General features: G+C 34.5%; 1 protein-coding gene across 1 annotated transcript; it reads right to left on the bottom strand.

Annotated features, from left to right (window-relative positions):
• Positions 1-6,609: 6,609 nt before the first annotated feature.
• LOC128554741 (uncharacterized) lies at positions 6,610-43,046 on the bottom strand (the record flags this gene model as incomplete). The annotated part of the gene is made up of 5 exons (XM_053536056.1): positions 42,397-43,046; positions 20,028-20,090; positions 7,844-8,248; positions 7,507-7,725; positions 6,610-6,705 (listed from the first exon to the last, which is right to left on the bottom strand). Coding segments are annotated over exons 1-5 (1,390 nt in total), but the record flags the coding sequence as incomplete, so codon positions are not given.
• Positions 43,047-67,337: the final 24,291 nt, after the last annotated feature.

Raw genomic sequence — 67,337 nt, 5'->3', positions numbered from 1 at the left:
TTTAGGTTTATAGGTCAGGCGAGCGATACAGGGCCTTTATGGCCCTCTTGTTTAAACAATTAGCTCTGATTCACCATGTCTACTTATTTATAGTGTATAAGTTACTTAAATATTCAATGATATACATGAATCAAATATGCCATTCAGATATGTGTTTGGACATACTATACAATTCAATCATGAAATCAAATGTATCGTGTTAACTAAAGTCTTTAGCTGTAAAGGTGGCTATTTTGCATGCTTTCCATGAACAAACCGTGACAAAAATGTAGGTCGTACTAAAGAGATAATTCTGCCGTGCAAACTCATGGAAAGAATTTTTGTTTTCTTTTTTTTTTCAAGCTTGATAGACATGATATTGCGCGTCTGTAAATTTCATCTTTCTTTGCATATTGTTCTTTGAAGTAGTTTTTCTTCTGTTGTCGAATGTTTCAATATTCCAAAGATATTTAGCTTTCAGTCGAAAATAATGTAATTTATGTTGATTTGTATTGTTCTCATAAACAGTTTGGTGAAAAATCAAAGCTCTGTTCTATTCTGTTCTTTTCATTTTTTTCTATTTTTTGACTAATTAGACATTTATGAACGTTATTATTTCAAAAGACTATAGTGAATCGTACGTCAGTTGTTGGTATATGCAGTTCCGTAAATTAACACGGTTTAAGTTACATCAGAAATTTAAGAAATCCACAAGCTTTTTATTTATTGATACTCTTTGAAGTTAAATGGAAGCAAGAAGCCTTTACCCTATTACACTTATAATTATATTATTGTATTGTTTATAAAATCAAGAATACCTACATATGTGATAATAAATTGTCATGCTTTGGAAAATATAATTTAAAGTAAAAGAAATTGAAAAGTTTCGTGTTTTTCACTAAATGCTCAATTTAAGCGATGGTGATACTTTTAAAACAAAGTTGGAAGCAAGAAGATGTTCAGTTAGAATAAATACTAGATTGAAGAGAAGAAATTTAAGTTTACTGTCATATCTGGTAAAATATTCACAAACCGAAAGACATATTTGAAATTAATCATTGAAAATAAATTTCCTATATAATTTATTGCTCAAACTAATATCAGTAGGGAAACCAATATTGATTATCGAATAGTTTTCAAGGGGGACAACCTACTATGATAAGCCAGTCAAATATAATAAAAGCTGAGGATGTTATAAGAAATTACGACAAAAAGCAAGATATAAGCTATTTTAAACATCTCTGTTGCCATGGTTACTTTAAACGTTAAGAAAAATAGGGTACCATGTAAAGTGCTTGTTATTTTGCTAATAATATTATCCAGATAATCCATGTTGGTCATTAACAGAATGGGGCAGGAGCCGTCGAAAAAACCCGTTTTCATACATAGTTGTTTAAAATTGAGAGAAAATGCGTTACCATGGAAACGCGAGCCCCGCGACATATACATTTTAGGCTTATATTAGGAAGCTAACGCGCATACTAGTAAAATTATCAATTATGCGGACTTCTACTAATAACAATGAAACTAAAATACACTGAAAAGTGTTAAATATTCGTATTTTCTTTCTTTCAATATAGAATACCTTTGGAGGGTTATGTACTTCAAACCTGGATAAAAAGTGTACTTGAAAGGACAAAGACAAACGAAATAAAGATTGTAACAGTTAAAACATTAAATTACACGAAATACAAAAAATTACTGTGGTTCAACTAATATGAATTTACCCTGGTAACAAGGTTACCTACCTCCTTAAGTATAGTCGAGCTAAAAAGGTAAACTAGAATGTATACAAGTCACGCAGTGTTATGGAAGGAGAGACAGACAGACAGATGGACGGACAAAATAAAACATGTTGAATTTTATTACAACAATTAGCTTTATCACGGGTGGTTAACGGGTGGTAAACGAGCAACCCATTTCCCACTGGAAACACGCTTATAACTGACTGCGGAACGTTCGGTGCTAGCACGTAAAAAAAGAAATCGAGATGGGTGAAGTTATATTTTTGCTCAGTCTGACAGAATTATGATTCTCGAAAGATGCAAATAGATATTCGACAAAAATATTCTTAAAGATAATAATTATCATCTTATTGTATATAGTAATGATATTATAAACAATAATGATAACAAAACATCTATAGTGAACTCTCAATGAGTTCTTTGTGTTGACAAACAATATCTTCCATTACCAATATCATAATTATAATGAAAAAGGTGACATCGATGAAGGTGATCCTTCCATTATATTTATATAGAATACAAAATGTACTTCAAAAATGAATGGGAAAATGATTTCTCATATACATACATGTAATCACCATTATGACAAGAGATCACAGAAGGATCTTGGCGCCCACCATTGAGCCATTTTTGAATGTTCCAAATTTCAAGAGTAGCTCAAATTCCCAAAAGTACTACTGTTTGCAGATCAAATTGCCCCTTCAACATTTTTGAAATTGATATAGTTGCACGTTTACGTCACAAAAACGGTAAAGATGAAGCTATTTTTGGAGTAATCTGACAGATTAACCCCGCCCCATCCGCAATAAGTTATTCATTCACCTTGTCGTGAAAGAGATGCATGCGTCCTTTGTTTCTTTATCTTGATGTCACACAAAGCGCGCGCTCTGACTCTATCTTTCATGCCCAGTATCGCCGTACTTGCATACGTTGTAAATTACAATAAAGTGATAGATCTAATGGATATGTTGTTTTAAAAGAAGAATATAGAAAATTCAACTACTAATAAGCTTTGATAATGTGGCAGTTGGGTCCAATAAGTCCAGGGGTGTTCAAAGATAATCCATCATAGATCCATTGTAAAGCAATCATTGGATTTACCTGTATTGGAAAATAAACAATGTCGATTGTATTGAGGTCAACTGACACATTATCAAAGTTTATAAGTACGTTCAAACGAAAACAGTGTTTTTTGTTTGTTATGGCAATTATTATCGCACGCAAGGTAGAGCTAGCTTTATATAAGATTTTATAGAAAAGAATCATTGAACCAACACTTGTAGATCTAATTGTCATATCCATTTGTTATTCAAATTTCTGCAGAGAGTCTTCCGTAGCTTAACTATCGCAAATCTAACTCCATTATAGATTTAGTTCTTTAATTGTTTTTGTTGGGGTTTACGTGTAGATCTACAAGTGGATTTATCTACTATTTATTTGAAGTCGTTTTAACACTATTTCAGTTATTTACAAACTGGCAGTTGATAAGCCTTGTCTGTGTTCATGGAGAGAACCAGTTATAGACTCACATAAGTCAAAATATTTCGACGTTTAATTTGTTTTATCTAAAGGGATCAAAATCACAGTACACCGTCATGTAAAGTTATATGACATGTGTAACGTTAATCCTGTAAGTACATACACGTATAGGTTTAAATCTCCAGAAATTTTGTATTTTGGGGAATTATGATATTTTTTTTTACATAAATTAATGAGGAATTGAATCCCCCTTTTGATACATGTAAGTTTTATTTAATTTATCTCATATTCGATTAAACCCAAATCCAGCGATGACAATTTCTTTCAAGTGGAGAAAAAAACTCGGTAGATCTAACTGTTTCCTAGGATCGCGTCAAATTAGTTATACTAAAATAGAGAAAAGTGGAAACTTCACAGGTCGCCCAACACGACAAAAACGAAAATGTTGCAGGCTTGGTTTAATTGAGCCTGTTCATGGACGGTAGTGGAAATGCATGCTACCGTCTACGCCCTCTAGCCCCGGGTTGAGCAGAACTCAACATTTACACATGCTAAAAGTACAAAAAGCACTTTAGAGACATCCGCAGATGTATTCAAACGGCGGTGAACATGGAACCTTCAATGATACACGTGTTGAGGCGTGTAATTCCACGAAGAGCGGCATTTGGTCCCCAGATAAAGTAAAGGGTTAAGACTCACATATTCCGTAAGAAATTACTAACTTTTTCAACTAAAGAGGCATAGTCGGTTCCGGGAATCGAACTTAAATGCCCTTTCAATCAATGATAAGCGAATCCAACAACTCGACCATGAGTCAGTCGCGTTTTATAATAATTGTGAAAGCTAAACACGAGATGCGTTATTTAAAAGAAAAGTCTGCAGCAAAAGGTAATGAAATTTAGGCAGAAAATGCCTTTCACATCCACGCTACATAAATGTAGTGTGCATTGTGACAAGTTTCATCTAAATTTTAAATGAAGATTAGTATATCTGTTACATTCCGGTTAAACACCCGTTTCAACAGTATTTAAATCAGCATTTTATCTTGTAAAATTTTTGGTCATGCAGCCAATGTAAACAAATTCAGTCAGTGTGTTTTTTACTCGTATCGGAAAGGCGGAGTTACCTGTAGACGAGATCCAAAAATAGCTTCATAATCGCTGCTTTTGTGACGTAAAGGTTAAAGTCTATCGATTAAAAAAAAAGGCGAAAGGGCAATTTGATCTGCAAACAGTACTAAGTAACTATGTCAGAATCCATTCATGTGGTCCAAATTTGAAAGCTGTAGCTTGAGAAATGTGGTAGTAGGACACTAGGTCAATCTAAAAGTCAAAGTTCATTTAGTTACACAAAACTATGCATGTTGTTCAAAGTTGAATGCTGTAGCTTATGAAATGTGAACGTCACTAACTCAAAATCAAGGTCAAATTTAATTTTGGAACACAAAACTATGCATGTGGTCCAAATAGGAAGCCTGTACCTTCAAAAATTTGAAAGTAGGTCACTAGGTCAATGTCAAGGTCAAAGCTTATTTCGGTACACAATCCTATACATGTGGTCCAAATTTGAAGGCTGTAGCTACAGAAATGTGAAAGGAGGTCACAAGATCAAGATCAAGGTCAACTCATGTCAAGGTTTATCTAGCCACTAAAAATATACATTTGTCGAAATTTGAATGTTGTAGGTTAGTAACAAAAACGTAGATCACTAGATCAAGATATGGACATTGACCTTAAACAGGTGACACCATTTAATGAGTTATATGCATTAATTACTTTTTTATGGAAACAGTGAATGCAAATACAATTACTTATATTATTTAATAGTCAAACCCATATCCTAAACAAAAGAGATGACACCATTAATGCATTAATGAGTTATATGCATTTTTCTACTTATGGAAACATAGAATGCACATAGAATTATTTATATTATTACTAATAATTTAACCCAGAAATTTTAGTACTAAAAAAAATCACCAATCTACTAGGGTAGTCCATCAACTGCTGAAGTGTAATAGGAAAATAATGAACAACTTGAATCATTATCTCATTAGTGCCTGCAGACTTTAAGACCCTTCTACATGTAAGGCCATAAAAAACAATGCACTATTTGGAGGGCCACTGGATATAAAATTTTATTAGAAACCAAAATAAACAAAGGGCCATAACTCACTCAAAAATTTTTGAACCAGTCTGTTTTAATCAATACATCATTATGACAAAGATTGTTCAAAACACCCCTGCCAGTAGTTTCTGAGGGGTTACGATAACGAGAAATTGTTAACGTACGGAAGGACGGAAGGACCACGGACGCAGAGTGATTTGAATAACCCACCATCTGATGACGGTTGGCTAAAAATATAATATAACTAGGTAAATTCAAATTATTGTGTTCCATCTAATAGCGGTATATGAATTTCAAATTTCAATAATAAGTTGCCTAAAGTGTACATTTTCATGCTTTACTTTATAACACTGAAATGCACATTCGGTTTTCATATGTTATTGACATAATTCTGCAAGCATTAAACAAAACTTTTAGTTGAGTGAATATAACTTTTTTCTTAAATATCAAATTTGAATTTGTGCACATCTCCAGACAGGACTTGAAAAAATAAAAACTTGCATTTTTACATAAAAACATAATGTAATTTATAAAAGTTTCTTATTATTTTATTAATGTGTTTGATCTACACATATTTCTTTTTAAACAAATGAGAAAAATATGAATAAATTTTAAAGTTATCACATATTTATTAAATATAATTCACTGTTACCACTTCGCACTAATTGATTCACTTGTGATAGTCATAAGCCCCCAATTTTGCTAATGAAGACACAACTCCCTTAGCCTATTGCCAAGATCTAGGCCTTTAATGATAAACCAACTGTCATATAGAAGTGAACAGGGGGAATATTTTAGCGATGTATAATCAATTTTGAGTGTGTTATCTTTAATACAGCAAAATTTTGCTATATATTATTTCGATTTTAATATGTACGTTTTCCAAAAAATGGAGACAGACTATATAGTAGCGGTTTTTCTTGGTCGCAACAAAAGCAATGACGTCAACGCCTGTTAACATGACGTCATTTTAGCGTAACCTTGTTGTACTAGAAACAAACATAATTATTAGAATATGAATTATACGTCGTAAAAAGGTTACTTTTAACACGTGACATTTGACAATATGGAAACAAGAAAATTTGTCGGATGGTTCAACACTACTTTGCATTGTAGTACGGGTTTTACTGGTCATTTTCTATATTGAAATAATGTCTTAAATGCCATTACGGTTGACGGGGCGCTGACTTGCTTGTCAATAGAAATATTGTATGTTTACTAATATTTGCCGCCGATTACGTAAGGCAGAGTAAAAAAAAATGATGTTAAATTTCGTTACCATGTTTGCTTGATCCACTCTCAATTTGTTCGTGATGATGAGCACCGTCTCTAATGGCTACATGTGACTCTTGCATTGACCCACCTGACTGTACATCTTATGACAAAAAAAGGAAATACTTAGTAATATTTATACTGACAGTGTACTAACTTGAGGAAAGATCGTTACAATGTCATCCATCATTATGACATTATCACCATCAGTAGCTGCAAAGCCATTACAAAGGAAAAAGAAGATATAATTCTTGTGCAGCGCATCCCTTCTCAAAAGCATCATTTTGTATTTAAGTTTCATCATCAGGACTTTAGTACTTTAGGTTTAAGTATGCTCTGAACTTAAAAAGACTATGTGCAACAAGGGAAGATAATTTGATTTTTTTTCGACAAAGAGTGAGTGTCCTTGTGCACTGCATTTTCCTTACATGCCTTCTATTTTTGTCTGCATTTTGAATAAATTTCCTTCAGTACTGTTCGAGGTGCGAACTGTAAAGAGAAATCCCTTGAATAGTTTCAAGATCATGCCCCAGACCGAGAGGTATCCGGAAACAGTCAGACGGACAAATTATTACTATAGGTTTCCGCCATATGGCGGGGCTCTTTGAGTTATAGAGAAGGTTCCTTTGTTTTGACTGCATGTGTCATTGATGTAAAGGCGGTACCTTTATAACACAATGTTTTTCGACAACATTCTAACTAGTGTGTAGAAAAAAATACCATCAGGCGTTTTGTTTTTACTCATCAAGAGGAATATTTGTCTTCACCAGAAGCCTCTAGAATTGTTCTCTTTTAATCAACAATGGTAGTCTCGTGGGCTTTACAAAAGTATCATACGTGGCTGCTGGCAGGACTTTAAAATGTTACGCTACTGTTCAAGTTAATATAACTTTATTCAATATACCTGCTTCTTTTAGGGCGTCATATACTTGCCCTACATCTATCGAAGGTGTTATTGTTATTCTTGTCTTTAACTCATCAAATACTGCTTCTGATAATTTCTGTAAGGTATTTGTGACTCCTCCTTTTTCAAAGAGAGACCATATATGTTTGACTCCATGTACTGTTTGAACCTCTGTTTGCATTCTGATGGAACGTGTATACCTCGATGATGTTTCAGCTCCTGAAAATATTTTCATAATTTATACTTTTACATACCTGTAAAAGTAGCAACATATTACATAACATCTCAGTTAAAAATAATTAAATATAAATAGAACATGTAAAGAGTATTAGCTCACTTAATGCATCTAAAAGCTCCGTCATGCAATCTGTTGTAACTGTCGCATCGACCCGAAATGGTCCCTTTGCATCAGGTAGATCAGTATTCACTGCACTTGCAAGCTCTTTCAGCAACTCCAAGAAGCTTTCGCTCTCCAAATACCTGAGCATTTGCAAGATACTTGTATAAGTTGTACATTCGAATTTAAGGAGGACGCACTTTTGTGCTGCTGGTAATATTTTCACATCAGGAATGTTTTCGATTTCCCTAAGAATATTCTTAACAGCAAGGTGAATTTTAGGATAGTCATTATTTCCCACTTTCGTTGTCGCTTTGTTAATAACCGTTGTTACTATTTCGTCAACAAAGTCAATGTCATCGCTTTCATTTTCAGCTCCGCTCAAAGTAAGCTCTGTGCAGATCACTGAAAAAAGACATGTTCTGTAAGTTATAAAAGGACTTCAAATTCATCACCACTAGTTTACTGTGATTGTATTTAACATATTTTAACTGTTCGTAATATCAAAAATAAATAAGATAATCACTAGTCTTTGGGATCTTTCGAAGTAATGTCCTTCTTATTATGAACATCTGTTGCCTCGTTATGACAAAAGTCCTAACATACGGGACTTCAGTTTATTTTTTATTTATTTATTTTGTTGAGTTTAACGTCGCACCGACACAATTATAGGTCATATGGCGACTTTCTAGCTTAGATAATGGAGGATGACCCCCAGCTGCTACTCTGTGCATTATTTAATCACGATCGGGCACCTGAGTAGAACCACCGACCTTCGTAAGCCAGCTGGATGGCTTCATCGCCTGAGAAATTTAACGCCTCGAGTGAGGCTTGAACCCACATTAATGAGGGGTAAGTAATCTGAAGTCAGCGAGTTTGTGTTAGTATGTTCATAATCAAGTAAAATGGTCCAATATGAACAAGTATTTATAATTTCTTTCATTAAATGGTAAGCGATTAAAGTCTCACTAGAACGACCTCATTTTTGTGTCTAAAGACTAAATAACTCCTAGTTGGTTGAACATGTTTGACAGAATTCAAAGACACAAAAAAGCAATGACATGAAAATTACATATGTAAGGTAATACATACACTTGAAAAAACGTATAAATACATCAAGATGAAGATAATTTTATATATACAAAGTGTTGCTGCTGTTGGTCATGTTTGGTTGAAGGTGAGGAAAGGGAAAACAAAACCTACAATGAAAAAATACTTTTTTGCTAAAAAAAAATCGAAGGAACGTTGCCAATTCCTCTTGCGTTTAACCTCGAGCCGCAGAACCCTAACTTACAAAGGGACTCTGCTGACTGACTTATTAGGACTGATAAAGAAACCGAATGCATACAATTATAGACTAACTACAGTACAGCTTAATATTTATATTGAACACATAGCTACAATATAACATCGTTATAGAACATTTACAATTAATATACATTTATAAAATAGATTTTTAGCCATACTTCCTATAAATTAAAGCTTTCCTTCGATTTCGTATACATGTACTAACATGAGAACTATTTCAGACTATATGACATTACCTTAAACTACGAGTATCTATTCGTTTCATATTCATTGTACATATAAATCAGAAATAGGATAAATCTTGTTCTCAAATGTCTTTCCTGAAAAGTTGACACAAATAAACATTATACAAATTAGTCTGATACACCGTCTATAATATACAGGAAACTAACAATTTAGTCCAATCAATTAAGTCCTCTAACGGGAGGAACTGTAATAAATCTTTTGAAATTACTTACGGGGATTCATAAATCTTAACCTGGACTTATTTTCCCCTTTTTGTGACGATAAACTCAACAAACATCCAATCATTTTGAATAGTAAACACATTTCTATAGATGTCAATTGAAATTAGCAACTGCAAATTATTATATTGGCGTATATTAACGTGTTTTTGTATATATAGCACATTTTTCTAAAACATCAATAGCATATATCAGATCATAGGGTATTTTGTATTGCATGGCGATACTTAGTTTATTTGCTTTAAATGTACATCCGAATGTGTTTTGGAGTGTAGTATTTGTGACATGGGCTCACATATTAAACATTTATACTTTAAAAGTTTGTCTGGAACACAAAGCTGTCAATCAATCGACGTAGGCGTTAGATAAAATTTGTTTTGTTTAGGTCCACCTTTTCTCAAAACCTAACAAAACTACAGCTTGGAAGCTTTGCAAACTTGTTAGCAGCATTAGGTTACTATTAAGGTTAAGAACAATAACTCTAATATGCATTTTGTGAAAATTATGAACTTTTTCTATATTTTGAAAAAAACTGATTTTTTGTTAAAATTTAGAAAATTTGATTCTCGGTTAGCATTTTGTTTACGTTAACTTTTCCCCAAAAGTTGTAATAGTTACAGCTTTGAAACTTTGCGCACTTGTTTATAATCATTTGTGTAGTAAAAAGACTAAGAACAATGATTCTATATTTTCAGAGTTATGGCCTCTTTGTATCTAGAAATTTTGAAGTTTTTGTAAAGGTGCACTCGATATAAATACTAAAATAACACTAGCTTTGAAATATTGCAGACAGGTTCATCTTTCTTGAATACTAACAATAGCATTGGAACTTCATACATTTTTATTATCAATTAGGATAAGTAAGAAGGCCAATAACCACAACTCTTTCCTTACGAACTGTCCAGCACCTGCAGACGAGCGGTGACACCGGCAGACGGTGCTTTTGTTATACTATCAAGTCAGAAACTATAGGTACAACGCCTTTAAACGGTCAACTACAGGGAAACAAATTTGGAGTTTAAACTGATTTAAGGATAATATTTTCAAACATTTGCCTGAAAATCATTATGATTCCTGTGGAAGAATAATTAATATGCCAAACGTAATTATATGAACTGCACGTCACTTTTCGCATACTTGTTTTTGTTATGAAAAAAATGTTTATGTTTTATATCTTCATACACACTGTCAGGTAGATTGCAGCACTACATGAAACAGCACTTTACTATTTAGACTATATTTAAATAAATGGATGATACGCAAGTGACGTTGTTTCTTGTTAAAGAACCACAGCTAATATTTTGTCATTATGACGTTTTAAATGAACTGATATTACGAACAATACAGCATGCATCGGAAACGCAGTTTGTATATTCATTTGCACATCTATCAAGTCAGTGAAATGTTTAATTCTGATATTATCAAGAGCGGGTACAGGATTAAATAATGTATTTAGGCTCTGTTCTCCTTAAATGTTTAATAAAATGTTATTTCAGCTATTAACACAAAGGAAATAATGTATACATATTCATGTATACAAAACATCATTAGGTTCCTTTAAATTCTATAACCAAGACTGCATCATTTTTTGCAAAGGTTCATGGTGAGCTTTAGTGACCGCTCTATGTCCGTCGTGAGTCGTGTGTCATCCGTCGGTCAACTTTTTTTAAAGAAATTTTCTTCTTGAAAAATACTAGGGAGTATTAAACCAAACTTCACAGAAATGATCCTTCGGTGTCCCCCTTTCCAAATTGTTCAAAGAATTGAATTCCATGTAGAAATCTGGTTGTCTAAAACCGCAAGACGCACAACCTTGATATATGGCAAGTGACATCAACCAATGGTCCTCTATGAACAATTTTTAAATTGTGCCCCTGGGAGTCCCATGTTCTACATAAACTTATATAGGATAAAACTTTTAAAATGTCCTGTCTGAAACTGCACGGCCTAGGCTTTTGACAGTTGGTATGTGGCCTTGTAAGTGGTCCCCTATAATAGCATAAAGATGCACTATGTTCAGGTATAAAAGTTTGGGAATGCAGTTTTTAGACAAGTAATTGGTATTCTCATTGCACCCCTTGTCGCAAATTTGTTTTTATAGTGTTATGAAAGAGACTGCATGTTAAGCCTTTATCCAGATACGCTGGTAGACATTATAACTACATTTATAAATACATCACGCTATCTAGATGATATTCTTAATTTGGATACTCCATTTATGGTCAATTGGTGGATACTATTTATCCTAGGGAGCTTTAGTTAATTAAAACTAACAAATGGGATACTAATGCTTCATTATTAGATTAACATCTCTCTATTTATGACAATATTATACATACCAAAGTTTATGACAAGGAGGAGGATTTTTATTTTAGTACTGTAAAATGGGAATGTACCTGAAGCTACATCTTATGGTAATATATTTTTCAATTAATTGGGATTGTCAGAACGTATAGTCATGTCAAACGTAATCAATATATTACAAGTAAATTTCTTCAGCAAGGCTACCTTTATTACATATTGCGTAAATATTTTCCTTCATTTTACTATCGTAATTTTGATTTGGTTTTAAAATTCAATAGTAATATAAACACTTTTGCAAGGTATTTCTAAACCCGTTTTATGGGGATGTGGTTTACAAACTTCGTAAGATTTTGGGTTATTGTAATTTTCCAACTTTATTTGGTAAAATTGCGAAACGTTTTATTAAAAGAGGTTACGACCTAACTGTTTTAAGTCAATCATGTTTAGTGCTCAACCTGTTTACAGTTGGACACTATGCTTCCGTGTATGATTGTGTCTGACGGAAGAAGGGGAGGACTCTACGATAAGCAGTTTTAAATCCAACCAGGGCTGAACTGTTCTGATACCTGACTTGTTTTGTCGGGCCCTTAAGTATGTATCTCTTGTTGCTCTGTCTTCTGCAAAAGCATTGAGCGTTCGTTTTAGGTTCTTAAAGTTCGCATTTAATGTATTTATACAGGAGCATTTTCGTGTTTTACATGTCATGCCTTTTTGTTTCCATTACGTGTGTTAGGGATTCACCTGGTGGGGTCCACTTTTATTTACACTGTCCCGTGTCTTTGGATAATGATGGGGATAAGATTGAGGTTGGGTACGCCCCATAACCCGTTTTAGCTCTCAAGTGGTGTTTTTGCCACTGACCGTTTCAATGCGGTGCCCTACTGTGTTCCTTTGTTTGTTCGTTTTGTGCTCGTATGCTTTCTTTGTATGAGCGCTTTTGTGTGTGAGTGTGCGTGCATGAATGTGTGTGTGCGTATGCGATTGTGTGCGTTTGTGTGTATGTGTGTGTATGAGTGTGTGCGCGTGAATGTGTGTATGCCTATGCGTTTGCGTGCGTTTGTTTGTGTGTATGTGCGCGCGTGTGTGCGTGTGTGTGTGTGTGTGTGTGCTGTAGGTTTCATTTTGCGTTCTTGGAACATGGCACTTTGATATTTATGTGTTTTTACTTACACTTCTACAGGAAAATACTTTAAGAAATATTTCTTGTCTAAATGTTCATGGCCTAGGCCTTTGATATTTGGTATGTAGAATTGCCTAGTAGTTCTCTAACAGGATTGTTAAAACTTTGGCCCTGGGGTAAAAAGAGCTTCACCCCAAGGGTCACTTGTTATTTTAGTTATATAGGAAAAATTACTTTAAAACTATCTGAACATATTTCCTAGAGTGTTTAATTACAATCATTTGATTACCACACTTGACTGTGGCATTGACCTATATTTTTTAAGATACAGTCTTGACATTTGGATGACATATACAGTTTTGCACACCAATCTTAAAACCGACGTTCAGTGACCATGAATGTGACCTACTGACCTAACTTACTTTCTTAATATTTTAGCATCACTTTGACATTTGAAACATGTCGTTCATATTACTCAGCTGAGCGATCAACCGTCATCATGACACTTTTGTTTAAATGATGCCGGTTACTGAAACTGAAACTGATTAATTTCATTAAACGCCTATTTCTATACAATGACATATTCAATGACAAGTATGAATGAACAGATCCATGTGAGAAAAACATGAATGTCCAATTAAAGAATACGGGATTCCCGTATATGGAATGTTCCATATACGGGAAAAATGTTTCCGTATACGCCCGTATATTAGGAGTATACGGAATGCGTACACTCCCGTCTACGGAACCATCTTCCGCAGTGCAGTGTCTCGAGATTTTGTTTGATTGTATCAAGTGATTCATTTTTGCGTAATGCTAACGGCAGTTCATTTCACAGTTTTGAACCAACAGTACAGAAACTTCTATCATTGAATATTTTGTGCTTTGTACAACGTTACGACACTCCACATTTTCCGATTACCTCAGTCATTGTCTACAAGGAACAAACCCTGTACACAGGTTTGTTAATTTAAAATACAAAGGTGATCTGCCAAAGTAACAGCTATACATGAAAGAAAAGATCTTAGACTCGATCGTTACTTTCAACGGCAACCAATGTAAATCATACACTCCTTGTTTGGAACTGTCAACTTTCCTCGTGTTAAGGACATGCTTTGCACACATGTTTTGAATACGTTGCATGTTACACACCTCACCGTTAGCTACACCATGCCATACAGTATGACTTTGCGGCAAACCAGACGTGAAATAACTAGAAACAAAACTAAATTTCAGTGGGCGTTTTGGGTTAAATATTTACGGATGCTCTTAGTTCGTAGGTAATTCAACATAGCTGTACGAAATTTGCGATTTACATGATATTTAAAGTTCAAGGTTTCAAAACAAGAAATGCACCACCAAGATATCTTATTGTGTTTTCACGTTTGATATCATCACCAGCAATGTTAATCGAATTTGTAAATTATTTGGTCAATGAAGGCCTGCTACCAATATATATATACAAATGTATATATATATATATATATATATATATATATATATATATATATATATATATATATATATATATATATATAATCATTTTTAAGTGTTCATTTTCAGCCAGTCATTTATTGTAACTGCGCTCCGTTCGAGGTTTCTGACCGCTTGTGGTTCTGCGGAATGAAATGTGAGACGAAAGCTTTTAATTGCTATATGGTTGTCGTTGTTAAAGAACTGATATACATGCAACTTACGTCATATACCCGATACGAAATTTGAACGTAAATATGAAAACATACTGATGTTTAAGGTTCCTCTTAAACATAACGGAGTTATAAAATGACTAATTAATATGTAGGGTTACTTATGAGAGCAGTGTTCAGACAACAATTTGCTTTCTATGAACGATTTGTTCAGTTCAGTAAAGAGGGTTTAACTTAGTCTTCTAGCAAAATGCCAGTTTCTGAATAGCTCAACTTTTGGGTGCCAACGTATAATTAATTTTAATGGATATTTCATACAGCTTGAAAACCTTTCTATTATTTAGGACTACCATAAAGTATAAACCTATTAGGTTTTCAAACTAAACTTTGAATAGTATTTTTGGAGTAGTTGATGTATAAAATGATTATGAATTGAATATATCATATACACATTGATTCTTTATGGCTTCCAGTTTTATTATTTTCAGTACTGGAGAAGAACGTTATGACTTAAGAAAAACAGTATCATTTAAAGCATGTAGGCTCGATGGATGCCTTTTCCACATGTCGGAGCAATGATAGATCGAAGCCAAAGAGATGATGGGCAATTCATGTGAAGCCAATAACCATAACAACTTACCTACGGAGGCAATTCTTTCTAATTAAGCTACATAAACAACGTGAATTATAAAAACAGCACATACAGACGAATTCGACTTTTATTATCTATTTAATTTACTTTGATTTTAAACAAAGGACATGGTTCACGATATATGAAATCGGCCTAACATATTACAAAATTATGAATTGAAAAATATTTTTCTTATGGCGTGTTTTTGTCTTTATACATGTCTAAACTTTATCAGAATACAATGTATAGTAATTTCGATAACTTCTCAGATAGAGAAACAAGAGCTTGAAAACCCATAAAAAACTAAAAATTGGTTATTTTCATGCATTTCGTCCTGTCTATCTGGAATTTAGTATAGATCACAGCCCTCGATCACGAAGATAATTTGAACTTTAGTTAAAATTTAGTATTGCTACTTGTATGTAAAAATAGTTTTGTGGTCGACGGCTGTGCTCATACTAAAAAATAAGTAATTTACGGATTCCTTAGTAGGTTTATTTTTCCTTTCTGGATCAATATATAGTACAACCAAAGAATTAAAAAAGCGAAAGTATTGATTACAAATCGTTATTCTGTTTTAGAACTGTTTTATGATTCTCTTCCATAAATAAATGAATGCGAAGTACAGCATTGTTACGGCTTTTATCGTATTTTTTTTTTATTTGGGACCGAAACTTCCGTACTCAGCGTCCATAGAAACGTACATTATCGTATCATCCAACTCGAAGGAAAGTCGGAATTTTTGATATTGTACAAGGAAAAGGGTGAGTTAATTTTTTATATCATAGGTTTCAAGACTAGGACGAGTGATGTAATCACATTTTTGCTGATAAAAAGGTATTTATTTGGAACGCTAAAGTGATCCGTGACGTTCGCCCCCAGTGTAGTTGTTATACTTATTTACACGTTTCCATCATGGGTAACATATATCTGTCGTATAATAGCAAGGGCCTTATATTACGAAATGTAGAAATATACTCAAGAGTGATCGTGATCGTGAAAGGTAAAAAAAAAACAATGTAGATTGTTAAAGATAAATTGCTAGTATCGTAGTTCTACATGCCGTAACATGGCCTAAATTACGAAAAAATATGTTGATGAATTTGAAGAAACGTATAAATACGTTTGCCGATATTTCACTTTTTAACAATAGGCACTCTGTTTCTATTCACAGATTAAAACAAACAAAAAAAATGAAAAGATCAGTACATTACAGTATATTTTAATCAACCTAAACCGTCGCTTAAGTATTTATATGATTTTGCACCTTATACATTTACATTTTGGTGGTTGGGGTTCGAATCCCACCTGCGTCATATACATTTTTCAAATTGCTTTTTCCTATATTTTTAAGTCTAATTTTATGTTGTTTAAGTATTGTTTTGATTTTTTTTAAATACTTTTTCAATTACAATATGCTTGTATTTTTCAGTATGAAGTTCCACAACCAAAAAAAAATTTTTGTTCTCATGCGTCGTTGAACTAAAAAAAAAGCAAATTTGATGAATAGGCATCCCCCGCCGAAAGGGTTTGTGGTGAGGAATGGCAAAAAATATATCCGGCAAAAGGTTAAGGATGTTACTAAGAAGCAAATACTTTCATTAGTCAAAATCAATTTAACAGAAAATGAATGCTTTTTTTGGTGGTGGGTGGTGGGTAGCGGGAGTGACCGGGTGAGGGTACAAAATATCACATGTTGATTAAAAATTAAGAATGAAAAAAACACAAATTGGGATGGGGGGATGCATGATCGGGGTGGTGGGCATGACTAGGTGGAGGAGTGACGTGGGGGGAACGGTACAAGTTTGCATGCTGATAAATATTCATGGAAGGTTTGAAAAAACAAATAATAAAAAGGAAAAAAGGAATGAAAAATTATTATTATTATTATATATATTTGTTGTTGTTTGTTTTTTGGAGCGGGTGGGGGGGTGGGGGGGGCGGGGGTGGTGGGGGAAGGTTAAAAGGGGGAGGAAGTGTGACCAAGGCAAGGTGGTTACCGGGTGTGGGTAAACTACTTCACATGTTTATAATAAATGTTCATGGAAAAGAATGAAAGAAGTTTTAAATTAATGAAATTCTACCAATCTGTTGGTTTGTTATGCACAAATCTGTAGATTTTTAAACAATTAAAGGGCAATAACTCTATAGTAAATTGACCAATTAAAAATATGACAGGTATCATCGAAGTATGTTGGTTCATATTTGTTTCAAGTTTCATAAAATTCCACCAGCTGAGAAATGGCTGCAGATGTGGATTTTTTTTTAAATCAAGGGCAATAACTCTAAGGGGAATTGACAAATCAAAACAAAAAACTTGACTCGCATCATCGCAGTATGTTGGTTCATGTTTATTTCAAGTTTAATGAAATTCTACCTGCTAGTTACTAAGAAATGGCTGTGGACGGACATTTTGGTGCATTTTTCATTAAATCAAGGGCAATAACTCTAAGGGAAATTGACCAATCAAAAAACAAAATAAAAACAAAAAAACTTGACATTTATATACGTAGAGAAGACATTACTCTTTTAAGAGTCAAAATTCAAAGCAGACACGTGTCATCTAAGGCTTACACACTTAGGATTCGTCATAACGTGGCTGACGTTGTTTCCTGGTGTCGCGCTGGTAGTCGAGTTGTCGGGGTGTGTGCTCACGTGGCTGCCATTTTATGGTTTCTTGGTTATGCAAGATACACAGGGAAAGAAATGTATGGCACGCGCAACTAGAGTGATTATGTTTTAGACGCAGGAAACATACCCCAAACTGTTGACAGTTCGGATACAGAGAGTGAGTGAAAATGTAGCAGTTGAATCGTTTCATTAACATAGGTTTTAAAGCAGTATTCTGTAGTTTGTTTCTGAAAAAGTATCATGAAGAGTATTTTTACATTTGATAGTAGAACATATTTTGTAAAAACATGTTTAGAGCTATTCTGATATTATAAATCTAAAGTTATTATGCCGGTTTGCTGAATTCATAAAATCATAATAATTTGTCAATTATTCATGATTATACTTCATAAAAACCGGAGTTGGTTACAATGTATTTGAAAAGAAGAAAAAAAAATCAGCAGATTAATATCTGATGTTATTTAATATTTATTTTGCAATTCTTCAAACGATTAAATTGTTACCAGTCAAAAATATAATTATTTATAATAACATACTGAAATACGATAATTTTAAGTTTAGTATTGTTTTGCATAATTTGACATTATTACCCATCTGTCTGCAGATTAGAATTGAAAGATGTGCAAAATTACAATTATATGTAAAATGACTTTGTATTTAAGGAAATACGTCATATTGTCATAGAGATGATAAGAATGCAATATATAAATTACTATGACGGTGTAATTATTTTTAATCTATGACACCATTTGGTTTCTGTCTAAAACATGCAAACTATTGCTGACTAAAATATGTTGACATAAAATCCATTAAAGAAATCAAAAACAAAACACACACAAAAAACGATGGCTATTACCTTACCAATAAGTAAGTTATTGTTTATCTGTTACTAAATGATGACCGGGTCATTTAGTGAAGAAAACACGTGTATCTAATGTCCGATAAATACACAAGTTGGCACCTCCTCTGACATAAACATTACAGTAACATCAAAGGTAGCAGTCGGGAAGTTGATTCAAATGCATCGTACATGTACATTGTGTATAACCGCGGGAATATCAGAATGTAAGTTAAATTGGTTGATCAAACTTTGAAATAGTATTTCGCCGAAATAAAATATGAAGATGGATGTCGGATTTGTTGTTTTTTCACGTATGTTTCTACATTAGTTCAGTGAAATAATGAATGCAAAGAAGTATTAAAACCATATACGGGATTACTTTCAGAAGCAAAACAATGAAAATACATGTCTCTGTCGGCATTTACAGACAATGGTGAATATCATTTACATTTTGTTTTCAGTATAATTTGATGAAACGGCATTCTATCTTAACCTTATTTCAATGAAAGAGTATCGTATCGCATATTTATATGGTTGCACATCATTCATGACGGAGCGAAAACAAAATCAACGCGATTTACGTTGTGGCAACGTCACGACGTCGCAAGAAAAACGGGGTTTTCTGTTATTACATAGTCGTGCAAAATGTACTATTGTTACTTAATTATCATTTTAAAACAATAAAAAACTATATTTTCGGTCTAGAGAAATACGGGATTGTCAACTCAAAAACAAAATAGAAAAAAATAATGATGGGCCGTTTCTCCTAAAAACAAACCAAGTCCTTTCAAAAAATCAAAGGTATTTTGGATTAATTCTTATTTCTTATATTTATCAATGTTTAAGTATATAATTCGAGTTTGTGTGAATATTGGAACGCACTGATGTCTTCTTTGTGTAACAACATTGCCTATAAACGTATCTCGTGCAGTTCCTAAGATGAAGTGACAGAAGAGAACATTCTTTACGGTACTTATACATGCGTTATCGCTATCCTTACGTTAATCGCAAATAAAATAAAATTCATAATATCACACTTTGTTATTTCCTTTAAAATAGATTATTTAAACTGTATTTTTATGAAAATGAAAACATTCATATAAGCAAATACTTGTGAAAACGTGTACACTTTTATGGATCTTTTGTGGCATATTGCTTCCACTTAGGCATGAACGAGTATTATTTCTACAATCACACATATCCCTTTTTCGTTTAATAATTACATTTTACTACGCTTACCTTTGATAATTTTTTCACTTCTGTCCTGATTCATGCTCATCTTTTCTAGTTTTTCCATGATTTCTGTAAATAATAAATCATACCATAATGTCAGTTTATCTGTTACATGTCTCAATAAATAGCAAACACGAACAATTTACGAATAAAACCTTTTTTAATTTTGCTTGCGTACCTGATGATATATATTATCATCAATGCAGATTAATGCTTTGAGATTGTTCTTCACAACACTTACCAAGAAGAAATTGTAAATTGCCACATTTTATGGCACGAACTCCAGAGAAAAAATCTAAACCAGAACATTTTAACGATAAACACCACAAGGCTTGACAGTGGTAATTCCTGTGAAATTTGGTAAAATCTAGCTACTTGGATAGGGGTTGTAGTACAAATTTCATATAATTCGACAAATGACGGCTCATTACTCCGCTGAAAATCATTTATTCAGAACATGATGACGATATGCATAACTCCGCTTCACAATAATCACTTGTGATGTTTGGTGATATTAAGCCTAATGGTATAGATAGAGTATTGTAAAAAAGAAAAAACAAAAATATGACAAATCAAGGGCTATACTATTATAAAATTTGACTGATAAACGGCCTTAACTCCCCTGAAATTACTTATACCGAAAAGATGCATTATGAGATTTAGCCACCTCCACTCTGGTACGGTTTGGTGGAAAGGCGCCCTGGTATAAAACAGAAGTGGACAAAACATCATAACATTTGAGGATATCAAGGACAAAAAATCTGCTAAAGATTACTGAACCGGAGCACGTCGACGATAATATGCACAAGTAGGTTTTGCGATGAGAATATTTTGTGAACTTTAGTGCAATTTCTCGAGTAGTGTCACTGCAGTCGAGTGGACAGAATAAAATACGAAAAGTCAAGAATCACAACCCACAAAACAATGTATTAGACATAAATAACAAAATGATGAAAAAAGATGGTACACAGACCAGTGCGAAGGCAATACTACGAAGCTATGAAGTCGAAAGCACGATGGTGCAAAAGTCAGATTTATTTAGCATAATTTTTGCATGAAGTCTAAATTTAGAATTGAGAACTTGTAATTTTAGATCACTTAATTTGTCAGACTGTAATATACTGGCAAAACTTGTTATGCCTAGGAAACACATGAAAGTCTCAGACTTATTACTAACGTGGCCCATGACGGGACAAAACTACATTTAAACAACAACAAAAACAATGTATCAGACAAAAAGAAAAAAAAGTGAAAGAAGGTGGTAAACAGACCAGGGCGAAGGCAATACTATGAAGCTGAAAGGTTGATAGTGCGAGGGTGAAACAGTCGAAACTAAGGTGGAGAAAAGTCAAAGCTACGATGGTGAAAAGTCGAAACTATGATATCGAAAACATCGAAACTACTGTGGTAAAAAGACTAAAGAACGAAACCACTAAGCTGGAAAGTCAAAAAACGAAATGTCGGATGTAATATGATGAAAGTACGAAATAAGTTCAACTTTTCACTTTCGCAGTTTCGTTGTTTCGAAATTTCACAATCGTAGTTTTGTGTTTTTATCATCGTGGTTTCGACTTTTAACCATCATAGTTTCGTTTTTTTGATAATTCAGCATCACTGTATCGTTATTTTGTTGTTTTAAGCTCACAGTATGCGGAGGTAACCGAGACACCGTTTTCAGTGTATAAGTGCTTTTGGGAATGTCAGGTGTGTTGAGAAATTAAATAAGACTTTTTTAAGTAAAAGCAAAATACAAGCTGAAAGTGTAGCAGATAACAGTTAAAGGATGGAACGTTAATTGAGTTTGAAAGGTTTATTAAGTTATGGTCAGGGTTTTAGGGACAAGAAATCAAAGAATATGTAAAGATATTCATTGGAAAAGGTAATAAATTTCAATAACCTTGGAAGAAAACTTAAAACAATTGAAAAAGATCCCAGAAGGTAAGAAGGGCAGAGTACAAACCAGAAAAAAAACAGATTAGTATTTAGCTAAAGCAAATGTTGTAGAAACAAAGCAGTTTGTAGCATCAGCAGAATGTAAGGTACTGCCACAGACAGAAGCTCTGAAAATACAGAAGAAAATGATTGAGTTTAAGTGGAGTGAATTAGATAGGGATGTGATAAATATTAAGAGAAGCCAACGAGACAAAAGAACAAGATAGTAGGGGAAAAGCAAGTACTCAAATTAATGAAGATTGTACTAGATCGTCTTTGGTACTTTAAACTTGAAGTGGCAGATAGACGGTCACAGTGATATTAGCCCCATTTCAATGGCTTTTGTTCAACATTCAAACGAGCCACAAATGTTGCTAAATGGTTACAAAGTAGGAGCATTAATTGATATCGGATCAATGGTAACTACACTTTTCCAATCAAATTTCTCTTCTCTTGTACCTAGGCCACAGTTACACGCTTTTAATGATTTAAGCTTCCATATTACATGAGCTAATGGGTGTTAGGTACCTTATATTGGGTATAGTGTATTAGATATTTCCATTCCAGATGCTGAACTCTCCACATTTTCAGTTCCAGTATTTATCGTACAAAATACGAGGTATTCTTCCTAGGTTCCAATACTAGTGGGTACAAACATTGTTACGCATTTAAGGTCTTCAGGTGTTATAGGTTTCCTGCTGCATTACAGAATGCTTTTGCTTCCCCGGTCGGAAATCATAGTGTACCAGTTACATCAATTAATGACAGTGTTATTGTTGCGAAACCTTTCGAGAATAAAACCATTACCGGAAAATTATGGTCAGTAGGAAACATGACTGCAAGTGTACATGTGACAAAAGCGAATGATTCATGTACGTCGAAGATCTGTCCGAGCATGCAACATGTTCCTTTATGCCGTGTTTAACGACCTGTGGATGTCCACATTTTTATTTTTATAAAGTAACTCCTGGTCTTTCTTTTTCTATGATACTAGTGCGTATTTGTGACATTACTCCACGGCCGTTGCCTGTGTTTCCGAGGTCTACCCTCTGTAATTTCAAGGAGGTTGAGGTTAACCGAACCTTTGATTCCTTAGTGGGTCATATTTTGAGTCACAACCAAGAAAAAATCTTTTGATGATTTTGTACGGTATTTCTATTTTTTCTGATACTCTTTTCAAAGATCAACGTGATCAGGCCAGAGTCCAATCGATCTAGATTGCATTAACAGGGTTGAGTATGAGATTAAACACAATAATCCCACTGCTTTCAAAGAGCTCTTTCGTATGATACTGCAAAGTATGTCCAGGGAAGACAGAGAGCACCTGAAGGACATGTTGGAACCAGATGTCATCAGACCATCACAGTCTATTTTCTTCCAACATAGTTTTAGTCCGGAAGAAGGATGCTCTTTATGGTTCTGTATTGACTAAAGGGAATTGACCAATGTGCCGTTAGAAATGTTTACGCCTTACCCCGCATTGAAGTAAATATTGATTCGATAGTTGGTTCTCGCACCTTCTGTACTGGTAGGTGGCTAAGAAAGAAGAGGGCAAGAACAAACTGCTTCCTTCCATTTGAGTCTTTAGCTTTTTAATGTAACCGCATGATAATTGGACTTACATGGGTGAGTTGCACCTCAAGATTTTAACTCATGAGTTTTAAGCCATAAATTGGTTCATCTATGATTAATATCATGAATATCTCTATGGTGATCCATTAAAGTCCGTACAAGCCATATTCCTTTAACTTATGTCTTTTCAACGGCAAATGTCGATGCCATGAGCCACAGTTGATTAGCTGCTGTACCAGCTTATGACATTCAGATCGTCTATAGCTCGGGCAAATATGATCTTGATGCTGATGCTTTCAAAGTAAGACGACACTGGCACGGGTTTGTTGCATAGACTTCCTTTCTCTGTGGTTTTAAGAATATTCTGATCATTACAACCAAGCAAAGTAATATCAGACTCGCTCGGTTTTGACTGAGTCTGTTTATGGGAGGTAAATAAATATGCATCAACTCTTACGCCCCATAGCATCAACTCTATAACATGTTTTGAATGGACGCCATGATCCCAAATAAATATAACAGCACTGAATCCAATAAGTCGAGATGGAAGTTGGAGACAGGAATCTTGTTCGTAATGTTGGTATCAGAGGTACGAATAAACTAGCTGATGAGAGACGTCCATGTAGTTGTTGATCAGTCGAATCAAGATCTGCCGGTATATAGGGTGAAATAAGAACATTGCCAAAGCCAGTTCTACATTGCAACCTTCTCGTACCATTTATCGGTATCCTCTAACAAGGACAGACAAAAAACCCATGTGGTTTTGTAGCAATCCTACCCAGGGTGTAACAACCCAGACTACGAAGAAAGCAATCCCACAAATTGTAACATGGTGTCAGTGTATTTGTGTATGCAAAGATGTAAATAATCAATATATACACGAAATGCATATCAAAAGTAAAATGCAATCATGGACAAAAATGATAAAGCCATTCAAAAAGAACAATATAGCTAAAAATACTGAAAAGATTTAGCTAAATTGGTATTTATGATAATACTAAATGATTAAGTAATATTAAGTGTACAGTAAATGTTTCATATGATTTCTTGGTTGAAAAAGAAAAGAAAAAAAAATATACATGTACTTTAAAGTTTTAACAAATCAGTGGTATCATTGAATGATAGAAATGTTTTCAATTTCTTCCAAGTTGGAACATACATTTAAAAACACACGTTGAAATTACTTCCGTATTTCAAAGTCCCGTTACGGAAAAAAAATCCCTTCTTGAGAAGTATGGAACTAAACTGTTTTGTTACACTATTAAATAACCTGATAGCATAATATTTCTATACGATTTTCAACAAAAAAGATATGATAGAATAATAAAGGATCATTGAAATGGTAACGTAACATGTTAATTATATTACATAGTAATTTCTCCTTCAAATATTTACTCTTTAGTTAAATCTTATGCAACTCAAACAATTTGTAGTATCATATTGATGATATGGTTAGCCGAATCAAGGGTTTCTTTCTATCAAAGCGCTGTAAGCGTTTGTGCCATTTTTGAAATGAATTCTATTCATACTTGTACTAACATAAATCAACTTAAATCAGTACTGTACTATAAGTACTTTGAGATTGTTATTGCCTTCAGACAATTTATAAGTGCCTTTCTGCATGTCTTTACAAGTAATAATTATTTTTCAATTCATTCATTGTAATATTCATTCGTCTTTCATTTCATGTAATATATGTATTGATTTCGGTAGGAAAAAAAGTATTGCGCACTCCAGTGGATAAGATATTGTCGTTCACGACATTTCCTTATTTTTTGCTTGCGACAATATATTAGTGCATTTTGTGCGTGCCTTTACAGGCAGAAAACCCATGTATTTTTTAGCAATCCTACCCAGGGTGTAAGAACCCAGACTACGACATAGGCAACCCCACAAATTGTAACATGATTTCAGTGTGTTGGTGTGTGCAGTTTCTTTTATCATACATTTAAAAACACCCTTTGAAATTACTTCCATATTTTAAAGCCCCGTTAGGGAAAATATTCTCCCTGCTTGAGATATGGAACTATACTGTTTTGATACACTATTTTACAATTTGATAATATAATGTTCCTAGACTATTTCTTTTTTTAAAAATATGATATAACAATAAAAAGAGCATTGAAATGATAACGTAACGTGTAAATTATGTTACAAACTAATTTCTCCTTCAAATATTTATTCTTTAGTTAAATCTTATGCAATTCAAATAAGTGACTGCAGTATTGCCATGCAATACGAAGTCCCCTACTGTAATGCAATTTAACTCCTCAACTGCAGTACAACGTATAATCTGATACCAATGAAGTATATACAATATTGTACTTTATAAACATTAAACAGTATTTTATAACATTTGGTTTTAAATTGGCATATACACAAACCTGAAGTTGCTGATTGCTTATAAACTCTTTAAATACAAAACAAGTATTTAATTTCAATTTTAACGACATTTTATTTTCAAATTAGTGGGAAAATAGGGACAAACAATGCAAGGAATCGTCATATTAAAAGCAATAACTCTGAAGGAAATACAACAGCACTTTCTAATTTGTTCCTTACCACACGAGCTTATATTGAAATATTTTACATACTGGACAAGAAAAGATCAAAACTGATGTCTGACCTTCAAGTGTGACATTGACACTTAAGCTAGGGTTTTGCTCGTGGTGCGGTGTCTTTTTATGGAGAACATTTGATTAAAAAAATATTAAAATCTCTTAACGCAGATTTATGGACCAGAAAAGGACATAGCTGTTGACCTAAAACTGACCTGAACTTTGTGTTAGAGATAAGGGTGTTGCTTAGACACCTTGTCGCTTTATGGTAAACACATATCATATTATCATTCCTCAATGGATGGCTGAGTATTTGACTATACAAGAATAAACCCTATTGACAGTTGATCTCAAAGTGTGACCTTGAACTTTGAGTTGAGCATCTAGGTGTGGCGCATAACATGTTGTCTTATTATTGCTTAAATTTGTGTGAAGTCCCATAAAGGATCGGTGCGTTACAGACCGGACAGAAAAAATGCCCTTCTGGCCTTTGAACTGCAAGTGTGAACTTGACCTTTCAGAAACTGGTTCGGGTTTTGCGCAAAACACCCTGTCTTATTCACGGAATATTGTGCCGACTGCTATTTAAATTCTGTTTTGCATGACAAAGTAATGGGCCGGATAGGAATAAATGCAATGACATTTGATCTCCATATGTGACCTTGATCTCTAAGCTAGGATGCTGGGTATTGCGCATGACACGTCGTTTAAGCATTTAAGCCAAATGATTCTGTAATCTCTTGTTGATGAGTCCTAGACCACACGCGAAACAGACCCTGTTTATGCCATGCTGATATATGACTGCCAAGTGTGGCATTGATATTCAAGCTAGGGGCCTGAAAGTCATGCATGGCATATTGCCTAAAATGGGGTACATTTTTGCCAAGTAGTACAGACTGCAAAAAAACTCCTATGGACATTTTATCTCAAAAGGCGACCTTGACCTTTCAGCTAGGGTTCCGAAGTTTTGCAAATACATGTCGTCTGATCATGAGAACCGTTCAGGCAAATTAATATGGAAATCCCTTGACGAAGGACAATTATGCACTGGACATGAACTTGCGGAATGACAAAATGACGTACGAACAGAAGGGATTAATAGTCACCAGTTTATTGATTACAATTTTTTATCACGGTAGTTTTACTAATATAGTATTTCCAAAGTTGTTTCTTTAAGCATTGGATCATTTTATGCAAACTAACTAAATACAAACGTACTTAATCGGTAGTGATTTATTTACTTTCAGAGTTACAAAATACTTTTTAAGAAAACACTTAGCAACCAGGAGAAAACTGTCTGGTGCATTCAGATTGATTAAAAACTTAGAAATTATTATTTTAAGCAAACCCTTGTAAATTTGTAACATTTTCATTGATATTCAAGAATACCAGGGTCCTGCAAATTTATGTAATTGGGTTAGGATTTCTTGAGTGCTACGTTTTATCAAATTATTTTTATTACAAACCTTCAAAGTATTCCACCTTTACCGAAATATGTTTTTGTAACATGTTTACCCTATCGCGAAAAGTAGATAAATAGACTTATTTTGGTATATGTTTGAAACGCAAATTAATGGACTTATATTTCTTTCCAGAAAGCATTTTCGTAAGGCTTGGAAATACAAAAAAAAACAAAAAAAACAAAACAAATAAACACAGGAACTCGGGTCAGAAGAACAAGGTAGGTGGATGGTTTACAACTTTCATGTTTAAGAAGCAAAAAAAAAAAAAAGACTTAACAAACTCAAATATATTTCCATCATATATCAAATGTAGTAGAGTGCGGTTTGTGTGGCGCATGTCTGAAAGCCTATTGGCTGAGATATTACTGCATATGTGTTATATCATTATATTGATTCCAGTTTACCCTATGAAAGTGTTTGTTTAAATAAATCGGAATTGCCACAATTATAGAGAAAAAAACTCGAAAAATAAGGTAAACGGTTTTGCAACGTTAAAACGACGAAAATAAGACATTTGTTTTTATAAAGTTCAGGCTCTCTAACATTAGCTTTTACATAACATTTCACTACACAAATCTGGAACTGAAAGGAGACTCTCTTCGAAATATGCAGGGTCTTCTATAAACTGCTCATATCAGAAATTTAAAATTTCGACTAGAATAAGGTTTAGTATCATCCCCTATTACATCAGTTTCCTATATATCATAGCGTGTAGCCATACTTTGCGATGTAAAATAGAGAATTCGGTGAAAGGTATCTAAGTTAGGGGCGACAGAATACGGAAAGAAGTAAATGCTTTGAGGGAGTTGGCAATAATTTTTGACAACAAGTAACTGAATACCAATTAATAATCTACGTTTGTAGTGTAAGGCATTTAGATATGGGGTCAATAAGGTCTACCATGCACCCCTTCTAGACTTTTTTCATATGTACCAAAGTGTTCGGCAAGACCAACTCTTTCAAAATAAAAATTGCTGCCATGAAAAAACTCTGCTGAACTATATATGATTTCACTGTTTCCATGGCAACCGTTCAATTTTGGAAAGGACAACCATATAGATGACAATCAGGCATATCTTGGTCAGTTTTGGTGATAAAACAATAACAAGAGGGTCAGGATGACCCTGGATCGCTCACCTGAGTAATATGAGCTACATGTTTCAAAGATCAAACTGATGATAAAATATTAAGAAAGTCAGTAGGTCACATTCATGGTCAATGATATTCAGTTTTACGATTGGTGTGCAAAACTGTGTATGTCTTCAAAATTTCAAGGCTGTATCTTAAAAAACAAGAAAGTAGGTCAGTAGGTCAAGGTCAAAGTCAAGTGACATCATATTACTTGGGTTCATCAGGTAATTATTATTAAACAGTCTTGGAAATAGGATCAAATGATTTTTTAAGTATTTTTTCCTATATAACTCACATAGTAACTAAGTTACCCCAGGGCAGGGCTTCTTTTAACCCCAGGGGCATAATTTGAATAATTTTGGTAGAGGACTACTAGACAATACATCATACCAAATATGAAAAGCATAGGTTGTATGGTTTCAGACAAGAAGATTTTAAAAAATTTTCCTATATAAGTCTTTATAAAACTTTGGACTCCCAGGGCAGAGCCTCTTTTCACCCCAGGGGTACAATTTAAAAACGTTTGGTTGAGGACCATAAGACAATGCTACAAACCATATCAATATCAAAGGTGTAAGTGTTGTGGTTTCAGACAAGAAGATTTTTAAACTTTTTTTTTCATATATAAGTCTATGTAAAACTTTTGACCCCCGGGGCGGGGCCATATTTGACCCTAGAGGGATAATTATATAACTATATAACTCACATAGTAACTAAGTTACCCCAGGGCGGGGCTTCTTTTAACCCCAGGGGCATAATTTGAACAACCTTGGTAGAGGACCACTAGATGATGCTACATACCAAATATCAAAGCCCTAGGCTGTGTGGTTTTGACAAGAAGATTTTCAAAGTTTTCCATATATAAGTCTATATAAACCATGTGACCCTCGGGGCGGGGCCATATTTGAATCTAGGGGGATAATTTGAACAATTTTGGTAGAGGTCTACCACATGATGCTACATACCAAATATCAAAGCCCTAGGCCATATGGTTTTGTACAAGAAGATTTTCAAAGTTTTCCCTATATACGTCTATATAAACCATGTGACCCCCAGGGCGGGGCCATATTTGACCCTAGGGGGATAATTTGAACAATTTTGGTAGAGGACCACTAGATGATGCTACACACCAGATATCAAAGCCCAAGGCCCTGTGGTTTTGGACAAGAAATTTTTTTATTTCGGTTGCCATGGCAACCAGAATTCTGCATGGAATTCAATTCTTTGAAAAATTTTGAAAGGGGGCCACCCAAGGATCATTCCTGTGAAGTTTGGTGTAATTCTGCCCAGTGGTTTTCAAGATGAATTTTTTTTAGAAAATGTTGACGGACACACGACGCACTACGCACGACGCACACCGCACGACGCACGACGGACTACGGACGACGGACATTGAGCGGTCACAATAGCTCACCATGAGCCTTTGGCTCAGGTGAGCTAAACATGGTATCAAAATAGAGCTAAGACATTAACCTTACAACGACATTATTTTTATGTTAATTAACTAATTTGCATATTCATGAATATTAATGAGAATATTACAAAATGACAAAATTTTATTAGAAAATAATATTATCTAAGTTTAAAATCAAATTAAATGTACCAAACAGTTTCGATTTGTTCTGAAAGTCTCTCAGTGTTTTCTAAAATAGTACCTTTTTAGTATATTTAGCTAATTTGCATAAAATTAACTACTACCACAACCAACGTCTCAGGAAACAATATACCGCTAAAATTCAATAAAATGATATAATTAATTTTTATCAATAAAATAACAATTATATGAGCTATATTGTTTGGAAACGTACTTTAAACACCTTATTGAAGGAGAAAATAGTATGTAATATACTTTACACATGTTACGTTATCATTTCAATAACCTTGTTTTATTACATCAACTATTTAGAAAATATAGATCAGACAGTTTTGATCTGGTCTTAATGTCTCTCAGTGTTTTCTAGAATAGTATTTTGTTACTCTGAAGGTAAATAATTTTTTCTACATTAGGTATTTTAGCTACTTTGCATAAATTGATCTATGCTAAAACAGACATCTCTGGAAACAAGATGTAACTAAAAATGAACAATATGATGAAATAAACTGTAATCAATAAACTTGCGTTATTTGAGCTATATCATATGAAAATATGGTGTAAATACCTATTTGAAGGAGGAATCTGTTTGTTACATACACATGTTACGTTACCATTCAAGGAATCTTGTTTTATTGTATCGTTATTTTCTCAGAAAATAGAAGAGGAATGATTAGTTATCAAGTTATCAAATACTCTTACAAAATGGTATACTTCTCAAGCAATGTGATTTTTTCCATAACTGCGCTTTAAAATACGTTACCACTGTATTGTTCTGTATTTACAAATAAGTAGGAAGAAATTTGATTCATTGTTATCAATATTATGATATCTTTGATTTGTTAAGTATTAATTCAAGCATTTTTTCTTTACTTTTGTTAACCAAGAAATCATCTGAAACATTCAATACACATTCAATGTTCCTTTTTCATTTTGAATTAATGCATCTATTAGTTTAATTATACTATCAATTTCTTAATTATGATGTTCTTTTATTCGATGGATTCAATTTTGTTGTCAATAATTACATGTTACATTTATTATATATTTTATGTATATATTCTGTGTATATGAATTATATATTAATTCCTGCTAACGCCCATATACTGATAATAGGGTTACAATTTGGGGCTGCCTTTCATGAAAAATATTTTTATAATGGAGTATTTACTTGTTTTCTGTGATTGTGAAGTGTATCTATGCAGTTATTTACGTGAGAAACAAAGCATTTTGTATTTGAGTTTGAGAGAAACATGCATTGTATTGAGATATTTATAGGCTTATTAATAAATTATTCACTGTTGAAAAGCAGCACTGAACAAAAACTAAAAAACAAAATGAAATATTCAGGTGTATTTTTAGTAATCTTTAGATTTAAACTTATGAAACTGCAAAAAGCTGTCAAGAATGTAAACAATAATAAGTGTTTGAAAACAAAAATTGTTAAGAAAACAATTACATAATGCTATTCAAAACTTTTAGGAAGATACTGAGTGCCTACTGAACGACACTTCAGAGTTGCTGAAAACATGTTGCTATTGACTTTACGAAGATCCTTTAGAAACAAAGAACGCAACCAAGCAAATAAATAGCAAACTCAGTTGGATCTAGTCTGTTGATAAGGGGTAACGAAGAGTGAAACACACCTTACGCCCCCTAGCATTGGCTTAAGAGAAATTCTGTTTTAGTAAACATGGTCCAAAAGGGCCAGAAAATTTTACAACACTGAAACCGAGTACAGGGAGACTTTTTATAAACATCACATGGCACTTAAAGACTTCTTTGTGATAATTGTTTAGGATGATCCTTTGGAAGCATAACGACACAAGCAAGCAAAAATAACAGCTAATTTGATTTGATTGTGTCTGTTCGTTAGATGTAATGAAATGTGAAATTGCTCTCACACCCCTAGCACTAGCTCAAACAGTGTTCTGTAATAGAAAAAAAATGGATTAGTTTAAATCTGAATCTAGAATTAAACGAAATGTCTGAAAAATTTTAACTGCACACCATTTTAGGCAGCGGTGTTACAAGAAAATCACATTCTGCACGTCTTGATTAATACGTGACTTACGATATTTTCAATTTAATGTTACCTAATATAGCATATTTGCTCTCTTGTTCGTTCGCTGTTATGAATAATATGTTGCTTTATAACAAATTATTTATAAAATAGAAAGCAAAATGACAAAAGAAGTTCATAGGCTCTCAAAAATTACTATATTTTTATAAATGACATTTGATTACATTCTGATTCTGAAGCAATTTGTATCGTGCTCTCGAGTTTCTTGCTACAGTTTGAACTTTTGACAAAGACGGGTCATGCCTTTGTCATAACCTTTGATATGTAACTTAACTGATAATCAAACTTTATTTGTTATCAATGATGCATAGCTTCTCTTAGTAGTATTTTCTCTTAATGTTCCGGTATATCTAAGAATATTCCATCACATAATACAATTTAGTCCTTGTCTGTACAATTTAACATTATATTAAAAAAGATATTCTGTGTATTCTGCCATTCTTGTAAATGTTTCAAAATGACAACAATAGTTCTTTTATTTTATACCTATAAAGTTTTATATACTTTTTTATATTGATCTGGTATCACTTAAACAGTTTTGTCAACCTGGTAAATGTTTTAAATCTAACGTGTTTACTTAAATACTTGCATATTTTCTTTTGTTTGTTGGTTTGGTTAAGCACCGCTTTGCAACAGAAATTCAGTCATGTAATGTTGAGCAGTTAACCTAACAAGTGTCAGTTCTCTACAGGCAAGTGCTAAGTTCTTTGTATAATACAGGTGCAAGTATATTGACTTCAGTCACAATATCTTTATTGAATTGTCATGGAAAGCAAAGACCTCATCCAGATATCTGACTCAAGACCCTATGATTCGTCCTACTGAGCTAGGGTTGGTTTTGTATATGTTCTTATAAGCTACTATTTCTAAAATTAAAAAAAACCAGCTTTTTATAAAACTTGATTTTTACTCACAGGACGACTGCACATATCACCTGTATGATTATAATATTATGAATGCACAGATGGATTTTATTGGATGTTTTATTGAAATTCCATCTAAAATTATAGATACATGGATGTTGCAATATACATTTTAGGCAATTTCTGATATAACAGAAGGAAACCTTCTTAAAACTTACCACTAACAGTTTTAAAAAATCAGTATGTGACAATTTGGACTTCAATTTCTTCTTAAATATCTTTTTTAAAAGAAATGGTAGTGGTAACGTATTTTAAAGTGTATTACGGAAAAAATCACACTGTCTGACAAATAAAGAAGCATATTGTACTATTATAGTAATAAATAAGTAATATTTATTATGTTTCTGGAATATTTTCTAAATATTTGATGAAATACAACAAGGTTTTTGAAATGGTAACGTAACATGTGTAATGTATGTTACCTTTTTATTCTTCCTTGAATAAAATGCTAACGCGATGTCTACAAACATTATAGACCACAAAAAAATTGTTATTTCATTGATAACAATAAATTATATCATTTTATTTAGTTTCAGTGGTCTCAGAATTTTATTCGTTGTTTGTGACACTGGTTCATTTTATGCAAATTAGCTGTGCACATCCAGTTTTGAGGAAAAACAATACCATACGAGTAACAAAATAATATATTTAAACACACCGAGTGACTTTAAGACCAGATAAAAACTTAGAAATATGCAAATTAGTAAATTAACATAAAAATGCTGCTATTTAAAGGCCGATGTCTTTGCTCCATTTTATGCATGATAGACCTTATTGGCCCCCATACTAATTTAGAACATATAAATTAGTTAAGCTGAAGCATTTTTCTGGTCGTGTCGCGAGACCGACCTAGACTGCTAGCTCAAAGATTTTATTTCAATTGTTTGTTAGTTCCAAAGACAAGTCTTACTAAGGAGTTGGTTTATATGTTCCAGCGCCGAAGTGTCATTATCCAAAACGACACGCTTTTCTGTCCTTATATTACGTAACAGGGACACTCATGTCATCGTTTTTTATTCATTTCTTGTATTTTGCCTTCAGTATCTATACTGGTTTGATGCACTACTTAGTACGGGCCTCCGTGGCCAAGTGGTTAAGGCCGCTGACTTCAAATTACTTTTCCCTCACCGACGTTGGTTCTAGGCACACTCGGTACGTTGAGCTCCAGCTGTGGAAGCCATCGAGCAGGTTAATACAGAAATATCTTTAATCTTTACTTCTCGCCAACAGGTTTTGTTTAACAAAGGGCTAGTTTTATTAGGTTACTATACACAAAATTTCTGCTCTTCTTTATTTTATGTAAAACTCACATATTTCCAATAGATGTAGCACACATCAGGACCCATTTTAAATGTCTGTTACTTAAATGTGCTAGAAGAATAAAAAATCGAAAGAAAAGTGAATCCATGTTTGATGCAAGAAAAATATTTAGTCAAACAGACAAACTGCAAGATCAGCTAAAAAATGAGATCTGAAATTGTAGTGGTAGTGTATGATCTAAGTATCTATGACAAATTCTGTCATGTCATGCTATTATTTTTGTGAAAATACTTCCTTAATGCCAATCATACATCTGTCATGTCATTGTCGCATAAAATAGCAAAGAAAATGAGGAATATATCTCTGCAGTGCGAAAAACTCAGGACTATTTGAATCCACCATTATGCGATTACCATTTTTATGCGCCGTTTTCCTATTTAGTGTCTGTATGCCTATAAGATTTTCTTTCTAAGATTGTGCCAGTTTCATTTTAGGTGTACAAGAAACCCAAATGCATGACAAAATATAAGATTTTATCCTGATACAAACAGTTTCTAAGCTTTTATGGCATTTTCAGTAGGGTAAGACAATGCGTCAAATTTTAACAAAAATAGCTGTTGCGACATATAGTTTTCAATCAGTTTTCCTAACTGAGGCCTAGATTTACATATTGTCATATTTCACTCTGATCTGCATACAAATTACACATTTAAACTGTTAAATATGTTCAATATCGAAATACAATATATGAAAAAAAAAGCATAAGTAAAATACATTCTCAAAGTGGCAAAATATTGAAAATACATGCATTTGGCCTCACAAAAAAAAAAAAAAAAAATTGTTGTTCATCTTTTATGAAATGTAAAAAAAATATCTTGCATAAGCTCGCAACCTCGAAAAAAATGAAGTTTAAATTTGGTGGTGCGTAACATTTTTTTAACGGTGTGGGTTTTAGACATACCAGAAGAAATGGTGTTTGTTCCGCGAGTTTTAATAGTGAACTTGTACTAAATTATCGGTTTTACAAGTTAGGTTTTGCTTGATGTGTGAAATATGGTCAAAGCTACAGACTGTACAACTACAATAAGGTTTTATAAACATTTGAGTGCCTGATAGTGTAGAACAATATACTTGACAGATCAAAACTATGGAAATATGAAGGAATATTGTATTTTAGATAATTCAAGTTATCCAATTTAAGTCCCCTGAATTGTTCTAATTACATTTTGTAATCATTTTTGTAATACTATAAAGGGCCTGTATGCTCTATATTTCTTCTTTTGAGCTTTTCTTTTATTTAGTCGTCTAGTTCATTGGATTGAATTGTTTGTCTCAAGTTTTGCTGTCAAATGTTAACCAATATTCTAAAAACGCAGCCTTCCGAAACGCGCACACGATCAACACACGCACAACACACACACTCACAAAGCAAACACACAAGGACAAAACAAACAAATAAAGGAACACAGTGGGGGACCGCCTTGGAACAGTCAGAGGCAAAACCACCACTGGGGAGCTTAAATCGGTTTATGGTGCACCTAATCTCACTCTTCTCTCCATCTGAGATGAAAAATGCGTTCTATATAAAGAGATACAGCAAACGGAACAAAACAATTCTGAATGATATAATGTTGGGGGAAAAAGGTTAAAACTCTAATCCAAAATTCTAAGAAAATCTATTACGGAGAAACTACAAAATGTATGAATAACAATAAAAACAATGTAATTGAGTTGTAGAAGAATCTCAAGGAAATATCGGGTAAAGCAAACAAAGTCATTTCAGTCATGATGAAGATTGAAACACAATGTTATATCCGCTTGAAACAGAGGAAGTGTTTAACAATATTTTAACTGACATTTTAAACTCTTCAACACCGGCTGATAAAATAATATTACAATAATTCACTGAAACTCATTGCAATACCGAAACTCTGTTTTGATACAGTAACTGAAATCGCTCGTAACTTTATTGAAAATGAACGACACAAGAAAAAGGCTTTAACATATCAAATAGCATTTTTCTTCAAGCTTAATAAAAGCAAGTGTTACAACAATTCACAAAAAGGGTTCAAATCTGATCAAAATAACTGTAGATACAAAAGGGTTATTGTAACAGTAGCTTGATCTGGGATGCAGTATTCGGCTCGAGTGGATTTTGCCAGATCGGATCTCACGAGGCGCGCAAGCGCCGAGTGTGATCCGACCTTGCAAAATCCACGAGAGCCGAATACAAAGTCCCAGATCCAGCTACTGTTATAATGACCCTTTTATTATATACCTTTACCATTTTGATTCTTGTTTTGTTCTTAAACAAAATCTTCAATGTTTATCGATATTAAATGGAACATAGTGAAGTTTTTATGTGCGCTATTTATAGAACTGTGTCAGGTTATGCATATTAATGAAAAAAGTCCGGCAGCATACAATACGGAATGTACAATACGGAATTTAAAAGGTACAATACGGAATTTTTGTCTGTCTGTTCATATTTAATTGTGAAATACAAGCCGATTTTTTTACAGAATTTATATAGGTATATAATAAATCTCAATATTACCATTTTGTCAGACTTGCTAGTAATGGTCATTTAAAGTCATTTTTAAAACAGCTTTCTTCTAAACCGTAATCAGTCAGGTTTCCGTCCTTATTATTCATGTCAAACTACTATCACTGTAGTCACTGACAGCTGAAAAGGGCACTGAATGAAAATTATCCTGTTGGAACATTTTTTCTAGCTTTTCTGGATCTGATAAATCACAAGTTATTAATTGAAAAGTAGAGATGAAAAATCATTACGATAATTCAATTAAATAGTTGAAATCCAATGTAACAAATCGCTCACAGCTGGAATGTGTCTATTTATAACATATAACATCTGGTGAGCATCAGCACATTTTCTTTTTATCACTATTTTTAAAAAAATTGCTTTTTGCATTAGCACTTATCAAATGCTACATCGTACATGTTTGCTGATGACACCACTACTACCTCTTCTGACAGAACAGTGATTCGCATCTGTGACAATCTACAATCTGATCTTGAATCAATATAAAACTCAATGAAGACAAAAAGTCCCAATACGCACATGCTATGTTCATTTCACTTTTAAATCATACATATAATAATATCACCCATTCTGAAAACTTAAGTATTTTTCTCCATAATAAAGCTATATATAGTTTTCAAGCATAGAAAAAGCTCTAAGGCATTCATGTTGACCAAACACAAAACTGTAAAACTCAAGTATAAATGACAATTAATATACGCAAATCCTTGCTTAACTTAATTTTGAGATTAAAACAGCTTTTAAATCTGCATATACCAACACATACCCCACCCCTCTCTCAATCGGATTACTATTGTACTATTTAGGGATTTAGGGAAACTGCAACACTGAACTTCTTATAGCAATAAGTACACATTTTAAAAACGAGCAGCTCAAACCATTCTAAATGAAAATTATGATACGTCAGTTGATGATATATTTATAATCCCCAACCACGAGTGATGGGGACTGTAGAAATGGTCCCCGTCCGTCCGTCCTTCCGCCTGTCCGTAACATTTTGTGTCTGCTCTGTATCTCGTAAACCCCTTGAATGATATTTATGAAACTTGGGTCAAGTGATCACTTCCAGAACCCAATTATCAACCATGTCAGCACAATGTCAAGGTCTCAACTCAAGTCAAAATATTTTAGCCTTCCATTTCGTGTCCGCTCTGTATCTCCTGTACTCCTTCAAAGATATTCATGAAACTTTGGTCAAATGATTACCTCTCCATGACAATGTGCAGAACCCATAAGTCAGCCATGTCGGCTCAAGGTCAAGGTCACAGCTCAGAGGCAAATGTTTGAGCCTTCCATTTTGTGTCCGCTTTGTATCTCCTAGGAAGGAATTTCAAGAAAACATGAGATAAATGATCACCTCATCATCACGATGTGCAGAATCTTCCATTTATGTCTAAACTTATTGAAGGATTTTAATATGACTTGGCTATATTATTCCCCTTATCAAGACAATGTGCAGAATTCAAATTCACAACTGCACCTTAAGATCAAGGTCAAAACTCGGATGTGTAATGGTTCAACTCAATACCATCAACCATTTCACTATCCATAATAGAGGCGGGGTTATAGCTGTTTTTAAGACTGCCTTGTCCAATACACAGAAGAAAATTTTCAGAAAAAGTCAATTGTAAAAAAGCCATTCTAAATTATAAATATACCTCAACTGCCTACTGTCTGATTATATTGAAAAACCTTTTACTGATACTGAAAATAGATTATTGGGATCATATGGCCAAAAAAAAAAAAAAAAAAAGAATAGAATTGAAATTTGCAAAAAATCTTTAGCTTACTCGGGATCTTTGGAATTACCGCCTTTTGATATAAGAAATTCTGAAAAATTAAACTTGTTAAAGGGTAACTGCCTAAAATGGTGATCATATTTTGGTCAACAAACTAAGTCTTTAGCGGTCGAAAACACAAGAAATCTAGAAAGGTGACCAAGCTCAACATCGGCATATGGAACTTACCTACACTCTTAAATAACACCAAGGCTGATCGTCCTGATAGAAGAACAGTACTAATTGCAAGAGAATTAGCTCGCTACAATGTCGACATTGCTGCTCTGTCAGAGACCAGATTGGCGGAGAAAAGACAACTTAATGAGAAGGGTGCTGGCTACACGTTCTTCTGGAGTGGTCGTAATCAGGATGAACGCCGTGAAGCTGGAGTATGTTTTGCCACCAAATCTAACCTAGTCAGGAGCATCGCAAGCCTTCCTAAGGGTCTCAACGACAGACTCATGTCGATGCAACTGCCACTTCCAGACAAGAAGCAAGCAACCATAATCAGCGCCTATGCTACTATGATGACAAATCGTGATGAGGCAAAGGACAGGTTCTATGAAGAACTGGACTCCTTGTTGTTAAGCGTTCCCAAATCTGATCAGCTTCTAGTTCTTGGGGAATTCAATCCCAGAGTTAGGTCTGATCATCAGGCACGGGACAGTATCATAGGCAAGCACAGCATAGGGAAGTACAATAGCAAAGGACTCCTCGAGATCGAATAACTGGCACATGCCGGACTATGCTATCCCTGGAAGAGCTGGTAGAGGGGACGTTCGCGTAACCGAAGCAATGTGCGGAGGTGAGTGTTGGACTGACCACTGCTAAAATATCTCCAAGCTAGACATTCACGTCAAACTTAAACGCAGACCAAAAGGAAAGAAGCCACCTCTCAAGAGTCTGAATAAACCACATCGTCCGTTCCCTAAACGAAAAGCTCTCCGACCTTCCGTTCGGTGACGCTAGTGTCGGGCAACCCTAAGAAACCTGGTATATGCTTCATCCTTGGAAAACTTGGGTCCAGTTACGAGAAAAAGATTGGTTTGACGAAAACGATGAACAGATCAAGGGCCTCCTAGGAGAGAAGCATAAGCACAACGTTACTTACCATTGTGTTCCAAATTCAGAGGCAAAAAAGCAGCTTTTACTGATTGCCGCCGCAAAGTCCAGATACATTTCTGGGCTATGCAAGACAAATGGATTAGCAAACAGGTTGATGAAAATGTATGTTATAACAAAGAACATGACACTAAACGGTTTTATGATGCTCTGAAAGCGATTTATAGACCAACCACATCTGGCACCTTACCTATTCTGTTCTCCAATGGTGAAGATCTCCAAACAGACCGTTCACAAATACTTGAAAGATGGGCTTGAGCACTTTCACAACGTTCTAAATCGCCCTACATCAATAAATGAAACATCAGTCAACCGCCTCCCACAAATCGAGATCTACAAAACAGGTGGACCAGTGCTAACCCCAAAGCTGACTGAGATACATTCTGGAGTAAACAAGAACTTCCACAAGATTTCAAGTATGGCTCTATCGTGCAACTGTACAAATTGAAGGGGAATAGACAGGCATCTGACAACCACAAAGGATCTCATTGCTGTCCATAGCAGGCAAATTCCTAGCTAGAGTTCTAGGGATCTACTTTCCAGATTTTATTTCTTCTAAACCGCCTCGTCAATCATTTCGAGCAAGGGTTACTACTGAAAGTCTATGTGGCTTTAGAGCTGGGAGAGGCACAACCGGCATGATATTTGTTGCACGCGAATTACAGGAAAAGTGCCCAAACAACACCTAAAAGCTCTACACAACGTTGGTCGACCTAAAGAAGCCTTCGACACAGTCAGTCATGAGGGGCTATAGAAGTTCATGACAAAGTATGAATGCCTTCCGACCTTCATCACCATGATGCGCCAGTTCCACGCTGTTATTATGGCATACGTACTAGATGATAGTGAGGCCTCCAACGACTTTCCTGACAGCTATGGAGTCGAACAGGTTTGTGTTCTAGCACCGATACTGTTCTCTATCATGTTATCGGCTATACTCACCACTGCCTTCACACAAGACGATCCTGGTCTGGAAATCCGCTACAGAACCGACGGCAACCTGTACAACCGAAGACGTCTCAAAGCACCAACTAAAGTCAGCCAGACTATCATTCGCCGATGACGCTCTGAATGTTAATACTGAAGTGCCGATGCAACATAGCATGGACAAGTTTCCGGAAGCATGTGACAACTTTGGTCTTACCAACAGCACAAAGAAGACTGAAGTAATATACCAGCCTACACCAGGTACTTCCTACAGCGAACCCACTATCGAAGTCAAGGGCACCGCACTTCAGGCAGCGGATAAGTTCACATACCTCGGCAGCACATTATCACGCTGTATATACATCGACGATGAAGTAAGCAGCATGGAATTGCTAAAGTCAGTGCAGCCTTTGGAAGACTGCGCGCTACTGTATGGATATTTCACTCAGAACAAAGCGGAAAGTTTATAATGCGGTAGTTCCCATCACTCTCATGTATGCGTGTGAAACATGGAACGTCTACAGCAGACACGCCCGCAAACAGCAGCATTTCCATAAAACAAGCCTTCGAAAGATCCTAATTGTAAGCTGGAAAGACAAAGTTCCTGACACAGAAGTATTGTAAAAGAGAGATGCTACCTTCAATCCGCACACGTCTTCGAAACCAACTGCGATGGGCTGGACATGTGTACAAGATACCTGACATCAGGAGCACAAAGCAGATCCTCTATAGTGAGTGATATCTTGAAAGAGAGCCGTAGTTGAGCAGAAAAATAATTCCAGGACAGCCTTTTAAACTGCCTCAAAGCATTGAACATTGACAAGGGAACTAGGAAACCTTCGCTCTTGATCGTCTTCTCATCAGTGTCGGATCCATGAGCTCAGAACAGTCACGCTTTCAGACTACAGAGACGAAACATGCTATCCGCAATGCCATGTCAGCCAGCACTTCATCGAAAGTACCTACAGACTAAAAGTGTGCTACCTGTGGCCGATACTTCCGCGCCGGATCGGACGCATCAGCCACCTTCGGATAGAATCCAGTCGACTACATAGAAGAATGTCATGGTTCTCATCGTGAAAAGATGAACAAACAACATTGTTCATTCGTTTTAATTTAACATTATTGATCATGTTTTGACATAGTTTTACAGTCTAAACGTTTACCTTTATATGTTATCTCTTATCGTATGTAATTATATATATTTTCAACTTTGTAAACATATATATATTGGAGGTCACAGGGAAGACTGGGCACGCTCAACTGTTTTGACTCTAAATGAAAATATTACTATAATTGGGATATTTCATTAGGTAGTAATTAACAAAACTGTACTGAGACAAAAAACGTATTTATAGCTATCCATTTTTGTAATGAATATATAAGCAGCCATGAGTAAAATTGCAAAGTATTTCAATTAGAAACAATATCATTTCTTAACATAATAATTATACAAATATGATACATACCATTTCTCATATCCATAATAGCTTTGTGCGTGTCCGTTAATTTCGTCATTACAGCCTTCACTAAGTCCTCCGTACCCTTTAACTGTTTAGAAAGTTCAGCTTTTACTGAGGGGCTGATTGGTCCAGTTGTACACTGTTGAATTATCTTATCACACTCGTCTTTCACATAGTCGCTCAACCCATTCGACAGAACATGAAGTGCCTTCTCTAGGTCATTCCGGATGTCGTCGTAATCGTCAAAAGATAGGACAGAAGAATGCGTATGAGCATAAACTGTATCCCTCTTGTACTTTATACATTTCAATGCTTTTTTCTCATCTTCGTTAAGTGATAGCTTAAAAACTGTCAATGGTACTAGTGTTAGCATAGCTAAATCCCATTGCTCTACGCAAGTTGTTCCGCCGTCAAGGCACAGCTTATTTCTCTGTTCCGTAGAAAATTTGTGTTTGAGGTTGCCCTTGTGCCTTTTAAGAAGTACATCGAGATTTTCCCCAGCTTTCTGCACTTCTCTGTTCAGAGTTTCTTTCGACATCAACCCTCCTCCCTTCAGCAGCAGGAGAGAAGCCCTCAGAAAATATTCTTCTTTATCGTCCTCATTAGTAGACATATTTTCAAGTTAGACTGTAAAACTTCTTATCACCAGTATTGTTATCCTTCAAATAGATAGATTAAAATTAAACCAGGAAGTTAACAAATCCTTGAGAGCAATGTTTAGCCAGTATGAATGGAGTGTTTATAGCAGGATAACTTTATTACTGTTAGACAATGAAAGGAAAAAGTGGTTCATAGGGGCTATAAGTGTCCCACTTGATTGACCATCTGACCTTGAAAATGTTTCGACACAACCAGTAACAATTGTGTGTAGTATAACAAGACGGCAATGATGGCCTTAACTCGCTAATCTGACTTTCCTTGCGTACTTGAATAGTTTGGCAGAGAGTACGGAAGTAAATTCTCTATAATTTTTGAAATAGGGCCGGTGTTTATCGACAGAACTATTTTTAAAGTTTCCAATGAACTGATACGTTTGGTAATGATATGTGCATGCGTGCGTGCGTTCATGCATGTGTATAAGTGTGAGCGTTAAATGATGACACAGAAATCTAAGACAAACTACAAAAAAATGCAGTTTTGTTTTCTTTTTTTTAGTGTGGGTGGAGTGATGTGGACTTTTCGGAGGAGCAGGGTAATGTGGACATCTGTGATGACGATGTGATACTACGAATAAAGTAAAAAAATGGGATTTGCGGTTTTGGTTGGAGGTTGATGTGGGCGAGATCTTGAGGGTCACACAAATTATCTCTGTGAAAGTATACTTCAAATAAGCCAGCGGTTATAGAGGATAACTTTTTCTGACTTACATAAAGCCATATAGAGAAAACAAATAGCCTCTCCCTCTGGAGACCATGCTTTTAAAAGCAACGGTAATATGAAAGAATTTGGTAGAAGGTTACTCAAAAGCTCTTTTGTCGAATTATATTGAACTGGAGCCTGCGATTTCAGAGAAGATTTTTTAAAGTATTCCTTATAATAACATGGTGAAAACTGAAACAGAATTATTAAGAGGTTCATTTTAGGAACAAGGCAGTAGAAGTGTTTCGAAATTCAGATAAATTATCTATATAGCAATGTAAGAAAAACTACTCCCCCCCCCCACCACACACACACACACACGCACACACACACACTCGGCGACCAGTCTTTTAACAAAACAAAATGATTTTAGAGAATTTGGTAGTGTGTAACCCAAGGAACATATCAGTTTCTGAAAAGACTTTTACTGGATTTCATTTTAATTGACATGGCAACCAGAATCCTGAATGGATAACCTAGATTTGAAAAAATGCGAAAGTGGTCCACCAAAAAACTTTTCTGTGACGTTTGGTTGAAATTTGAAATTCTTGAACCCATGATGGGATCTGTCCAGTTTTCGAAAGAAACCGAGATATTATGCCAATATAAGTCGTGTGCACGTTTGATTAAAGTTGATTTCAAAATGCGGTCTCTATCGTGTTCACAAATCGAAAATAGCATATTTTGGCCCTTTACGGGGTCATAACTCTGGAACCCATGATGGGATCTGGCCAGTTTTGAACCGTGAGTTTGATGAAAATTGAATGCCGATTGCAAAATGTGGTCTCTGTCGTGTTCTCAAGAAATTGTGAACGGACGGACGACGGACGGACGCAAGACGACCAAAAAAGCTCACCCTGTCATTACGTGACAGGTGAGCTAAAAATTGTAGTTATTATAATATGTAAATAACATTCAAGTGTATTTAGGCAAGGACAACAATCTTGAGTCGCGGACATCATGTGCCTTGTGACAATTATTTCACTACGGTGAGACTAATCGAGAAATTACAACAGCAAGGAACTTATGCGTGTGGAACATTTAGATTCAACAGACGAGGAATTCCGGACAAAAAAAAAAAGAAACAGCAGAAACTGAAGGTTCAAGGGACGTTTGTCATGGTGCAGAAAGAAAACATGGTTTCGACAGCTTGGAGGGACAAGAAGACCTTATTCATTTTATCTACAAACTTCGATCCAACAACGCCGTGGACAACGGTTCGAAGAAGACAGAAAGACGGAAGGTTTCTTGCCCGGAGACCTACGAAATAAAATGAATTATAAGCTAAGGGCAATGTAAGTCTTCGCACGCCAAGTGGTTGAAATATCTTTTCATGCTTTAAGTTGACCTTACCATAGTTTGAGCCTACATATTGATAAAGGAATCATCACCTAGTGACCTAGTTTTTGATCCAAGATGACTAACATTCGAACTTGACTTAGATTTCATCAAGGAAATCATTCTGACCATAATTCATGAAGATCAATTGAAAAATACAGCCTCTATGGCATACACAAAGTTTTTCTTTGATTTGACCTAGTGACTTAGTTTTTGACCACAGATGACACATTCTCGAACTTGGCCTAGATTTCAAGATAATCATTCTGACTAAAACTCATAAAGATCAATTGAAAAATACAGCCTCTATCGCATACACAAGGTTTTTCTTTAATTTGACCTAGTAACCTAGTTTTTGACCCAAGATGACTCACTTTCGAAGTTGGCCTAGATTTCATCAAGGTAATCATTCTGACTAAAACTTATGAAGATCAATTGGAAAATACAGCCTCTATCGCATACACAATGTTTTTCTTTAATTTTACCTAGTAACCTAGTTTTTGACCCCAGATGACCCATTTTCAAACTTTGCCTAGATTTCATCAAAATAATTATTCTGACAAAATTTCATGAAGATCAGTTGAAAAATACAGCCTCTATCGAATATAAAATGTTTTTATTTTATTAAACCTAGTGACCTAGTTTTTGCGCCAAGATGACCCATTTTCAAACTTGGCCTAGATTTAATCAATGCAATCATTCCGACCAAAATTCACGAAGATCAATTGAAATATACAGCCTCTATCGCATACACAATGTTTTTTCTTTAATTTGACCTAGTGAGCTAGTTTTTGACCCCAGATGAACTATTTTCAAATTTGGCCTAGATTTCATTAAGGTAATCATTCTGACTAAAATTCATGAAGTTCAGTTGAAAAATACAGCCTCTATCGCATACACAAGGTTTTTTTTTTATTTGACCTAGTAACCTAGTTTTTGACCCCAGATGACCCATTTTCAAACTTGGCCTAGATTTCATCAAGGTAATCATTCTGACAAAATTTCATGAAGATCAGTTGAAAAATACAGCCTCTATCGCATACACAAGGTTTTTCTTTAATTTGACCTAGTGACAATCTAAATGTTGACAGACGACAGACAGACTACAGACAGACGACAGACAGACGCCGGACATCGAGCGATTACAAAAATTGCTCAGGTGAGCTAAAAAGGAGAGGTTTGGTGAGTCTTTATTTCATATGACCCAGTTGACCCAGTTACAACATATTTCATGGCATGTGCATGCTGTTCAAAATCCTTGTACAGGATTTATCAAGTTTATCACTTTTGCTGTAGATTCAAGCCATACACAAAAAAAAAATAAGACTCGTATCACAGATAAGTTATCAGGCCTGAATGAGTTAACCGATGAAGTGGATAGGTACCAATAATAAAATCTGAATATTAGTTGTATTTACATTTTCTGCGATATCGTCTGATGAAGGTCCATCAAACGGTTCATGGGAAAGAGTGGTTTAAAGCGTTATATCCCTACCATTACAAATACCGGCTTTTGTAGGACAGGAACTTAAACTAAGCGTACCAAACTCTTCAACATCACTGAGTTCTATAATACTATTTCCACTCTCCGACCAATTAGACTTACTCCTATCTCTGTCTCTATTTCTTCCTCTACCTCTACTCCTAGTTCGGTCACGACCTCTTCCTCTATTTCTATTTTCCTTACTACCTCTATTCTCCCCTTTACTACTCTCCTGTTCCTGCTCTACCTCTACTTCTGATGCTGCACTTGCACTATTACCTTTCCACTCCAACAGTAATATGAGCTATGCCCTATACGACCACAATTAGTACACTTCAGTATACCAAAGGGTTGATAACCTCTACCTCTATTCACTCCATTACTACTACCTCTATTAGCAGCGCCTACATTTCGATTACTAGGAAAATGTCATTTCATACGGTTTATTTCCTCGGTCCTTATTGGTTCGATTCGCGACATACTTGGGACCTCCACGGGTCTTTACAAACAAATCTGCATCTTCTGCTACATCCCTAGCTTCAACTTACCTCTGACTTCTCAAATTCTGATACAGTTCTCTGTTACATACATCTAAGGATTGATCCCTAAGCATAAAATCTAACAACCCTTCTAAAGTTTTCTCTACCTTACTCAACCTAAGCAAACCGTCTAAATACCTACTTATTTTAGCTAAAAACTTTACAAATGTCTCACTATCACGGAGCCTCTCAGATCTAAACTTTTTCTTATAGTCATCGCCAGTGAGTTCGAACTGACGTAACAAAGCGGCTTTTAGTTTATCATAGTCCTTCCGATCTTCTAACGGAAGCCTATCAAAAACCTCTCTCGCCGTACCTTTCAGAAGGAACGGTAAGTTAAGAGACCATATCTCTTTGTCCCAATCTATGAATTTGAAAATTTAAGACCCGTTATAGTGGTTTTGGGGATAAAAACATAAATTACTGAAGTTTGAAAACTATAAACTATCTTATAACTGAACCGAATTCAATAAAATTTACATGTAAATCTAAGTTATGAAATACAGAAAAATATGAGAGGTATTTTATGCGTAAAATCTGACATGTACCTCAATAACTCAAAAATTTACAAAAAGATGATGCAATACCTGCATTTAAACTACAGATACGTTGAGGCCGGTATGTCAGTTTGTGACATACTTTTAACGTGTTAGAAATGAAATGATATATCCCCTATCAGTGCTTTGTTCTTAAGCAAAGTCACTGTTTGTCGTTTAGATGCGTATTATCATATCACTCGGGCTGCGACCACGTAATATAATTTCTTCTGATCTGAACCAAAACCAATGATTTTATTCAACGACAAATCACTATTTGTAAATTTTCATTCTTATATCTAAAAAAGGAATGGGCAATCAGAAACACATAAAAATACAGGAAAACTATGAATGATATAGAAAATATGTCACTTGACTGAAAACAATAAAGTCGCGAAACCAAATACGTTGATGAAAAAGGAGAAATTACAAAAGCAGACTATATAATGCGCAACGTATGTAAACTTAAAGAAAATGTGACGCTGCTTATTAAAGAATAAAGAAATAGAAACATTAGAAACTAAATTACGAGGGTTGTCCCAGAAAATCGCGGACTTTTTTTTTTAATTTTCTTTGAAAATAAGCGACGCATCAAATAAATATTTTAACTGTCAGGATATTATTTCCATGTTTACTCGACGGGACTATAGATTTTGAAATTAAATATCTGTCATATTATTTGAGTATTTTTTAAATAATGAACGGCGGTCAATGCTAGTTGGCGCACGCTCAGTTTTCGTCTTGATTTTTATTTCAGTTTCTGTCGGTATTTCGAAATATCGACAGAAAATGAAATAAAAATCAAGAAAATATGTTATTATATTAACAGAATGAGTATAAGTAATTATCAAAAGTAAAGCAAATAATATAGAAAAAGAGTAAAATATAGTCAATATTTTGTAAGCAGAGAGAAAACGGGTTTTTAAACAGATAACTGATTGAAAAATTATACTAGAAAAAATGAATTTTTATAAACCCTTTATAGGACAATATAGTGATTGTACTAAATATCAAGGAATTATAGTTATTATTGTTCGATGGTATTCTGACAGAGGAAAAATTTGATAATTTATAAAGTTCGATAAAAACATCAACTAAAGGGCCATGGCGAGCATAAGTCGCTTACCTGAATTTGTTTATTTGTCCTTTATTTATATATGTCAAACTGAATCATGAATGTTAGCAAGTGTGTTTTGTATTAGAAGCACAACAGTTCAAGATCCACATTTTGAAAAAATAAGTCTGAGAGAGGACCTTACAAGGATGCTTCAGACGAGATCTGCCAATCAGTTAAGATGGAAGAGTTAATACAAAGATATTCCAATTCCTAGCTGTATAGCTCAGTCAAAGGGACTAAATGCCTCCACTAGATGAGATTTACGGAAAGTTTAATAGGAATGTTACAGACCAAGATTGACGAAGATCCATCAAGTGCTTCATGAGAAGAGGCTGTTTCTTTAAATTTTTAGTCTTAGTGGCACTCAAAAAATGTATACGCATTTGAATAGAAATAGAAATGGAAATTATCAAAATGATACAAAATCACGTTTAATGGAGACATATCAGGCGGTTTATGAGAAGAAGTTATTTAAATGTTTTTCCAGGTTTAGCACTTACGGTCCCTAAATGTTTGTAGATTGAAAAAATAAAAGCTAAGAACGGATTTCCTGGAAACACAGAGCACCCAAAACACAGTCAAAGAGCCAATCTTTAAAATTATGTAGCGACAAAATATAGCAGACTAGTCTTTATAACATTCTATGCATCCATTGCAAACCGAAACATACCAAACATTTTGGACAGTACAATCACTGTTTCTTTTATATGAAATATTTTATTGTTTAATTTTGAAGTAGACCCTTCAATAATGTATTTGCATTACGCACAACGTAGCTCATTACATTTTTTTACTGAAAGCGGGGTAACATTTTCATTGAATTTGGATTTAACCAGAATACGTTTTAGGTTAGGTAATTGTCTTTTGCACTTAATGATTTTGGTATCATCTATAATTTTTTCATAATGGAATCAGAATTTTAAATTTCCATTTCATTTTTTATAATTCCAAAATTATTTTCATTTTTAGGATTTAATGTAGAAATATATGGCGTATTTTTTTCTTCTTTATTTTCCTTTACTTATAATTAAGTACTTTTGGATATTTCCATAGCTTTAATAATTCCTATTTTTATAACATGTACTGGGTATTTATTTTTAATCAAATTAGAGGCTAATTCTATTAATCTTGTGTTAAGTATATTTTTGTCCGAAATAATAGTGCACAGTCAACGAGCTAAACAAAGGGTGACAAGATTTAAAATTAAAAGGGAATATCTGTGGAAATTACAGTCCCTTCTTTTAAAACTAAAATATCCAGAAACGGCAGACTACCAGTCAATCTAGATATAATTATACCAGTGAACTTAACAGCATGTCTGAAGTCAGAGCACCAATAAGAGCCTAACTTTCAACGGCACAAATAAGAAAGCTCCCTTTAACCCTGTTTTTGTAGGATGTATGAGAAAAACATCACGGAGTCTAACTCATTACTAGCCATCGCACCATCAAATAGGAAAGCGTATCGAATAAATGTAAAGGGGTCAGTCACCAAATACAATGTACGCACTGTGCTTTATGACTGTCGCATTGTATCCTCTTCTGATAAACATTTTTACACATTTTACAGATAAGATTTTAATTAATATCAGTATTATGTTTAATGTTGCAAAGTTTATAAACTACGTCCGTCAATAATTTAGATAAATATCTAACAAGCAGTTCATCGGGGAAAAAATGTTAGACTATTTAAACAAAAGCGGCTCCTGAAAGGGACTTAGCGCCATTATTTGAAAATATTTCGGAATCTTGTAATGATGCGACATACCTAAATTGATGAAGACCTATTCAGTAGTTCAGGTATTACATCTATTAATATTAGCTCTACCAGCCCTAAAAGGGCCCAAACAAAATTATTTGAACAAACTTGGGAGAAGACATCAAACTGATGCTCAAACCAAATTTGATGAAGATCATAAGGAGAAATCGTTTAAAGGTATTCCTATTTTGGGACAAAGGTGCGCTGTTGAGTTTGTTCATATGATGGGCGTATGGCTCATTTTACTGGCCGCTGAAGCTAAAAACAAAATCAAATTTTAACGGACTTCATCAAATGTGATCTGTAGCAGCATCATAAGGTCCTCTTCCAGTGTGTTCAGATGGGTGCACTTGACCGTTAATAGAACTTAAAAAATCTTTAAACGACGTCTTATGAAGCGCATAATTGATCTTCATCAACATAGTTCATTAGTATCATAAGGTTTTCTCCAAAGTATTCTTTTCAAATGGTAGGGCTTGGACCCAATATGATTTAAAATACTTTCAAAGGGTATCCTCTAATAAATCGTTTCAGAGATTCTTAACAAACTTAACTTGTGGTATTATTATAAGGTGTTTCTTCAAATTTCTTCAAATAGAGGTTTTTAATCTATTTAGTGGCCATTAGAGCTGAAATAAGAAAGAATAATGAAAAGTCGTATGATGGATCTTCATCAGATTTGGTCTTTGCATCTTTTCAACATCTTCTCCAAAGTTTTAGTTCAAATGGGTGCATTCAATCCCTTTTACGAGCAACAATATCTTAAAGTAGAAATACCTTTAAATGACATCTTCACATATGCCGCTTGATGGATTATCATCAAAACTGATATGTAGTAATATATAATGTCCCTTTCAAATATTTATTTGAATAATGTTTACTTTCTCTATTCTGCATTCAATAAATACATTTAATTCTGTTCACATTTTGGTCAATATGAATGTAAACAAAGACAAAATTATATAACATCTCCGTGAAAGCGAACTATGCTTTCAATCACAATTTTTACTTTTGCTGATTATTTTGTTTCAATAAACTTTTTTTCCAAATCTTTTAGCAGTGGGGTAAAGAGCAAGTATTCATTTGTTTCTTCTTATGGGTAATGTTTATCTAAAATGTAAAATAACACGATAAATAAATAAAAGATTCTTACCTTTCCAACTTTATAAATTATACGAAACCGAAACTGGAAAACACAAAACACTATTTATAGATCTCCTCGCTTAAGTCAATAAAGGCGATAGTACATTGTATTGATAAAACTACTACCAATAAAGTTGGCATGTATCCATTAAAAGGTTCAGTCGAGCAGATAACGACATTTTCAAAATCAATAGAATGTAAAATTTATCGTGTTTACAAATGACTATTAATGGTTATTTGTTAAAAATGATTTAAACATAGTTTAACCATATCACATTTCTTGTGCACACAGGCCGGCAGAAGGGTTTAAAGTTTTAAATCACATACCCTCATTTATATTCAATTCTATTTAAAGTGAAGGTTATAAGACTGAAATTAGGCTCGAATTGTGCACTTTTCAGAATAGTTAGGATCTTTATCTGATACAATACTATTATCTATAACAAAATATTTTAGATGTAGAAACTACCTCTACCTACCCTTTTATGGTAAATTAAAATGGCCAGAGTTACGTCCCTTGAAATCATTTATAAAAGGCATTGGTATACAACACCCACCATAAATCTATTTATGAAATACAAATGTACCATCATTTTATGTTTTTCGGAGAAAATTATTAATCAGTGTGGGTGCTTAGAAATGAAATAAATGTGCATATATGAGAATTACGGCCCTTGAATTTGTCAAATTATAGTAAAATTGGACAACACTTAAAATGGTATCTTTAAAGTTTGATTTTTGAATAGTTTTGTTCAGTCATCTTTCCGAAAACGATGATACAAGTAGTAAAGGACATGCTCATGGACTGTGAAACCTTATTTTTATGCCCCCATTCTAAGAAGGTGCGGTATATTGTTTTGCAGATGTCGGCCGGGCCGGTCTGTCTGTCGGTATGTTGACCAATAGGTTTCCGGATGATAATTCAAGAACGCTTAGACCTAGGATCATGAAATTTGATAGGAAAGTTGGCCATAATCAGCAAATCACTCTTATTGATTTTGAAATCCGTAGGACAAAGGTCAAGGTCACAATAACCCGGAACAGTTAAAACAGTTTCTGGACGATAACTTAGAAACACTTAAACCTAGAATTACGAAACCTAATAGAGAGGTTGATCATGACCAGCAGCTGACGAAGAACATGTCAACAGTTTCCAGATAATAACTCAAGATTGCTTAAGCCTAGGATCATGAAAGTTGACAAGATGGTTGGTCATGACCAGCAGAAGACCTCTGTCGATTTTGAGATCAGTCGGTCAAAGGTGAAGATTACAGTGACCCGGAACATTTAAACAGTTTATGGATGATAACTAAGAGGCACTTAGACCTAGAATCACGAAACTTAATAGCTAGGTTGATCATGACAAACAGGTGATCCCTATTGATTTTGAGGTCAGTAGGTCAAAGGTCAAGGTCACATTGACGAAGAACAGGTTTACGGTTTCCAGATGATAACTCAAGAATACTTGGGCCCAGGATCTTGAAAGTTAGTAAAGAGGTTGGCCATAACTAGCAGATGGCCTGTGTCGACTTTGAGATCAGTAGGTCAAAGGTCAAAATCACGATGATCCAGAACAAATAAACGGTTTCTGGACGATAACTTGAGAACGCTTAGGCGTAGAATCACGAAGCGTTATAGGTTGGTTGATCATGACCAGCAGATGACTCCAGTAAATTTTGAGACCAGTAGGTAAAAGGTCAAAGTCACAGCGATCAGGAACAGTTGAACCGTTTCTGGATGATAACTTGAGAACGCTTAGGCCTAGAATCACAAAATTCACGAAACTTGATAGGGTGGTTGATCATGACCAGCAGATGACCCCTGTTGATTTTGAGATCAGTAGGTCAAAAATCAAGGTCACAATGACCCCGAACAGTAGAACATATTTTGTGAGTAACTAGAGAATGCTTTTGTCTAAAATCAGATTTGATCTAGAGGACAATTATGACTGGTAAATGACCCTTAATTATAGATTTGAGGTCAGCACGTCAAACGTCCAGTGCACAATTACCAAATAGTTTCTGTTACTTGTGCAGTTACTGAATGCATCAAGGGGTAATTGTGGGTATTTCGTGTCCAACGAGCTCTTGTTCAATATTTAAGTCTGTCTGTCTGTCCGTCTCTATACACTGTCATTAGGCTGTCAACGTCCGACATATTTATCAGATTCTAGCCTTTAGCATCGTTATTTCAGTTTTCTCTTCTTCAGAAATATCCAAGAGTTTGTCGTCAAGGTAAAGAATAAGTTTAAACCTTCAGATCAAAGTCAAATGTGAATAAAAGCAATAAATTTTGAAAACATAATTATTAGCCATAAGCTTGTCATCATTACAAAGGCTTTAAGAGGTTACCTTAATGTAACCTTACCGCTTGCAGGGCATGATTTTAATTATAAGATTTAGCCATTAAACACAACAATATTATGCCCGTGACATTTGAAATTCAAGTTGATCAGGAGTCAAAGGCAAAACTAATATTGTAGTATTCGCAAACGCAAAATATAAAATGTCTTGTTATAAAAGAAAATGACAAAACCTTTGTCTCCATACATGACATATTGAGCTAAATTTAAAAAGAATCTACAAAACGAGTTGTCAGGTGATTAGAGGAAAGTTATAGTCCATGCATTTATTCATATTTCCATGTTCTTTATATTTTATCTTCACTTATAATCGGTCACATTGGCCCAGTGGTTAAGGAGTCCGTCTCAGGATCGGGAGGTCGAAGGGGGATTTTTGTCATGGGACTTGTTCCGAAAAGGCCGGTTCGTGAGCCGCGAGCTGGTTAATTGAATGGTTACCGACTTCTATCCGCCTGGCGCCTAGCAAAGTGGTAAGAGTTGAGAGGTAATTGGTATGCACAATAAAGTTGTCTAATAAACCAAATTGGCTGGTCCTTTTAAAAGAGGTGACACTATAACAAACAAGACCTTTACCCTTAAAGGGAATTCCTATAGTTTTTATGCGCATCTTTCTGCGCAGCCGACACTTCTATGGAAAACTGAACTGAAGTCAACATTTGTTACATGTTACAGACAATCTTAAATATGAGGAATCTTGAATGAAATAACATTTTTGATAACTTTTATCAGTAATCAAATGTTGATACTGGTTTATGTTGTATTGACAAGTATCATCCTGACAGGTATCTTGCTATTTTTGCGGTTGTGTTTTCATACGCATTTTAGTACAAAGACAGTGTTGTTCATATAATGTAAGATAATTGACTTAGTACTGATAAGACAATATCACCTTTCAGATTATTTAGTATTCAATTATAGAAAGAATTAAGAATTGTTAAAACTTTTTTTTTTTAACTTTTAGCAGACATACATGTAATCAATTTGGCCAGGTTCGCGCCATTTCCGTCCGGACAGGTGTTGTATTCTAGCGGTCTTAACATAAAATTTAGCCTGGTGACCCATACATTTTTAGCCATTTTTATGCTCACAATACAATTATCTATACACAAGAAAAACAGGAAAAAATTCTATGAAAGAGGTTTTTCAAAATTAAAAAAAAAATATTCTTCACTATGGGTATTTTTCATTGAAAAAAGTACACAAAAGTAAATATGAAACAATATTTTTTTTTCATTTGTACCCATTAATGTAAAGATAGAGTATTACAAATATGACCATGATATCAAATAAGTATATAATAAAATCTGTAAAAAGAAAAAAACCGTATTGTGCTGTCTTGATGTATATTTTGGTTGGTATTTATAAAAAAGCAGACAATTATGAAAATGTTGAAAAATCGCTGGCAGTTTCAGCAACAGTGGGTGTGTTCAAAACAATTTTTCACAAAAAACAAGCATGGTGACATATTGTTTTTATTTGTTCAATGTGAATTTAAAAAAATTCTATGAAAGGAAAAAAACTATAGGAAATCTGTAAAAAAAAAATCCGTTGGAAGCAAAGAATGCAACCTAGAAGAATAATAGCAGACACGGTTTGATTGAGTCTGTTCATGAGAGGTAATGAAATGTGCAACACCTCTTACGCCCCCCAGCACCGGCCCAAGCGAAACTCTACCACACATTTGTTGAATGGACTCCATGATCCCAAAGGACCAGAAAATATAACAACATGAAAAATATAAAAATATATAAAAAATATAAAAACATGATTAAAACATGCGAAAAACATTGCCGCGAAAATGTCAACAGATGTATACTTTTTTATCTAAAACTTGTATTTTTGTATTCAGCCCGTTAAACAATTTCATTTCGTCTATTATAATATCTGAAACTCGTCTTCAAATATTCTGCGATATACTTAATAATTTCAGCATGTCGTCAGGCGTAAATGCTGTCGTTGGTTTATCAATGGTGACTAATTTAGGATGTATCGTGATGTTGCGTTGGCTTGCGCGCGGTTTATGCAACCCGTTTTTTGTGTCGTCCTGGCACACATGCCAACACACCATAACAAAATTTTAAAAGTGTGTGTGTTGTTTTGGTATGCGCGCCAACGAGACAAACGAAACTGATAGAGATACATAGAACGCGACAGAAAGATACATTTAATTTTGTATTTAACAGAGAGCTCGAGTAACGGAAAGAAACTTTTATACATTTGATGGATTCTAAAACTTTCACTGGAAGATATAAGGCGCAGCTGCTGGCGAGAAAGTGTTTTCTTTGCAGTGAAGACAGAACATCCAGGTAAGAGGCCTGTACTGGTTCTTCCATGGAAAGACGGCTTTGCGTGTATCGCTGATATACCGGACACGTTTTAAGAACCAGACTGTCTATTCACAAAGAACTAGGCTAAGTTAGCCGGACAAGCCTGTATCAAACAAAAAAAAAAAAAAAAAAAAAGATTTCTCTCTCTGTTCTGGGGGCTTTCTCTACTAGAAGAGAGTATAGACGATGAACTGCGCGCCCCTGCTAGGCTACGTTTGTGCTATGGAAAACGTCTTTGAACATGTTTATCATGAAAAGGGCACTATATAAATGTGGTATAATATTAATTATAATAATATAACGTCATCAAGTTGCTCAAAGTTACTTATCAATTACTTATCAACGTTTCCAGCTAGATGGAAAAAAGGATAACATTTTAAAAGAAATATTCTAGAATGAAACTGGAAAAGAATGACGCAAACGCGCAAAAAAAAAAAAACGTCACGGAGTAATCGGTTCTCCAGGAGCATATCTAGCAAATTACTACCTTCATACCTGTAAGAAATGGCAAAGGTATACTTTTTCTTTATAGGTAAGAATGTACTGAATTTCCCCGCTACTATTTTCAATGTAAAATATAATATAGACAATCAATAAATAACAAAAACAAAACATCGGGTTTCCATAAAAAAAATAGCATTATATAGTGACATGGACTACTTTCGGTGTGACCGCAGAGGCAGAATCGTCGAATTACTACCTTCGTTTCTTATTTGAATACTTTTTCAAGAATCTCCGCTTTCTTTTTTGTAGTAAATAGCTTCCTTGTAAAAAAGTCGTTAAGCTCGCATGGACGCTTTGCTTCCTTTCATATGAACGTCTTATTGACTGCAATCTGCATGTTTTTATGTATTTTACAATATTTACAAACGAATAAATGCATACCAGCATTAAATACAATTTATCACGGTCCAGTGGTTTTTGCCATAAGGTTCTGAACATCGTATGAGAAGATTGAAATGAAATTCTCAACTAAAAAAGTTTCAGATCAATCTATTTATGTCTACATTGATGTTTTATCCACTTTTATGTCAATTCTAGTTGGCACGGCTCCAACCTTGTTCTTTACATGAATTTTTACAAAAAAGGTCAATGTGTAGAATTGCTTAAATCAATAACGTTCTACACGCTCCAGTAATTTTGCAATAAACACCAAACAAATATATATGGCGTCGGCATTTAAAAGACAAATATTTGTACAAAATATTTTTAGAATTAAACAAAAAATAAAAAAAAGTTAAGACATTGAAGAAGAATGAAAATCTCTAATGGTAAAGTTTTATAGATATCGGCCTATATTTTGTTAAATACTTCATGCAGCGATGGGCTCTACATCAGAATTGTAATATTATGATATAATACGTAAGAATCATACAAAAGAAAAACTCTTCTCAAAAGTGCACAATCTTTCGGCTTATAGCCTTTACTGTTACTAATGAAGCAAGTTCTCCTAGTATATAAATAATCTACAAAAAATACAATAATCTTGTCTTAAAGAATAGCTATGATGCTTGGATGATGTTTAGTAGATTTCTAATACAAATATGCACTTGGATTTTACGAGGCATTAAGGGTGGGGGAGGGTGTTGTAGAGCAGGAGAGGGGTAGTTGTTTCCCCGAGATAATCAGGGTATATTTCTGTGAGTTAAGCGAGAAGATGTGTTTTAAATAAAAAAAGCAAACAAAACCTTAGTTGAGCAAGGTCTCAATAGTTGTGTTTCTCTACTCTCCTATGGCCTTCGTGACATTCTTACGCATAAGAACTCAAAACACGGGTTATTCTACGATAAAACACGATTGAGAACTTATTATTTCTTAAACGTACGCACGAATTAGCTATTATGTGTCTACGTAGTAGTGTAAAACATCTATGCACATAATGGTTTAATAAACATCTGTTCAAGTTTAACTTATTACGTGCGCACATACATTTATCAAATTCGCATATTTTCTCTATTAGCTCTTGTGCTTGTTCTAATATTTACGCTGATGTTATTTATACTCTACGTGCGCACGTAATCTTGAACTCAAAGAGTAGGTTATACGAAAAAGGAGGTTTCCTTTAGCGGAGAAAGCATGAGACTTTGTATATAACTATTTACAAGTATTCTGAGTCCAAAAAAAAAAAAAGATTCATCAGCCCTAATTACCCTAAACTGAGGCCCCAAAAGGAACGCTTACTTATATTAATTTTAGTCATAAAATATTGATAATAATTTCCGAAGTCATGAAATGACATAATTCAGTTCTAATTCTTGACACACTATTTTGTAGCTCTACATTTCAAAAATATTTTATATGCAATTTGCACGAAAGGAAATATTTGAGGCCCCAAAGGGGATTTAAAAAATACACTCTGGTGTATAATCAGTGTATGTTAATCTTAAATATTATACTATATAGCTAAACAAAAATATATATAACTCATTATTTAATTAAAAAAAATCTTCGTACATATTGTGCATATAATGCACAAATAGGACATATCTGTGGCCCAAAAAGGGGAACATTCCTTTTAACGAAATATGTTCTTGTGGGTGTGAATTAATATCAATCGCAAATGTCATACAACTGAGCTAAACTAGAATAATTGAAATGAATTATTCTTGACACAGTGCTTATCTATTTAATATATTCTGTACATACATAATGTAATTCATGCGTAATGCATAAAAAGGACATAGATTAGGTCCTAAATGGGGTATATAGTCAATAAAACACCTTTCTGGTGGACATTAATGTTTATTAATCATAAATGTCATTCCTTTGAGCTAAGCACAAGTAACTGAAATAAATTCATTCATTTAAAATATTATATCAAAACAGCGCCTGAATACACAAACGCTTGCACATTCGATATGTGCAATTTACATGTATATACAAAAGTTTGCATATCTGTACTTAATTCATATTTCTGTGCCACGAACAGACACACATTCATTTAACAATGTATTTAATCTACATTGTATTTGGATTTACTGCTTACTGTTTATACATACATGTACATAAATTTACATTGTATATTATTCTAATGAAACAGATTTACATTCAAAGTACCCTGGAGGGTGTATGTATATATAATTCAATTTAATGAAAAAAATAAATGTAATCAAACATAATTTGGATAATGCTATATGTTTTACACCACTATTAAGGATTTATGCATGTATATAAGAGAACTCATCCATGTTTACAAAACCTTTGACAACTTTGGTTATTATTGTAAAACATTCTCGAACACAATGGCCGTTGGAATTGCATAACGCAGAACAAAGTAAATTTGCTTTTCTGTTTTTGTTTTACGTCTGCCTGTTCATGTGTTGCAACTACATTAATACAAGTTCCTTGCAACTCTTAGCAACTTCTGGGTATGTACTCCAAAATGAACCCATGAGCCGTTACTCTTGCCCCATCCCAAGTCGGCAGGATTTGGCAATTGAGGGTCCGCAATTAACGCCTGTCTCCAAACATGACAAGCCTGAAAAGCCATTCTACGGATAAGTGCACATCTGCATAGTGGGATATTTTCTATCTGTCTATTTCCCTAAGACAACAGATATTTTCTAGCTTCATTAATTGACTCGCATGTTGATGTTTTACTGTATAACAGACCAATGTATCGTTGCAAAAGTGTAAAATCTTAATCTATTACAACATGTAGGTCACTTGACAAATGTTAAACCCTTTGTCAAAGATGGGGCAGCGCAATATATTAATTAAAGGTTGACTTTTTCCGATGCCTGCGAACGGAGATGCAGTGTCACGGCCAGATAATGCGTGGAAGAACGGAAGCCCGAAAGACATATCTTTACCGAGACGGTTAGCTATGGAATGGGATGGTATGTATCTGAAATGTTTTGAATGGCAAGCCACAACTCACGGCAATCAAAATGTCAAATTGTGAAAAAATTGTTAAAATGCCGGTGTCAGTTATATGTAGCATTACTGTCTTGAAGCCTTGTTTGAATGCAACTGCAAAAGCATGCAATAATCTGCTTCCTCAAGGATGCAGGGTTCGTTGTTGGTCAGGTCTGGTGTACATGAGTCTGTAATGGAGATTGCAACTAAGACACTCCTTCTAACTGTAGTAAATACTATTTGTCCGAGTGGCATCTCTGAAAACTTAATTTGGGTAGCCAGAAACTCATGAAAAGCCGTCTTGTTTTCGTCAACTTTCAAGAAGGATTTCCAGTTAACTGGTATTCGAGCTGATCCAGACATTTTGATTGTATATCTTGCTCCACGTCTGTGTATAGTGTGTACCTGAAGACTATCAGGTCGATAAGTATTCCATATGATATCTATGCTGTTCAACTGTATCAGCAGCTAAGATGCCGTCTTGTTTCCGTCAACTTTCAAGAAGGATTTCCAGTTAACTGGTACTCGAGTTGATCCAGACATTTTGATTGTATATCGTGCTCCACGACTGTGTATAGTTGGTACCTGAAGACTATCGGGTCGATAAGTATTCCATATGATATCTTTGCTGTTCAACTGTATCAACAGCTAAGATATATTAGGTAGGATCAGCTTCTGTGCATAATCATTAAAATTAAAATTCTCTTTTCCGACCTATAAGAATCTTAACAATGGCAGCATCATCTTATATTTTGACATCTGCAGGAGGGCAATTATCTTGATGTTCCTCTTCTCGTTCAATTTCTGAATCATTAGGTCTGCTTTACTACCTAGCCACATCATGTTGTTTTCAGCGAATGATGGAGGTAAGGCATGTTCCGAAAAAGTATCAAAATCACCTTCTCTTACCTAACATGAAAAATACATTCTAGAAAATAACCGAGTTTCGCTCTTTCTGCTCTGACTTCTTACTGGATCCATTTCGAAAGAGAGGAAGATAGTTTTCTTGATTATTTGAATCAGTGCTTAGTCGCTCAACAATCATAGACGCATACTGGACTATTCCAAGTGACTCTGTTGTTTTTATTGAAGCGATTACTTCAGCAGACATAACGGCTGTTGTGTCCATTGTATACAGGTCAGATATGTCTTCATCAAATGGATTCCCTATATACTATTCTATACGTTCAACAAGCTGACATACATGTGAGTGAAACCTTTTTAAACTGTCTAGGTCTCGTGATGTTTCCTATCATCTTGATTAATTGCGCTGTTACTTGCTTCAGTAAGAAGTATTGTCCTTGCCACCATCTATCTTCGAAAGGTATTGATTTTTCAGTCGTCAGACCAACAAATCTGCCATCACATTTTACAATAGCGTTCTGTTGCTTATGGATTTGGTCATAAGCAAGTCCTGAAAATATATACTTTTTTATGTGTTATAAGATTTCCTCTTTTGAATTCTTCATGAACGTCTGGACTTCTTTCTTGAAGCAAGTAAATCATGTTTATGAACTTTAAGCCACCGACCATAATGAGTATGATTAATTGCAAACACCCATGGTATAATTTTACCAAGACATCCTACATACATGTCGAAATTTGCTTCCCGTTGAGATTTAATAAGTTGTATAAACAGTTTTTTTCATGTTTATTGCTTTCTTCCAGTAGGCAAATTGACGATGAATATCAGCATTATCCAAGACATATGATTTTCAGCATTCTCTGCTATATTGTGATTTATCAGATTCGATATATAAGCTAGATATCAGTAAACAACCTTGTATGATTGATAGAATTATGTGCTTGTGATTTACTCCAACAGGAGGTACTTCTGTATTAGATCCAGGCAGTTCTTTAATTATCTTTGATTTGTCACCACTTTCATTCAACATATAGTTCTGTATAATCGTGTTTTCATTTTGCACATTTGCATTATGTTGACTTAATGATATAGCAGTTCCATGGCAAGAATCTCTTGTTGCAGAAGTCCGATTGTGGTCAATATAATTCAAATTAGTGATCTAAATAAAATGTCAAATGCTTAAGATAAGATGGAATGTTCTCGTGTCAAAATGCCATACGACTAAGATACAATGACATGCGCTCAAGATGTCATGATGGTTCTAGATTTATCACCCAAGTTCCACAGCTTAACAAAAAAAAATATTATGAAAAAACTCCCGTCCACAAGTGGCCAGGTTTTTGTTCAAAACAAAAGTGTGTGAACAGTCCCGATTAAATGAATTTTATGCCAAACCGTATAAAGATGAAAGTCGTGTTCAATTAATAACTGCGGTAAATCCTTTGTTCTAAAATCGAACAAGTTATATAGACAAGAGGATATAGTCTAACCTCCACAAACGTCACAACTAAGCAACATCATCCTCATTTTATCCCCCACAACCCCGCCCATAAGAATTCAACGATATTTTACCATTAAGGAACGACACATCTCCATAAACAAAGAACAACTCTATTTTTTCTTCCCAGTGACACATGAAAACCTCCGCTTAATAAACAAAAATTTGGGATCCCTTTGTTTCCAAAAAAATAACTTTAATTTTCAAATGTCAACGAAATCTAAAATTTAACCGGACATTACTCACCCGCTGCTTCTCTATATGCTGTAGTATGTACGCACTAAATTTGGGAATCACACTTCTGAAGTCCATTTTTGTTGATCAAAGAGAAAACCGACTTTATAACAGATAATCTTGAGAATAACAGTAATGATGGTATTTTTTACAAACGTGTAGTGTAGGTGTGTAATGGTTATTTTGCATTGAGTAAAATAAAGATGGTCACAGCATTCTTGCAGGAGGAATAATGAATTGCATGGATTTTAACTGCATTTAGCAAAATGTGCATGCAACTGGATATATAATAGAAAAAGAATGGATCAATGCCTAGAAAACGAAATAAAAAGTCAAAAGTGTCACTAAAAACACTCAAAAGAGAAATACAATAATGGCTCAAAATGGCACAAACTTCATAAAAAATAAAAATCACATTGGACAGTTAAATCAATTATAGAAAGGTCAGAATGTTATCTTGCCGAATCTTATGTATTACAGTTACCATACAAATGGCAAATATATGCAACTGAACTGACCATCACCTTTTCTTTGCTAAATAATACGCCTTCAACGGCAATTAATAACACACAGCAGGCTGACATGTTTTCTATGATTATGCAACGTCAAGACTCAATAGATAGAAGGCTTGACCAATTAGACTATATACAATCCAAAATCAAGGCCATTGAGACAAGCCGCCAATGTAAAAGCAATACATTGGAGCAATTACAGAAAACAAAACGAAATTTACTCATCGCTTACCAAACTAAGAAATGTTGAGTCGGAACAGCGATCAAGATAAGAAGAAGTCCAACAAGAAATTACCGACCTAAAATTCAGGAATATGACGAACAACGTATTGTTTATTAAAATTAAAGATGAAGATGAAAACAATGAGAGAAAGGTGCTAGCTCTAACAGAACCAAAATTGCATACTGATGACGCCTAAAGCGACATTAAACTATAAAGAACGCGCAGGGTTGGCGCATTAAGGAGTCAAAGATTTGACCTTTCGTCGCCAAGTTCATAAATTTTCCGGACCGAGAGAAAGTGCGCACATCTGCAAAGCTCCCTACAGGTACACGATTTTGCATAGGAGAGCAATTCCGGCTAGGGTCATTGAGAAGCAGAAAACCCGATTCCTGAAATTAAGAAAGTACGTTCAGAGGGCAAAGAAGCTTATCTTAGTAATTACAAACTATACATAAATAAGCAGTTTTATAACGGAATGCGTAATACAACTCCGAGACTGTTCTGAAATGTTGTTTATTGAGCATTGGAGGATTATCATGTGATGACTTTGTAAATCTTAAAAGAGAATATGACTTAACTCATTCAGGCCTGATATCTGATAAGAGTCTAGTGGTTTATCTATAGCTGCAGTCTACAGCAAAAGTGATAACTGATAAACCCTGTACAAGGATTTTAAACAAATTGCACATGCCATGCAAAAGAAAAGGTTGAAACTGGTTCATTTTGAAATACAATGTACAGCAGTTTCACACAAAAAGACTTTTAAGTTTTCACTATATACATATAGGGAAAAGTGACCATGCCCTCTGGCGGCCATGTTTTTATCACGAATCAAATTAATTTGAATATTCTTGGTAAAAGATTACACAAAAAATAATAGGTAAAGGTAGATTTTCTCGGAAGCACAGAGCACCAAAAACACAGCCCAGAGCCACGCATTTACATAGTAGGCCAACAAAAAAATGAAGCTGTAATGGAAAAATATTTCAGACGGGTTGCTTCAAACATCTAACAAGTGCATATTAATTTATGCTAAATATTGATGGAGGGGAAGGAAATGGTAAGGGGCGAAATGTGGTCGTGGATGGGGGTGGAGAAGGAATCCGAAGGGGAAAGTTGAACATGGACGAATATACAAGGGAATGCCATGTTCTTTAAAAACAGTCGCACTACAGCGTAAACCACAATAGCGCAGACACTCATGTACCAAAGATAAACACACAACAACGATCAACTGAATAACATAGAAAACTGAATAACAAGAACTATTTGTGCAAGATTATTTTAAAATCGGGCTGGCAGTTTCACACAATAATATTTTTTTTAGATTTCCATCACGCGTAAAAATGTTTATTTCCGTTATCCCGACCTATCCTAAATTGCCCGACCCTAAATGGTTTTATGGCCTTGGAGAATATGTTTTCAACTTTCTAACAAGAAGTTGCAACTGCATTTTTTATGCATGGTCAATGATGTTAGGAGCTTATTGATGCTCTAAAGGCATACATTCCTTATTTGCATTCACTTTGACACAAAAATAAAAGAAATGTCTCACTTAATAAAAAAAAATAAAAAATTCCGACCTACCTACTATAATTTTTGAGCATGTTACCGGAAACAAAAACTTTTTTAGGTCTTATATATATAGGGAATGTGACCACACCATCTGGCGGCCATAATCTTGGTAGAGGGTCACACAAGGACTATTTGTGTAACAATTATTTATTTCTTAAAAATCCAACTAGCAGTTTCACACAAGAATACTTTTTTAATTTCCACAATAAACATATAGGGAAAAGTGCCCACGCCCTCTGTCGGCCATGTTTTTGACGTATCGGTATAATTTAAACAAGCTTGGTGGAGGGTCACACAAGGCCAATTTGAGTACAATTATTTTAAAATCGGGCCAGCAGTTTCTAACAAGAAGATTTTTAAAGTTTCCACTATATACATATAGGGAAAAGTGACCATGACTTCTAGCGGCCATGTGTTTGACAAATCAAAATAATTTGAATAATCTTTGTAGAGGGTCATACAAGAACTATTTGTGTAAAATTATATTAAAATCGGGCCAGCAGTTTCACACAAGAAGATTTTTTTTTTCACTACAAATATTAAGGGAAAAGTGACCACGCCCCTTGGCGGACATATTTTTGAAAACTTGGTATAATTTGAGCAATCATGGTACAAGGTGACATAGGAACATTTCTGCGAAAATATTTCAAAATCGGACCATTAGATTAGGAGAAGATGTCGTTTGGATTTTTTTCTATTTTTAGCTCTTGTGGCACTTATGTGTAACCAAGCGGAAAAATTTGAACAACTTTGGTAAGGGACCATTCAAGGAACATCCACGCTATGTTTCATCAAAATCCATTCAGTTGTTTATGAGGAAATGTCTTTTAGACGGACGGACGAAGGACGCAGGATGGACGCACCGTGACCACGAAAGCTCACCATGAGCACTGCGGCCAAAATGATGGTACTCATGGTAAAATGAGAGGGATACAGACGCAAGGGAGCGCAAAAGCAGAGTTGGAAGGAGGGATCGTTGATATATACTGAACAGCAAAAGAAACTATCCAGTTTTATAACTGGGGTATTTTTTATTATAATCCTTCAATTTATAAATCATTTGTGTTTTTCATATCACATTACATTTGAAGTTCTTCACGTGTAAAATTAAAAAAAAATCAATCAACCGTGAAGTCAGTAGTCCCACAGTAGTCGTTTTACACGAAATACACGTGGGTCTGTGATTAACAATTTTCTTGTCTTTGGAATTATTGATAATTGACTAACTCGAAAAATAGGATAAAGTTTAATAAAAAATTGTTGGTTGCACCGCACGACTAATTCAAATTTAGCGCGAGCGCCCAATTGGGATGTTACAATGCGACCGACGCGCAGATAATGTAACCCTTCAAACGGCTATTGCGGGACTTCTGACTTCACGGTTGATTGATTTCTAAAAAAATTATCACGTGAAGTTCTTCACGTGTAATTTTGGTATGAAGAAACAATTCAAATTAGAATAATTAATTTTTTATTTCAAAATATACCAGTTATACATCTGGATAGTTTCTTTTGCTGTTCAGTATATGTAGGAAATGGGTATGCAACAGAAAAGGCGGACAGTCTGTCTTGAGGAGTGCCGATCCCCTACCGAAATAGACGAATAATGAACAACTAGCTTACAGCATTTCAATTATAAATACCGAGTTCTAAGGTGTGTTGTACGGTTTGTTATGTCTAGGAAATTACTACAAAGAGTCAACATTACGAACGATATATGTACACGAAGAATGAAATACTTATAACTCCAAGTTAGGATAGTATTTATGTGTATAAATGATCAAAATGTACGTGTTTCACAATTATGCAGCATAAACTAAAGTGATTCAAGAGCGGTATAAAAAGTGAAAATACAAGTGGTATGAACTCAAGTGTTATTACTAGAGATGTCTTTATGTGAGAATTAATCTAATGCAAAAATTGTGCTCAAGTATACCCAGTATAACTCTTAAGGAAGTATGCATTTGCAATTTGGAGAGTTTTCTTTGGCCAATAGTTCAACCAATTTCCAATATTCCCGCGTGTTCGTAGAATTCACGTCATTTAATGTAAGTTTATATTATTAAAGGATACTTCTTTTGCATGTTTTATCATGTTATTAACCTTGTTTGTAAGTGTTTTATATCCGTTCCAGCTGAATTGTACCAAGACCTATCTCGCGGTCGAATTGTAGCTATAATAGTGGTTGGTATACATGACTTTGCCAAATCTAAAAAGGTA

This window comes from Mercenaria mercenaria, unplaced genomic scaffold, assembly GCF_021730395.1.
Source record: "Mercenaria mercenaria strain notata unplaced genomic scaffold, MADL_Memer_1 contig_702, whole genome shotgun sequence".
In the NCBI taxonomy this organism is placed as follows: Eukaryota; Metazoa; Mollusca; class Bivalvia; order Venerida; family Veneridae; genus Mercenaria; species Mercenaria mercenaria.
The sequence above is the reverse complement of the archived record's forward strand: the minus strand, read 5'-3'. Positions and strand labels throughout refer to the sequence as shown.